This window comes from Harpia harpyja, chromosome 13 (assembly GCF_026419915.1).
Source record: "Harpia harpyja isolate bHarHar1 chromosome 13, bHarHar1 primary haplotype, whole genome shotgun sequence".
Classification (NCBI taxonomy): Eukaryota; Metazoa; Chordata; class Aves; order Accipitriformes; family Accipitridae; genus Harpia; species Harpia harpyja.
The window spans coordinates 38,276,481-38,342,819 of NC_068952.1; the positions used below are offsets into that span (position 1 = coordinate 38,276,481).

General features: G+C 47.8%; 1 protein-coding gene across 3 annotated transcripts; it reads left to right on the plus strand.

Annotated features, from left to right (window-relative positions):
• Nucleotides 1-7,289: 7,289 nt before the first annotated feature.
• On the plus strand, nt 7,290-52,178 carry FRMD1 (FERM domain containing 1). Of its 3 annotated transcripts, XR_008238022.1 has the most exons (15): nt 7,290-7,384; nt 17,965-18,129; nt 23,825-23,915; nt 33,775-33,854; nt 35,947-36,023; nt 37,699-37,885; nt 40,416-40,571; nt 42,886-42,951; nt 43,164-43,232; nt 43,420-43,594; nt 45,340-45,675; nt 45,816-45,944; nt 46,658-46,737; nt 48,832-49,246; nt 51,566-52,178. XR_008238022.1 is itself a non-coding variant. In XM_052806414.1 (14 exons), the coding sequence occupies exons 2-14, from the start codon at nt 18,034-18,036 to the stop codon at nt 49,117-49,119; spliced, it is 1,830 nt and encodes a 609-aa protein (XP_052662374.1). In that variant the 5' UTR covers nt 7,290-7,384; nt 17,965-18,033; the 3' UTR covers nt 49,120-50,383. The 3 variants fall into 3 exon arrangements, 2 of the variants coding, with proteins under 2 accessions (XP_052662374.1, XP_052662376.1); XM_052806414.1 differs by lacking the exon at nt 51,566-52,178 and having other exon boundaries at nt 48,832-50,383; XM_052806416.1 differs by lacking the exons at nt 45,816-45,944; nt 51,566-52,178 and having other exon boundaries at nt 48,832-50,383.
• Nucleotides 52,179-66,339: the final 14,161 nt, after the last annotated feature.

Genomic DNA, 66,339 nt, shown 5'->3' on the forward strand with positions numbered 1-66,339 from the left:
TTTGTTCGGGCACTAAAAGACCCACCATCCTCTCCAGAGCCAAGGCAAAAACACAAATAGGCAGGAGCTATTATTACGGGCAACGGGGCCTCTGACTGGAGCAGTACTACTCGTGATGGGTAGGGGCAGAGCCCTATCTGTAAGTAAGAGGAGGGCTGCGTGGAACTTGTGGAGCACCTTTAATCCTGACCCCCATTTTCAGAGGTGAGAGCGAAGTCTGACTAACTCCACCCTGGGGCACCCACCCGACCGCTCAGAAAGCATTTACCAACAATGAGGGGAGACCTAGTTGCCTCTTTTAGTCATTTACTTCAAAATATGCTCTCTGGGTGGAATAAACCCCATATTTCAGGCACTTTTCCTAATGTGACCTCCTGTACGGACAGGTATCATAGCACTCTTCCCAGTGATCTCTATCGGCTTTGCAGAGGAGCTGGGAATTCATCCGAACCCCTTGCTCAGTGCCCAGGTAATGTGATAAGGAAGGAAGCAGACGGGACCTGCACGTTAGTAATTTTATCCAGAACGTGCTGGAGAGAAGAAGAATATTTATGGAATTTATCTGTGCAGGAGATGTACACAGTACAGCAGAAGATAACTTTTTGTGAATTTCAATAGCTTTTTAAGTCAGGTACAGGCAATGCCTTTTCTTCATGTTTGGAACTGTTTTGCCCCAAGCAATGCAAGAATTGGAAACATGCTTTAGCCAAAGTTACTACATTTGACCTCCATTTGCACTGACATTGTTGTAAATTCAAATTATTTCACTCTAAGATCATAATTTGCTAGAACATAACTGACTTCTAATTATCATTTCTACAACCCTTTGTTTACAGATTTCACTGGTTCTTTCCTGCCATATTATATTCCACTCCTGCTGCCTAATTTCAAAGCTCTTGCTGCTTTGACACAGCATACCAGTGTTAATACATAACTGATGCATTTACTAAATGGGCAGGAGGGAAAAACAGATGAGCAAGAGCAGGGCAAGCACTTGACTAATTATCTGTGAAAAGGCTTAGGATAGCAGTGATAATGGTAGAAATAGCTTTTACACGTCAGGCTAAATTCATCCTGTGGTAATTCAAATCATCTTAGTGCCATTATTTCATGGAAGTGTTCAGCCTAAATGTGTCCTTTTTTTCTCCTTTCATCCCCCATTTCTCACTTAGGAAGCAGGGTGACACAGCACATAAGGGTATCTATTATCTTCCCTTAAACTTGCAGTATTGTATCCTCATTTTTGGCTTTCCCCTGACTTTTCCCAGTGTTTTCTCATCTAGGCACAAGATTTCCCAAGGTGGCGGAATCTAACCCTGCCTGGTAGCAGGAGGTAGAGAAAGGGCCGGGGCAGTTGCAAGCGGTGGCCTCTGTTCAGCCAATTGTTTCCTGCACGTAGGATTTTGGAGCTTGTGGAGCTGCTCCCAGGCACGTTTCCCTCCCCATGCACTCCAGGCCCCCTCCCCACTCCCCCACCACAAACACCAGCTCTCCTTTGTGTGAAGGCACAAGGCGCTCCCCAGGCAGGAGGCTGCAGGCAGGACCCCAGCAGCCAAGATTACATTTCTTCCACATCCCAGTTTGCTGGGGGGGGTGTGGATCAGAGGGAACACATGCAGCATTTTCCAAAAAGAGGGAAGGGCAATGCTTTTGGCATGAAAAAAGTCAGCGATTTTGTAGAAGAATCTTTCCTGGTTCTACTGCTTCTTTAATAATACTCTAATGCTTTATAATTGCAGACACTTCCATTATTTGATCTAGGGAAGAACACAGAAATGCAGATGAAAAATATGAAAAAGGTAGAACACTGAAATTCAGATGAAAAATAAAACCTGCATTTGATATAAAAAAAAAGCTTAACCAGGGAATATTGTTCCAAATATTTCAAAAGTCGGTTAGTTTTTGTAACCAAAACCTACCCTTCCCCATCATCTAGTGGTGTTATTCTTCCTTTTGGATTAAAAATATTTAAGTAAGCTAGAGAGAAAAAGGAAAATAATAGGAAAACAATATTACAGAAAGTAATTCTAATCAGAGCAAAAAGAAACACATACCTCAAAGAAAATAAAGTCAAGAGAAAAGCCCTTGTGAAACCCATCTTGAGAGAGAGCAGAGGCCATTTACTCCTCTGGGAGGTATGGCTTTGGCAGGATTGTTGTTGTCCTTAGGGGCTGAGAGAGGAAAACTTGCAGGGAACAGACATCCGGAAAGAATTTTTTATTAAGCAGTGAATGACGGTGTGTGTATATGTCTGCCATGCAGAGGACATGTAATCATTTTAGCATTGTGATCGAAGCCCAGCACAGACATGATAGGCACTGAGAAACCCTGGGCAGGGGTTGAACAGCTCTGGCATGGTTTCAAACTCATGTGAAAGTAACCAAAACTTCACAGTTCAAGCTGCAGCGTATGGTTAAATAAGAAGTCAACTCCCGTGTCATTACGGTATTAAACACCAACAAACCCCACTGCGGAAGAGCTGTTATAGATCCATTATGTTTTATTTGATGAGGTACATGGAAGTGGCATTACTGAGACCCTAGAAAGGAACTCATACCAGCAGCTTATGCACCTTGTGTGTATTTAGCTACAGATACCAACTTGCCAGAGCACCTGTATAGGCAAAAATGTACGTCAAATGGGTCCTATCAGAGAGAATGTGATTTAAACTCCTCATGGCCAGCGGCCATGCCACCACTAGCCGTGATGTCAGGAGGCTGTGTAATGAATACAGGTTTGGGCTTGATTTGAGCTTGGGTTAGGAAATCTTGAAACGAAGGGCCCTGGGAATTTGGTCAGAGTTAGAATAAAATCATGAGCCTATAATGATGTTAAATGATTTAGTGTTACTAAAAGACTCTATTTCACTTTAGAAGTACAATGAAGCTTATGGCCATTTTAGTAAATGCAGTCCCACAGAGACTCTGCCAAGGATAAGAGTTACAGCCTCTGCGCTCTAGGGCCAAATTTGATTTATGAATCCATTCTCCCTACCCGGATTCCCCACATGGTTTCCAAAGGTTGTTGACGGAGCAATGTTAAGCAGCTGTTCCCTTACTACCTGAACTACCTGAAGGTGTCTCTGTTTCAATGGCAAATGAAAAAACTTACTGAGGAAGCACATCAGGATCCTCTGGGATGAAAGACACCATACTCAGTGCCTGTAAGGCACCAGACACAATAGGGTATAACACAATGTCTCCTATGCCGTGGCAGTCACATGGCACAGCCCTGGCACAGGAGCCATACCTCGATTGCCCATGAGCAGTTTATGGCTCCAGACCTGTACCTTGGCCTCACTTGCAGCGTAATGTGGTCGATGATCATCGCAACAAGCATTTGATTTTTATTTAATGTAAACTGGTGTCTCAAACCTCACCAATTATATCTATACCTTGTACACAGCTTTTGGTACAAAAATGACTAATTATTACTAATAATGTTAACCAGTACTGTTATTAGCATATAAGCCTGCAATCTTAAAAGTATTTTTTATTGTTCGCATGCTATCCTAGATAAATTTGATATCTTACAGGTGAAAAAAAAAAAAATTCCCTGTCCCAGACCTCAAAATTAAACCTGATTTTGCAACACACTAATCATGAAAGCCCTAGTATGATGAATAGTCCCACTGAAGCTATCGATGATTTTCTAGGAATAAGGCAAGAGCCAGCAAAATCAAGCTCTAGCATGCACTGAAAACATCACAAAACAAGATTTTGCTTCAGCATGTATTCTAACAGAAAGCAGATTATTATCACTTCATGCGTAATACCTATGATGACTGTATACACAATGACAAATATACACAAATAATTATTACTCCTGCAAAAGCTGCATTATGGCTGGAGGGTCTCCGTAACATGTGCAGCTGGTTAATTCTGACTAGTTTAAACTGAGAATGCAGAGTTCTGCAAATAGCCTTTCATGCAAGACAGTCAAGTAATTTTTTTTTAAGGCTCCGTAACTGTCAGCTCACTACAGCCACAGCTAGTTCAAACTTTCTTTAGGATTCATTTCATGCCCTCCTTTCTGTTAATATCCCTGAGATCAATCCTTTCTCTAATGAATAGCTGACCTATTCTTCTTTGATTTGCCATTGATTTCCTCTGCTTACCTCCCAATGCTTTGCCTGTTGATTAAACGCTAGACATAAGAATGCCTCAAATTTCTGACTTCTGAGTCATCCTCTCATGACTTGAACAGCTTGAAGCCAGCTTCAGCTCCCCGAGATCATTAGTGAAAACTCCTTTTGTTTCTAGACGCTACAAACAACCCATTTCTCTCCACGCTTAGGTGCTGCTTGTGAACTAGATAATAAACAGTAGCAACAGAATTATCTCCTATCCGCATTTCTAAAATTATTGTAAGAAAAGGAAAGGGATACTTTTCCAAGATTGCGAAGGCAAACCCCAGCTTTCCCTTTTGCATTGGGAAATCTCTTTGTCTACATGCAATGCAGACAAGACCATGAGCAAAGACCTCTGCTTATGCAAACTTTTACTTTTGCCTGGGGTCCCCTCCGACTTTGGCACAACTCTGCATGAGACACAGGCTTACAAAAGGGGCTCTATTTTCTGAATTTTCTGAATCATGATACTGGTTTATAAGAACGCTTCCACAAATCCCCCTCTCTGGCTTCCACTTTACAGAGCAAGCTGGATGAAACCGCTTATCTGCACTGCAAGAAGGAGAGCTGGAGTTGATGCTTTGAAAACGTGCAGCGGTATTTCCTTGGAACACAGATATCTTCAGTCTCCAACACTTTGATGTCTCCTTCAAAAACAAACAGGCTAATGCTATCTCCACTTTCCTGCAGTTCTGATGTTTCTCAAAATGCAGCTTGTTTTCTCTAGGGTGACACACAAGGTCTGCCAATCCTAGGAGACCAGCTATGCAGGATAATTACTATATTTCTAATTAAAGTAATCATACCTGACATGCTGTACTATATTCCATTCTGACCGTGGCTAGAGTGAGAGCATCAGCTGCACCCACACTTTTCTTACTCTCCTACTCAGGTTCTGTGGGAATGAAACACAGCCCTAAGGTGAGAGCCCTAAGGTTTCTGGTGGGAATGATGAGGACAGCAGGTTAACATGGTGTGCCATGAAGCACACCTGTCTCAACAACCTAGACACCATCCTTTGCTCCTGTGACAGCTAAGGACCCTGTCACAGAAAGCCGAGCTATGAGTTTCTAAGCAACTGCAACATTTTATTTTTCAAATGAATAAAACCCAGAAGCATGCAGCAACTGTTCAGAGCTGTTTGCTAACATTTCAAGTTCTCCACTAGCTGTCAGGGCATAACGGAAAGTCCTACTGTGACCAGAGCACTGTGCTGGCTCTGCTGCAGGCTTCATGCATGGTATTGGGCAGGTTAAATAAGAACAAGTTCAACAATAGAGCCTACACTTGGGCACCAGATTCCCTGCCCTTGCATTCCATCCTGCAATCCATGCTGGAAAGTGAGTGAGGAGATGTAGGTGATGATATTAGAAGATGCTGACTCCAGCACTGGCTGGACCACTCCATGAGAAAATCTAATTCACCAACATGACAGACCACTCTTCTAGTAAAAAAAGCTGGAATTTTCTGTCCCTTTAGCGCGTTTGACCAGCTTAGCAGTTTGAAGTACTCCAGCACTGGCACAAGGAAGGTGCTACTGCCACAAGAAAAGGGAGTGAAGGAGACAGAAGACTGAAGATGGGAAGGAGTAAAAAGGACAGTGAGACGTCTTTCTATGGGCAGAGGGGAGCCGTCATGCCAGCTCAGCTGCCTGTGAAACCACACGTTAGGCACCTCAGAACAGCATTAGAAACAGCCAGCATGCTGAGAGGGTAACCCTATAAATCAGCCTCAGCTTAATGAAAGGAGAAGCCATGAAGGATTTACCCTTGGCCACTGGGGGGGTCACCTCTGTTCATCTAGGAGCCACAGCCCTGGAACCGTTCCTGAAAAGAGGTGCCTACACATTTGCTCAGATAACGAGTAAGATGCCAATATTTTCTCTCAGATGACCGTTGTGGGAAGAGAAAGGGTTGGTGATGACATGTCCCCCGCGCTCACAGAGCAGCCTCACTATTACAATCCAGCTGAGAAGAGGCAGAGGTAAGTTGTCATCCATGCGGGCAAGACTGACATTTCATCCAGTCTTGTGTCAAACCTAAAACGCAGGAGAAAAACCTGGGACCAAGGACACATGCCCTGATGCCCTGCTTCCCTCACCCTGTCAGGTGGTCACGTCACACCAACAAGCCAGGTTTGCTCATGCGGTCCCTCCTGGGCAAATGTCAACTCTTTTCCTGCAGAGCAGTGCAGCACTGTACGAAAGCCTTCCCACCTGCTCCCCTTACAGCTTGCTGCCATCCCAGTTCCCATGCGGGCTGGACCCTCAAATACAACCGGGTGTGCGGGGCAACTAAGCAGCGGCCTACTTGTGAGGGAGAGGGAGCAACACGACAGGACTCGAGATGACGTCGGCTTTCTTTCGGAAAAGTACTCCATTAAAAAGCAGACTATCACATAGAAGAGGGAGGGAGGCGAGAAGGTTTGTCGTTCCAAGCGCAACCCCTCCCGCACACGCAGGCTCCCGGAGGCCGCGGGGCCCTCGGCGTTTCCAAATCTGACCCCGACTCTTCCCGCCTTCGTACGCTTGGCGCCATTTCCCCCTGCCAGCGCTGCCCAGCCAGCCTGGCGGCGGCAGAGCGACCCCGACTCAATTCTCGTGCCGTGCTGCGACTAATTAAAACTTCACCTGCGTAGACTTTATTGCTGCCAGCGCGCAGCACAAAGCACCCCGCCAAGAACCAAATCGCCCCCGAACGGGGACAAAACCCCCGCCAGCCGCCGCCGCAGGCAGCCCCTCGTCACCCGCCCACAGGCGGGCTCCCCCGCTGGGGTCCCCCCTACGCACACCCCGCCCGCCCCGCCGCCCGCTCGTTCCCCTCAGCGCCCGTTCCCGGACCGCAACGACCGCCCGCCCCGCTCCTCCTCCCCTCAGGCCGGCCCGCCGCCCGCGGAGCGGATTGACGGCCACGCTCGCCAACCCGAGGCCACGCCGCTGGCCCGCCCCGCCCACTCCCTCCCCGTTTCTGCCAATCCGCTGAGGCGGCGGCGCGGAGGGAGGGCGGGAGAACTCGGCGCGGGGCTGCCGCGGGTGTCGGCGTGCAGTCCCGGGACCGGGCGGGGCGGGGCGGGGCGGGGCGGGGGGAGGGGCGTGTCCCGCCCCGCCCGGCCCCGCCCCTACCGCCGGTCCTCCTCCAGGGCACCCGCGTGCGCCTGCCGCCCGCCCCGGCTCGGCTCGGTTCGGTCCGGTCCGGCCGTCGCTGGATGCCGCCCCGGAGAGGAACGGCGGAGCCCCGCGGCCGGGGCCACCCCGCGGTAAGTGCGCGGGCGGCGGCGCCGCGCAGCCAGCGGGACTCGGGCTCCGCCGTCGGGGCAGCGGCGCGGGGAGGTCCCGCGGCTCCCGCGGCTCCCGCGTCCCTTTGGGGCTCCTCCGGCGGCGGGGCGGGCGCGGCCCCGGTGAGCTACCGGGGGACGGGGCGGGAGCGGCACCTGCCCCGGCCCTGGGCGGCTGTGGCGAGCGGTCCCCCTGGGGGCCCGCGGGCACGGCGCGGCTGCAGGCGCCGCTCGGAACGGCTGCGCCCGCCGCCCGGCCCGGGCGAGGGAACCGGCCCGTCGCACCGCGGGCGGGAAGGGGTTGGGAAGGGTGCCTGCCGCTCGCCGAGCTGCCCGAGGCTCTCCTCTGCGTCTGCCGGTACGTTAGCGGGCGCAAAAGCAGATTTACGGCTTTGGCGATAAAGGGAGGTCTGAATTTCGGCCGGAGTGCCGCAGCGGTTTCTCGTTTCGTTACGAATTTTGCCGTCAAAGCAGCGGCGAGCGCGGGGCTGAGGCCGTGGGTGCCTCGGCGAGCTCGGAGCTGCGGCTGCTGGAGGCAGCGAGGGTGGGCAGGCACCGGCTGGGAGCGGGAGGGATGGGGCTCTGCAAGAGTTGCGGAGCCGTGGCAGCTCCTTCATCCCTCGCCGCCGTCCTGTGCCACCCGTGGGCCTCGCCACTGCCAGAAGATGAGGTGATGCCGGTGCTAGAAGATGAGGCGATGATGCCGGTGCCAGAAGATGAGGTGATGCCGGGGCGCGTTCCCCACCCCAGCAGTACCACCGGCTGCACGACGAGAGAGACCTCCGGCACGCCGCCGGGCAGCTGGCCGTGTCCCAAAGAAAGGGCTCCGTTGGGACGTAAGATGGCAGGAGGCCGGGACGCTTCCCGACAAGCACTTGGTTGGCTGCCACCTGTCTCGCAGGTGCTGAGGGAGGGTGACCGGCCGTGGCCGGGAGGTGCGGGACGGCTTCGGGGCCGCATGGGTCCCTGCCTGCTGGAGCGCTTCAGGCAGGGTGAGCCGAGCGGGGCAGGCAGCCGAGCACCTGGGCCTCCTCCAGCGCCTGCCACCACCTCCTCGGTGGCAGCCAGGGGCTGGCGGCGTCGCGCGGGGCTGGTCTGGGTGGTCTGACGGCGGTGACGGACTCTCATCTACCGGCACGGGACAGGACGGGGAAGGAGATGGGTGTCCCGGCTGGTATGTGGGCACGGGAGAAGGGGGTGGGTGTCGAAAAGGAAAAAGTCTCCGTACTTCATTGTTTTTCTACCTCTTGAATTCCTTCTTGGTAACGATTTACAGGGAGAGGCTCTGGGTGTCCTGTGCTGAGAAATCGTCATCCTCTGCATCAAGAGATGATTCTCCTGCTGCTCTGCAGTGACAGGCTCTCAGGTTAACTCTCCGGTGACATTTAAAATGCACATCTGTTTTTTCCACCACACCAGGAAACTGTAATGTGCTGCCTGAACCTTGTCCCTTCTTCAGAGAACTGCCCAGGCCCTGACAATAAATACTTCAAAAGCATAGGGCACTTTCCCAGAGAAAATAATGAGGATGTATTCCTAGCACTGATGATCTCTGGATTAATGTTTTAAAAAAAAAAGCAAAACAACTTTTTGGATGTTGGTTTCCCATTCATTTGTTTAGCTTTTATCTTTTTTTTTCTTTTTTTTTTATTTTTTATTTTGTTCCTGGAAAACTTGGAATGACAACAGATGCTTTGGCCTCACTCTGTTGTTTATTCCTCCCATTTAATTGTTGTGCACTCTTAATCAAAGTGTTCTGTTTTCAGCACTGGCGCTGTTGAGAGTCTGTGTAGTAGCCAGTGTTTTGGATTCAAGTAAGGAATGCCAAATCTGAAGACAATGGAATCCAAAAGGGGAAAAAAAAAAAATGTTTTCTTGCAGAGATCACCTTAGGGAAAAAAAAAAGGGGGGGGGGGACGACAAAAGAAGGGTAAGATAAGTATAAGCAAAAATAAGTCTACAGAATGCTGTTGAAGAACATGAGTTGCAGTGATTCTTTTCAGTGGCTTACCAAAAAAGACTGTCTGTGCTCTTTGGACAGGTTTTTTTCCCTAGGGATTTTTGTTATTCTTAACTAGATTTTTATATGAACATGATAAACTGGGATAAACACCAGTGACAAATAAATTTGTGTCACCTTTTTTTCCTGAAACAAAAAATCCTAAAACAAACAAAAAAATTTGTACTTACATGTGTTTTTCTGATTTAAGTCTTTTTTGATAGAGGAAGGGTTTTTTGATAGCAGGTAAGGGCCATGTCAGGTTCTTGTTTGGTTTTTTTTTTGTTTTTTTTTTGCTTTTTTTTCAAAGCAAAGCTGATAGTGCTGTAAAGCTGCAGCACCCTTTCCAGTTCCCAACACTGCAGGTAAAAAGTGTATGAATGCAGTGGTTAACTCTGTATCACTTAGCTTTTGTAGTAAAGTTGTTGCCCTACTGTTCATCCAAGACAATGTAAATTACTTGCATGCTTACTGTGCTCCAGGGTTACACGTCTTTTCTTGCAGAAAGTCCTATGCTACTGCAGTGCTCCTTGATTATCTTGGTGGTGTTTAGCAGTGGTACCTTAATTCATAGTGTGTGGTTAGTAACTGAGCATGGATAAATGGTGGTCTCGGCCCAAAACAAGTCCTCTGACAAGGAGGAGCTGCTCCTTGGAGAATCGCAGGAGGAAGTAATTTGCTTCTTGTTAAACCATTTTTTTATGCTTGGCTCTTTCTTTTTTTGCTTTATTTCCTCTTTTTGCAAAATTCAGCATCGCCTCAAAAATGCAGCACTCTCTGTAAAGCTGGTTTTTTGTTCTGTTTGTTTTGTGGGCCATCTTTTCCTGTTTCCCTGTTGCTTTGCTGAAGTTGATGTCTGGCACTACTGTGTGCAGTCTCTGAAGCTGCATCTAATCATGAAGACCCTGCTGTTTGCATTAATTTTGTCAAGGTATTGGCAGATTGGTGTTTTCGCACTTGTAATAGAGGCAAGCTGTGGACCGGGCAGAGTTTTATCTATTCTTTCTGGAAGTCCATCCACTTTACATAAATCAATATTCCTCTTTGCTCTGAATATGTTCCAGGCTAGCTGTAAACTTAAGGGGGAAAACGTTAGAAGCAAACTGATGCAGAAGCTGCGTAGTTGGTCTGAATATTTAGACGGTGATTCAAATGCCATGAGATCAGCAGTGGACTTTCTCCTTCCTCTGGGGAAGTAAGCCAGGTTTTTTTTACCTGGTTATTACTGGTAGCAAAGCTATTCCTGCTCAGAAGAGTTCTTTACATGATATATTGGTAAAAGCATGTCATTATTTGTCCTGCAACTCCAGGTATTGCTTGTGAAGTTACAATGATGCTTTGCGCTTTTCTGTTTGTTTGTTTGTTTAAATAAAGATTTCATAGTCTGCTTACTTCTAGAACTGTTGCAAGATCTCGGTGAGAATAGAAAATGAAGGAAGAGTTTATTCACGCTTTTTTGGACAGCTCTGCAAAATATTTCAGAAGGCATGGTGATCTGTTCCAATTCAGTCCAGCCCAGCTCAAATATAAAAATACCATCACCATGGAATAACTTCTGCAAAGACAGTCTTGTAGTAGAGTGTCTCTCAGCTGTTGTGCTTAAGGCAAGAGTATAATAGATCTGCTTGGGAGAAATCCTGTTTATAGGCTTGGTAGATTTAAAAAAAGGAATGTGTTTCCAGTTGGAGAATTAACTGATAGGCTTTTGGGTCATGAGACCTCGCACATTTGCAATTTGCACGCTATAGAAAGATGCTTCTTTCCTGAGTTGCTAGTAGAGAGACCAGGTCTTGCTGCTGCTCTCCGTGCACTTGCTAAGCTTTCTGACGGTTAGTGGCTGGGAAGGAAGCCTCACTTTCCCTTATTTTAAAGACCTTGCTGCAGCTCTCTGTCTGTACTTTGCCTCTCCTGTTTCCCATAGATACAAAAGATGAACAGTCTGTAGGAAAGATTGCACTACTTGGCAGAAGTGCGACCACTGGAGCACCAAACTGAAGTCAATCTTCTGTTGCTGTCCTTCACACTGAGGTACCAGACTGTGGCGTTTTCTTTACTGCGCTCCTGGCTCTGCATATGTATGCCCATGAATAAGCTTTCTGTAAGGCTCCATCTTGAAAGAGATGTGTCCATGTGTTTGAGTGGAGGCAAGCTTGCTGTTATTGAATGGCTATTCAAGCAATTCATTTCCCTTAACCTTTGCGAGATCTCATGCAATGCTGTCTTGGTCATCCAGCTGAGAAAGCAGAGCTTTGTGCTTCTGAGCAGGCTTTGTTTGCAGCTGCTTTATGCGAGGTGTAATGGACACTGAGGCTGGCTCACACCTTGTCCCATGTTTTGCTGGTTCTTTCTTATGCTTCTGTATTTACCTAGGCCAATTGATACCTTCAGTTGCTACTTATTCATAAACTTCAATTAATGTGCTTGATTTATGAAGTATGAGGAAGCCCTATAAGCGATTGGTAATCAATAAACAAGCCCATTAATAGATTATACAGAAGTAAAAAAATTCATTGTAATGAGAAACTTCATGTTGGTAGTCAGACTGATAGGGTACATGCTACTACTTTTACCAATCAATGAAAAGGCAGGATCAGTTGATCCATTGCTCTTCCCACGTTGGCAAGAGAATGTTTGTCCCTGCCAGGAAAAAGGCATGCTGGAAAGGAATTGCATGCTCTTGCAGCAGACTTTACTGTTTAGGTGTTGTTTAAAGCATGTACATTGCTAAGTTTTGCATATGCTTCTGATAAAATAATATATTTTGAAAGGCTGCATGGTTTTGTGTACAAAAATTCAAAGGCATTTTCCATCACTTGGAAGTGATGGAAAAACGTCGTCCCTGCGAGATCCTAATTTGTCCCTTTTTGCCTGGAGCGTTTAATACTCACTGTCTGTTTCTCCCAAAAGGCTCCTGAACTCAGTTTTGGTTTCAGGGAAAGGTCAAGCCCAGGTGATTAATGCTGGGCTGTCCTCACAGGGAGCGAACTGCTGAGGAGCTTTTTTCATCCCATGGGAGAGCTGGATGGAAGCGTGGCAGCCACCCTGCATGGTCCTGCCACCGCTGCCCTGCTGTTATGCTTCCATGTGCTGTAGGAGCAACTACTTTGGTGCTCTGTCCTCAGCTAAGCCTTTTTCCTCTCCTTGAGGACTAGTTAGCAGCAGTAAAGTCTGATGCATGCCCAAAAACCTGAGTCACTTTTGCTTGGCTACCAGAGAACGCTGACATCCCTGGGTAGGAGAGTTGTCCCTCATCCTTGAGCTTAAGGGCTAGGGCAGCCTACAGACAGAGTAGCATAGCAGCATGGTCCCAGGTTAGGAATGGGTTTCCCCTGGAATTTTGGGAGATCCCTTCTTCCTAAGCCCACTGGCCATGTTGCGGGGGGTGTAGAGTAGAAGAGTTACAAACTCAAGAGCACGTTTCATGTTCTAGCACTCGCTCGTGCTGCTTGACACGGGGCAGGAAGACTTCGTAGCACAAAGGTAGAGTGTGGGCAGTCATGCCTAACTAAGAGCTGTGTCTAATCCCACGATGAAGACTAACGAGAAAGCATTTTCTTCTCTATTGTTAAATCTCGGTGTCACCAGGGAATGCTACTTGTACAGGAAGAAAGGAAAAGGGATGTTGGTTGGTATCCAAGACCAATGTTCAGCGATTTCCCCTTCTGTCTGTCCCAAAAGGTACAGGGTGATGGCTAAGTCTGCTAGGGCTCCACAGCCCTGGAGTTTTTAGGTGCATCTCCCATTGTACCTTTTGAAAATCCTAAAGGGAAGGTGGGAGCCAGGCCCACATCCCATCCCTGTGAGAGGACTGCACTCGGATCTAACAGGTGTTGCTAGCAGATGCAGAAGGCCTGCTGCAATTGCATCTCCTGCATCTGTGGACGGAAAGCAAGTTGTCTTCCCTGCCAGTGTTGCATCTGTCCTGCAGCCAAGCTGCGTCAGTTCTGGGGGGCTTCCTACTAACTAGTGCACGGTGTTTGAAGGCAGGTGTGTATTCTACCCCAAAAGCAGTTGTATGGACATAAAATTTAGCAGCTTACCTCCTTGTGGCATCCTTGCCCTTGGATGTGTCATGCTAGTCCTGGAGTGATGGTGAGGCAGCTACGTTTGAGAAGTCAATGTGCTTCGGGGAATTTGCCGCAGGACGTGACCTAATTGTCCTGGCTGCTGGTTGCAGGTGGCACTTTTCATCTGCAGCCGTGACATAAAGCTATTTAGCTTCAGTCTTGTTTTCTGCCCTGACAAGCAACTTTTTTTCCCTCCCTCCTGATTGATGCATCTTTCCAGAGAAATCCCCATCTTGGGGGACAGTCAAAGGAGGTGGGTGGTGTCTTAAAGTTGCTGGGAAAGGCTAATATATGCCATCATTACATCTTTTACTTGCTCAGGCTCTTTATTACTGTTTTGCAGACAGTACTGGTGCCCTACAGTATGCCTCTGAGGGGACAAAATACCTGGAAGGTGAGGGGGGTTCTCAGTTTTAAGGCCATGTTTCGTCATGAGTATGAGGCAGCCCAAGTGTGGGTTGCTGCCAAAGGCAGGTTTTTTTCCAGGCAGTTGTCTGTCTGTCTTGCTGCAGGACTGCCTTGATTAAAGCTTCTTAAGCTGATGGTGAAACTGCAGCCTAAGAGTCTAGTTGTCTCAGAGGCCCAAGACATCTCTGGATTATGTCTGGAAAATGCTAAGAACAGTCTTGATGTTTCTGGACAGTTTTTGATGGGACTCCGTAGGGCCACTCTGGTAAGGTTTCATCAGGAAGGTGCTCAATGCTCATTTTCTGTCAGCTCTAGCAAAACCAGCTTTCCTAAGATGTTTTACTGTAATAAACCTTGCAAAGCATGTTTCCAGGTGTTTTTGAGAGAAGCACAGAATTAGCTGTGCTTTCTTCTCGGTAGAGGAGGACTTTGTTCTGTTTTGCTGCTTTGAGTTGGTAGGCGATTGCTCATTCATTTATTTGCTTTATCCCCTTGAGATGCGGTTGTGGCAGTACTTAGAGGCTGAAGTCAGGATTAGGACCCAATTCACTGTGGTCCCACGAACTGATGTGTAAAATACAGTGGTGCTCATAAGGCTACGTGAACCCACGTGCTGTTTGGATGCAACCTGCTTCCAGACAGGCTGGCCGTGGCGTGGCCCCAAATTCAGTGGTGGCAGGTCATCCTTGTGCCGTTGTGTATATGGGCAGCGTGAGGTGGTTTAGCTAGCCGTCCTGCTGATATCTGAAGTGAACAGTCTCCCTCCTCCTCCTCTTCCTCCTCCCTTGGAGGGCTCTGCTGCTCTTACCCCTCTTGATGGGGCAAGCCTCAGCCATTCCTGCTTTGACCCAGCAAGTGCTGATGTTCTGGTCTGGTGCTGGGAGGCAGCTTGAGGGGCCGTGGCGAGAGAAGGGAAAGATGAGGGTTTTTCTTAATGAGTTTTTATGGCCATGTTTGAGCTGTTTAATCAGAGGAGTCTTGAAATTAATGACTGGTGTGTTTTCGAAAGCTCCACTGCACGTGTATTTAGGTAAAATAAACAGTGCTAAATAAGCTGTGCCACTGCTCTGGGCACTAATAAGCCTCCTGGCTGATACCAGAAGAATACAAATAAATAGTGCCTTTGGCTGTTTCATTGATAGACTGCCAGGCTTTTGACGAAGCAATTACATCTCAAAATGCACTTCTCCCGGAGTTAAAACATGAAGTGATGTTATTTAAAAAAAAAAAAAAAAAAAGAAAACCAAAAGCCCAACAAAAACAACCTGTCAGGTGTCCCAGAGGCCAGTGATTGACTTCAGCTTTTATTAATTCATCTGCAGTGCATTTGCTGGAGCTTTTAGGGTTTAATTGAGGTTAAGAGGTTGGAATCTGTGGTAAACAAAAGGATGGCATATGGGCAGTCTGAAATTGTGTATGTTTAAGTAAGAGCATTCCTTCTGGCCACTTGTTTTCATTGGGCAGTTACTCTTGGCTCACAACTTTTTTTTTTTTAAAAAGAAAAAAAGGTGTAAACATGCAATGCTAGCAAGTTAATGATTCATTATGTTTTATCACATCCTAACATACCTCTAAAGAAGAGAAGGCTGAGCTGGGCTTGTGTTTGTCCTCCCCCTTCAGATTAAGGACGTTGCTGCTTTAACCTCTTACCTGCTGTGGTAGGGTCCACAAGCTCATTTGTTTTAAACTTAAGAAGAAAAACACCTTCTCCCCCTCCTTTCTCACTTCCTTTCTCACTTCCAGGGTCCACAGTTGTTCTCTTAAAAAGTCAAATGGACAAAGCAGATGTGAGACCAGAGGAAAAGCTTTCCAGAAGCTTTGTTTTATAGAGGCTATGGGGAAGTAGGATTCAGTTTCTTCAGTTATCCACAGAACATTATGTGCACATGTTGTTCGTGGTCACTTCTTTGTCCTATTTTCAGTTCTTTTATGAGCTGCATGAACATCTTCACTGGACGTGATCTCCCGTTGTGAGTGGGAATGTTTCGGTGCAGCGGTTTGACAATTAAGACAGACCTCCTTATGTTGGAAAGCTAGAGCTCATACTCCGAGGTCTTTGTGCTGTTGATAAAGTTTATGGCACATATGACATCAGCTGGCAATAATAATGGTGACCTGTTGCCCTCGAGTCATTCTGTAGACATCTGTAACTTATATACAGCTGTTAGTAGTGTGTAGCCTGGAGCCTGAGAGCTCATCAGTATAATTATATCGATAAGAGAGGATAAATCAGTTTTTCTCTTAATATTTCATTTAATAGAAGCTCTCACCTGTCCCAGGAAGTCAAATGTTTTTTTTCTGCTTGCTTATAACTTAGAGCAATCTCCTTTTTAAAACTCCTAGTTCTCATTTAATTAAATTATGATTTTGAAAAAAAGTAATCGTAATAGCCTTTAATAACCCCCTCTTTTCATTAATACATTAAATGCAATTTTTGTGTACTTCTGTCTCGTAAGAGATGCTCTACATAAAGAACTTGTATCAAAAAATGCTTTATTAAGAAGCATTGTCTATGCCAGCCCAGGGAAGGAGGTGCATGGAACAGCTTTTGTACTTGCAAAAGGACACTTATAGATCTTTTTCTTGTATTTGATTAAAAAAAAAAAAAAAGTTTGAGCATGGAATTGAAGGGAGAGGGGTAGATCCAAGTTCTTTTTTTCTGTACTGTACTTTGTTTTCCCATGAAGGTTTGCTTTTTCTGCCTCCCACACAAGAGTGTGATTCTGCCATATTTTTATCCTGAAACAGGACAAACATGATTTTAAATACCAAATGCTTTTAAAACTTAAATGTAATGCACACATGCACGTACATATATATGTATATATGTCATGTGTTAGCATAACATGACCTGCTTCCTTGCTGCTTATGATCCCTCATCCTTGAATCCATTTTGGAGGGTGGAGGAAAAGCCCATGCATCCCTTCGGAAGATGGGCTGTGCTGTGGGTGGTGGGAGAGGGCAGTGCTGCCAGAGCCGGTGCGTTCGGCTGCCCTTGCTGGGGTACGTGCCCGTCCCCAGGGACATGGGGGGCTTTGCAGGCAGGCGTCAGCCAGCAGCACCTCTGTTGCTGTGCTGGTGGTGAGTGTCCAGGTGTTGCTGGTGGAAGGGAGTCATGCCAGGGTGACTTTGTTTGGGGCAGCCAGGGTTTGACTTGCATCAAATCTTGCTCCTGGATGGAGCGGATCCCATAACCAGTTGGAGTCTTGCTGGTTCAGGTCTCTGCTGGCGTTCATCCCTAACCCACCCTAGAGGAGCGTCTCCCCTTCCTGCTGGATTTGTCAGGTGCCACAGGATGCTTCCTCGCCCTGGAGAGCATCGGAGCAGAGAGGGCTGTAAATGAAATGTCACAAGTTGCTGAGGAAACTGTGTCTAACCTAGCTATAACCTGAAGACGATGTTAGCTACTGTACTTTTGGGTGTGAACTGAATTTCCCTCTCTTATTTCTATGACCATAACTTCAGCTCTAAGATGCTCGTGCAGCTTGGGCTCAGCCCTTGGGAGGAGGCTGGCAGTGCTCCTCTTACAAAAAGTGTGATACAACAGCTCAGCCTTCTGAGTTTATGCGTTTCCACCTCCTCCTTTGAGTTGAGGTGTAGGGGATTTGGGGCAGAGGTTTCCTAGGGTCTAGGGCTGGGATGAGGGGGAAGACAGCTCCGAGGAAGCCCTCTGCACTGACACACGCCTGCTGATGGCTCATTGAGATCTCCGCTTCGGGCGAGAGCGAGGTGCCAGGTTGAAGGACGGGGTGCTCCCCCCTGTCTTGTGGGCATTTTCGGGAAGTGGTCCGTGGTGTCATCTGCCTTATCACTTACATGCGTCTCAACCTTGAGTGTGGTTTGTTATTCTGGAGAGACCTGATTGCTTTGTGGCGCTCTCCTGGGACTCGCAAGCTATCTCAAGGTCGACTGCCGGGCTTGTGCTGTGATGCTGGTGGAAACATTGACCATAGCACTGTAAAATGGATGAGTGGTTTGTTGGTTTTTTTTTTTTTTTTTAAACAGCAAGGAGGAAAACATCCCGTCAAACACGGGATGCTCCCAGCGCCGGCAGGAGCATGGCACTGATGCTCTCATCTTCTCGACAGGTGCGTGGGATGAAGAGAGCCTGACGCCTGCCCGGAGACGAGACCCCGGACCCCGTGGAGCTGCCCACCATGAGCAGGGCTCTGCTGACAGGCAGGATGCAGCCGGAGAGCCGGAGCGTCTGCGTTTTCCTGCCCACCCGGGAGCAGCTCAGCCTAGTCGTTGGGGTGAGTGGCTGGGAGGGAGGCCGGGAGGTCACTGCGTCGCGGCCGAGGCTGCGGTTCAGTTTTGTTAGCTCCCATTGTTGTCCCAAAAGGCTGGTGCCGGTCTGCTGACCGAAAGGCTATTAGCCAGCTTAGGGTTAATTGGTGTTCCATTTTCTAACTGGGCAGCTTCAACTCATTTGCAGAGTTCCTTAAAAGTCCTGGTTATGTTTTTGGACAGGGGGTCTCGTCTGCTCTTTTTCTGTTATTATTTCTTTTTTTTATTCTCTCTGAGAGTTTTTGCCACTGATAATAATCTAGCCATTTTAAAAAAATTGAACCTGAAGTGCCTTGACGACTTGGCAAGCGTGCCCAACACTTGACCGTTTGCTCTGGCGTTTTAGCTAGTTCTGGCTTTGATAGTCTGCAGATCCCTTCAAAGACTCTAAGGCAGAGTAAACAGCCATTGAGGGTGGGGGTTTTTTCCCTCCTTTGAGTACTTGTACACACAAAAACTAGAGGTAAGTCGCTTCATTTCTTTGATCGACACTTCAAATGCTGAAGTGTGTGTGCGTGAGTGACAGCGGAGCCAGGTCAGCTGGCAGCCCAGCATGGCACGGTGTCCACCACGGCTCGGTGCCTCCTTGTGCAGCGCCGGCTGTTCCTTGAACTTGTGAGAAACTGAGCTGACACAGGCACTTCACGTTCAGGCGACAAGCTAGCCTCAAAGATAAGTGCTCTCTTGTGAGCGTGTGCGTGCACTCCTGTGTGGGCTGGGGAGGTTTTGCTTTGTTTTGGGTGGGTGGCTTTTTTCCCCCCTCTGGGATGGGGAGTGGGAGAAGACAGTTGAGGTGAACTGTTATTTTAAGCACTTGATTGAAAGGGTGGCTTTTGAAACTATGCATGCTAATCTTCAAAATCCATGTAGGAATTTTCCTACCTGCTGTGCTTAAGTGTGGCATCGTTAACTGAAACAGCCACAAGGGCTGGATGGAACAAGGCTCTAACAGCAAAATCTGGGGCGCTCTGCTTCTAGGTTACCAGTTCAAACCCAGCTCATCGACCGCCCCAGAAGGCTTTTGCAATCTGCTGGCTTTTGTGCAAGCCACAAAACGATGGTTTAATTAAGTTCTTGGCGGCAGGTGCACAGGCCTGGGTAATGGTCTGTTGCGGCTGACCCTAAATCTCACCTTCTTATAACTTTTATCAGGGAGGCTAAAGATGTGAGATAGCAGAGCCTGCCCTGCAGCGGGGAAGGTGCAGACTGGCGTGCGGGAGGGCAGCGTGCTGGCAGGGCTGATACTGTCACTGTTCCTCGCTGCGCCTGTGCCTGTGCTACGCACGTGGCTGTTCCTCCACCACAGGGTTACACTCCACTGTATTAAGTTTAGGCAGCACTTAGACCATACAGTAAATCCTGGACCTGCAGTTTATCATAAAATCACATGATCATTTAGGTTGGAGAAGACATTTAAGATCGAGTCCAACCATAAAGCTAACACTGCCAAGTCCACCACTAAACCATGTCCCTAAGTGCCACATCTACGCATCTTTTAAATACCCCCAGGGCATTTAATAAGCACAAGAAGTGGTCTTTTGCACTGAGCGATGGCAGGGATGGAGGGAAGGCACTGTGTCCCCCCTGTTCCTGCCTGCTGCCCCTCCAAAGAGTTGGGGTGCCTTGGGCATCATTGCCTTGTCCCGCGGAGGGGTCCCTGCCACAGCATCCCTCGGTAGCCCTTTTAAAGACGTTTTCCTGCCTCGCTTCTGCTGCCCCTTGCTTTGGTGGCTGGGAAGTTGGGAAAACACGTATGTGGAGATGCCTGCGTGTGAAAGGGAATAGCTGCCTGGGCCAAAACATGAGACCTCAACGCACAGTTGTGTCCTAATTGCATAGAGAGTGAAACATGACCTGTTACAGTCGGGCAAGTAGCCAAAACCAGCTTTTCATTTGGTTTCTGTCTTTACCACAACACACCTTCAAAACAACAACAAGAATTAAGATTTCGCAGCTGGAGAGATCTTTTTTTTTTGTAAAGGAACATCAAGGCAATTTTCTAGTGATGTTGGTAGAAGCCAAATTTAACTAGCACAACCACAGATGATACTTTGTACATTTATTAGAATAATAATGCCACTACTTAAGATTTCCAAAGCCTTTTAACCTCTTCAGTGTGGAATGCAAATACTAAACAAGCTTGCAGCTCAGTGAGGTAGGTAAGAATGGTTATCCTTCCAGTAGAATAAATTAATAGATCCTTCCCGTGATAAGCACAGTGTTTATGCAGGTAATTCCTTTCTCCCCGCCTCCCATATAAATTCCACCCTTCCAGATAAGAGTTTACCTATATGTGTTTTATGTGGTCACATGCAGATTGAAGCCTGCTCTTGAAAATGGATTTGTCTTATGCCCTTCACAGATAGTGCTGTTGAAGAGAGAAGAGCAGGAGCCATTTTAAAGTCTCTTTCTCCATAATTGGGTATCTCTTAATTAACTTTGGTGTCCACCTTTCTGGATGTATAGATGAATTTGAAGGGATGGTAAGGAGGAAAACTGACTTCCCGAGAGCAGCTGTGAACATGAGGAGAAGCAGAGCAGTGAGGAGAACTAGTAGGTGCTGCAGCTCACCAGCTGCCCCGAGGACGGTGAGGCGAAGTGGGAGGTTTCCGCTGGGGAGAGCGGACATCAGAGCACGGAGCAAAGCAGTCTGCCTTGTTCCAGGCAGCCCCAGTGGGGAGATAGAATACGAGCACCAGCAAGCTTAAGCAGGCTGTGAGTGAGAATGGTGCAACTAGAAATTGTATCTGTTGCACCAAAGATCTTGGAGTGGTATCCAGTTTGTTTGGTGTTGTTTATCTGTTAGCATTGTGGCTTATCTCCCTGATAGTTTTGAACCTGTTGATCAATATCAACTAGTTTTTATGACTAGATTTCTGAAAATTTTCTGGGGTGGTAGCAGCTGAATAGAGGAGAGAGACCTATGCTAGCGAAGGCTGAGCTGCCAATGAGGGGAGCAGGGCAGGCAGCCACCCTACCTGTGTTTGGGTAGTTCAGAAGCAGCCACAGCAGATGTTGGTCCTTGCCTAGCTGCTGGAGAAAGGGTGGGAGTGTGAGCAGAAATTTTTGGAGGGGAGGAAGTCTGGTGAGGTCCTGTGTGTTTGTGAATGGCAAGTGTAGGTCTGAAGTCTTTCAGTTGTTTTGTGAGCAGTAGAGCTGATGTTTTAAAGCATATGGACCAAGAAAAACAGAGATAGGTAACCAGTACACGTGAGTATTTGCACACAGAATGACCCTGGAGTAGCAGTTACCTTCTGTAAACTTGCACTCGACTTCACTTTGGACTAAATTTCATGTGTAAAGAAGCCCTGAGTCCTGACATGGGGCAAAGCTGAGTATCAGTGAAAGAAATAATTCATGGTGTGTCTGGGATGGAGCTTGGCATAGGAACCATACCCAAAGGAAAGAAAGGCCAAAGAGAAGTGCACAGATGAAAAACGCAAAGGGAAATGTTGGTTGCTTTGAGCAGAGGGGAAGGCAGGTGGAGGGAACAGCGATTGCAAGTGTAATTGGTATTGCATAGCCTTGAAGGCTGGGAGTAAAACTTGATACAGAAGGGGAGTGCCAAAAGGAGAATGGACAAGGTGGTAGCTCACGTACCTGCTGTGCAAGAAATCTGATTAAATCACTGCTTTATAGGCTGAGTGTCACAAAACATTGAAGTGCTCAGTTCCCTAGAACTAAGTATCTTAAAGCAGGTTTTTCTTCCCTAAGTGTGAAAGCATGCCGCTTACAAAATTCATCTAATCACATAGCTTTTACGTAGAGTCGGTGAGTTGGAGTCACGCTGCCGGTGTCTCTTGTATGCACATAACCATTCTGGCTAGGGGTAGGTCACCTCTTCCTTCGTGAGTCCTCCCCAGGTAGGAGAACATGCTCAGAGCTTGCTTCCTTGAGAAAGGAGGCGGATCCATGCCCAGCTTTCTCTTCCAGCTGTGTGTTCTTGGCGGCTGAGCAAATACTGTATTTAGGTGTGAGACTGGAAGGGTGCAGTCTCACACGGAGACCCATAATAAGACCCAGATGTGGTTTTGGGTCTTACCAGAACTGTACACTACCTTCTCCCCTCCCAAAGCACCTCTGTGCACACACGTGTGTGTGTATTGGTGTGCGCAGGTTTCAAAGCTCCCGATCGGGCAGTAGTGAGTGGCTGGCTGGTGATGCCTTGTCAAGTAGAAGAAAATGAGTACTTAAATGACCTCCTGTTTCCCATTGTCCATGTCTAGTGACATGGTACATCTTGGGGCAGGGAGGGGAGTGCAGCCGGTTTCTGAGGAGTGTGGCACGCCTGCATTAAAAGGGTTTGAAGAATTATGGAAGCAATTAGTTTGATGGTGGTGATTAGTTTGTAGGAGAGTTCAGGAGTTGACTTCTGCCCCGTCATCTTTGCTGCGGTGAAGGTAGCGCTGCACTGTCCTCCCTTGGGAAGGCAGCTGCTGCTGCTGCTAATCTGCATTGTCCAGCAGCGGCGTAATGAAATCCAGAGGTTCTGGTCCATTTTGCGGCTGCAGCTGGCTGCACTCTGGACTGACCTGAGGTTGTCTGTGTCAGCGTTGTTCTGCTCTCCCCATCCGCACTTGCTCAGAACTCCTTCCCCCATGCCTCTTAGGGTTGGGGGCTTGAGGGTTTTTGTTTGTGCCTGTGGTTGTCTGTCTGTCTGTGCTTCTGGGGTGGTGCAATGGGGCAGGGGGAAATGAGGCTGTAGGTGGGGCGATATTTAGTGGGGGAATCTTCCGATCATAGTACACATCCAGGTCTGCACGTGCAGGTAGCCAGAATCACGCTCTTGCCGGGGGAGCCTGTGCTAGAAAAGGGCATTCGGTAGCGGTGCGCAGTGCCATGGCTCTCCCTCGCCCTGTGCCGTATTTGCAAATAATGCCCAGCCTCTGGTCCGCGGCAGGAGCGTGTGCTGGCAGCTCGGCTTTCCCAGTGCTTCCTCGGTGCGTGCACAGCGTTGTGGGAGGCAAGGGTACTGGAAGGTCTCAGTGTGGCATGGAAGTGGGCAAGAGTTTATATAAGCTGTTGGTGACAGCTTCGGGAGATGAAGATGTTAATTGCTGTGTGACCAGAACTCAGCAGGGAACAGAACAAGCTCTTCTGTGTGGGGTACAGAGCAACCTCATCTCTTATCAACCAACAAGCTATTTCTTCTCAAACCATGCAGTTGTGGGTTTGTTTGTGTACTTTTATTTTTAGTTCTCCTGAATGAAGGTTTTCTTTTTTTGTTCTTGTTTTTTCTCTTAACCTCTCAAATTTTTTTGCAAGAGAGTAGTATTTTCATTTCTGTAATTACAAACACACTTTTTGTAAAAGCATCTATAAATGGTTTGGTCAGTACTGCACAAAACTAGGGTTCCAGCAGTGCTCCGAATTCTTACACAAAGATGCCAATAGATAGGAAACTTTAAATTCATGTTTTACTGAGCTGAGCCACGTTGCACTGTGAAGGAAGGGGAATGACACATTGATTATTATTCTGTGATAATAGCAATAATACCGAAAACAAAGCTTGTCTGGGGGGTTGGTTTTGGTTTTTTTTTTTGTTTGTTTGTTTTTTTTTTGCTGTGGTACCCCAAAATTTATTGGCCAGTGTAAAGAAGGAGAATTGCTCCATCCAGGTGTGTGAGCCATCTGTAATGTTGGATTGGTTGTTTCTTTCAGGTCAAAGCCACTGGACAGGAGCTCTTTCAGCAAGTTTGTGATTTAGTGAAGATTAAAGAGCCTCACTTCTTTGGCCTCAGCATTGTTAAAAGTAAGCAAACTCAATGCACGGAGCAAATGACTTGGCAAACATCCACAGACCCGCTTGTGTATTTACAGTGTGTGCATATATACACAGTGGCTGTGCCTGCGGGGAATTTGATTGTAATAAGGTCACAAAGTATGTAGATTATGCACAGACTTCTCGAGCTCTTTTGATCTTTGGTATGTGGGCAGACAAATTGGGAGAAGGGGCGGCTTTTGTTCTCCTCCTTTGTTCTTACACGTTCCACCTCTTTGTGGGGTTTTCTTTCTCTCCTGTAGCCGAGTTGCTAGCCAGCATATTTGTCACTGAATTCAAAACTGTCAGTAGTTGAAGAAGAGGTGAATTTTAAAAGGACTTTGGGGCTGAAAATGTTACTTATCTTCTGAAGTCACACGCAAAGAATGTGGCACCAGGGGGAGGAAACTCAAAAGGTTTGAGGGGACTGAATGCATGTGTGGGGGATGCTGGGTTTTGAAATATTGCATGGGAAATACAAAACTTCTTAATCTGGGTTGAAGTCCAGTCTGCTTGGTCCTACGGCTTAGTATTGACCAGGGAACAGTGTAAGATAATGCCTTAAAGGAGCAAACTGATATGAAATACTACATTTCTGGGATGGTGTGTGCATTGGCACACCACACCCCCCAACTCTTAGTAATCAGAAATGGATCTGTTGTCTTCCTTATCCTGCCTCCCCGCATTTCCTCAAGCATAGAAAGGACTTTTCCCTCCTAAATTTTTCTCAAGTGTGTTGTTATTTACTACTGCAACTCTAGATGTTGTTTCATTGAAGTGAGAATAGTCTTTTATGAGTCCTTCTAAATTAGGTTTCTTTTGCCTCCTTATGAGTATGTTGGATAAAATAGTTCATTTTAAGTTTACTTGTCTCATTTCCTTTCTGCTCTCATTCTCTAAGAACTTTTGGGGTTTTTTGAGCACAGCACTCAAACTGAGACTGGAGGAAGCTGTTTATCTCCATAAGGTTTGTAGATTCTCCAAGAGATTCTGTCAATGTAACTAAACCAGTAGCTAACAAATATATCTGCGCATTTAAACCAGCACGTTTTTTTTTAATGCAAGGAAAACCTGAATACTCTTAACTTTTTTCACAAGTTGACTGTGTTCCTATGAGTCCCCCCTCCTCCACGGCCTTTTTATAACACTAGTTTTTGCCTATTCCACTTGCAGGACGTCTTGGGTGAAATTGAAGCTCCTGTCTGCCCCTGTAAGACAGGGCAATTTCATTGCCATTGTCTTTGCATTAGGTGCTCTTCTCCTGTTCTCCTCGTGTTTCTTTCACTTTTTTTCCCTTTCATATCTTTCTTGTTTCATATTTTCTGTACCCTGCTTTTTCCTTCCCTCCCACCTTTTGTGTGGAGCAGTTTCCTTCACCCTGTCAAGCACAGGGGCTCTGGCCCCAAAATACCCTATTGTGGCAGATGCCTTTCAGCCTGCTGGAAATGCAGTATAACTACCCCAACCCAAGCTGCATAATAAAGCTATGCTGACTAGACCTTGAAGTATAATGCCCGTAGCTCTAAACATAAACAATCTTCTCGCTTCACAAAAGTGTTCTTCCTTTTTAGAGAAGCTAATTCTTTGCAAAGCTCTTCGAAAAACGTCAAGGAAAATTGTTGCAGGAGCCCAGTAGCATGAATTAACCTCTCTTGTTTTGTTTTGTTTTGCTGACTCTTCCTCCTGCTTTCTGTAGCTCAGTTTGTGAAGCTGCTTAATTGGAGGCTCTGCATGCTCACCCTGGCTCCTCCCGACAGCCATCTCCCTCCGCCACCCAGGCAGGTGTCAGGATTTTGGATAAGGAGGAGATTTATTTTTGTTTGTGCCTCTGTTTAACAAAGTGTTGGGGCTGAACAACAGGAGAAACGAAAGTGTCAGCAGTGAGTTTCTCAGCCTGAATGGCCACAGCCACCAGGAAGGCTGCAGCCTGCCCTCAAGAGAGGGAGCAAACCTGATCTGTTTGTCATTCCTTCCTCTGGTCCCTACCTTTAGTCTATGAAAGTCCAGTAAGCTGCTGACTGGAGTCTTGTGGGGTGGGTTTTAGGGTTTTCTTTATTTTGTTTTTAAAATAACTCCAGGTTTATTACTGTAGAGCTGTAGTAAAGGAAATCTTTTGTTTTCTGTTCCCCAACTTGATTTTCCCCCCCACCTTGTTTTGGCCAACAGACTGGTGATCGTCTCCCTTGCTGCCAGTGGTAAGTGAGGTCTTGCTTCTACTGCAAACGTAGCACTTTCCATCTCTGGCATTTGGAAGGAGCCTTTAAGGCATTGCCTGTTTTTCCAGGATATTTTGGTTTCACAGCAAGCTATCATCTCAAAAAAAGGGAAGCAGCCCAGTCAGGTTGTGGGGAGGCCTGGGTAAGTTTTGCATTGCCCAGGGCTGTCTTGCAGGTACTTAAGTCAACTGGCTTGGCTGAGCAGCAGGTCGTCCCATGTCCCAGAAAGGCTGTGGAGAGAAGGCGTGGGACTGGTCTGCAGGGCAAGGATGGGTTAGATGTCAGAAAACTAGAGAGGAAGCCACTGCATTTCAGACCAAAGTATTCCTCTTCTGCATGATGGTTTCACCTCTCTGTGCTGCAGCTCCAAGATGTCGCTTTTTAAGAAATAACTGCCCTGTTTTAATAAGGGTGTATTTCCCGGTTTCTTATTATGTATTTATTTTTGGCAGTCTGATGCTGCCACATGCAGAACAAGGTATTCTAATCCACCTGCAGCCATTACCTTGCTGCTAATTTGTCAACAAAACCCTGACTGTCAGCAGTGGCAAGAGAATGAAAATTAAAGGATTTCTGCAGAACTGTAACCAATCACACTGCGTGGATTATCTGGCTTAGGAGCCCATTTGACCTGCAGACGTTGTACAGATAGACTAATGCTCAGTTGGTCTCATAGTATGTGTGTGAGCAGGAGAGGTTGGGCTCCTTAATCATAAACAGAAGTTTAACCCCTAAGTGTGGCAAAAATGAAAACAGCACCACAAAGCACTGTGCAAACTGCAAACCACGAATGCTATGAGATCTAAGCTCTAGGTCTTGGACCGTGTCTTCCAGCATTTGCTGGCTAAATTTGTTGTCTTCACTTTTGACTGTTAGAGATGCCAAGGGCAAGCTTCAGGATTTACGATAACAGTAATGGTGGCAGAACAGAATTTTTCACCCCTTTTGCTCTTGAGTTTTTTGTTCTCAAGACGAAAGCCCCTTCAGCCAACTGTATTGGGGGTAAAAAGCTTGCATCTATAAGAAGAATTTGATCCCTTTTGAAAATTAAGTTCAGGAGTGTATATTAATGGGAAGCCACACCGGCACAAAGCTTGGGACATGTTGCTCTTCTAGTTTTGTCACAGATCATCAAGCAGGCTATACCTTGTGTTCTGCTGCTGCTGAAGTGCATTTTTTCCTTGTAGTTTGCTCAGTGAAGACCCTGCAACCCTGCCAGGTTCAAGCTGGCTCCACTGGGTTCAGCAGCTGGGTCTTATATTGCAGCTCCTCCTGCAGGGTCAACCTTATCTAGTGCCCTGCGGGAAGCTTCTCTCTTGTTATCAGAAAGTGTACGCAGGGACGCAATTCAGTCTTCGAAACCAGAACTGATTGTCAGCAGACAAAGAACAGCCAGGCTTCCTTTGTTGTTATAACCTGGATCCCTGTGATACTGAATCTTGAGCTTCTCCTTTCTCAGAGCAAACTTTGCTTGACCCAAGCAGATGGAAGCCTTTGATTGTGAAGGAGCAAGCTTGCAGCTCCTACACACTGCCACTGTCTCTCTGTGTCCTATCAGTTTATCAAGATGGCTTTCTAAACAGCCATTCTCTCCTGAATTCTCTACCTACTGACCCCAGCGGCACAGGGGGACGGAGAATGGGGGTTGGGTTCAGTTCATCACACATTGTCTCTGCCGCTTCATCCTCTTCAGGGGCAGGACTCATCACGTTCTTCCCCTGCTCCAGCGCGGGCTTCCCACAGGGTCACAGCCTCCTTCGGGAACCCACCTGCTCCAGCGTGGGGTCCTCCATGGGCTGCAGGTGGATATCTGCTCCACCGTGGACCTCCGTGGGCTGCAGGGGGACAGCCTGCCATCTCACCATGGTCTTCCCCACGGGCTGCAGGGGAATCGCTGCTCTGGCACCTGGATCACCTCCTCCTCCTCCTTCTTCACTGACCTTGGTATCTGCAGGGTTGTTTCTCTTACATGTTCTCATTCCTCTCTCTGGCTGCCGTTTCTGTGCCCCCTGCAACTTTTTTCCCTTCTTAAATATGTTAACACAGAGGTGCTGCCACTGTCGCTGATGGGCTTGGGCTTGGCCTTGGCCAGCAGCGGGTCTGTCTTGGAGCTGGCTGGCATTGGCTCTGTTGGACATAGGGGAAGATTCTAGCAGCTTCTCACAGAAGCCACCCCTGTAGCCCCCCCGCTACCAAAACCTTGCCATGCAAACCCAATACATGTCCTTAGCCAAGGAGCTTGGTGGTTAACTCTGCCAAGACCACTCTGTCTCCAGTTAACTCTTCTGCCTCTGTGTATCCTCCAGTACTGAAGTTCATGGATGGAATACGCTACCATGTTATTTTTGTATTACGTGGGTATCTATTACAACAAAGGGTCTCTTAAGAAGGCAGGTGACCTATAATAGAAGTTCTCCAAAATACCTTCAGGTGATTTCTACACCCCAGTCCTTGCCCACTGTCTCTGCTTCTGCCTCTCCTCCCTCAAATACCTGCATGGATAGTTGCATTTCCTTTATGAGTTGCTTCTATATCCTAACCTAAGAAGATACAGCTCTAGTATAGTGACTTTGATACCTCCAGCAAAAGTTAAATGCAATGTAAGGAAAATGTGGGCAGAAACGTGCCACCTAGAGGGAATTGCAGGAGTTCAGGTGTTAAAACAGTTAAAAAAGTGCTCCTTGGAAGTACTTGTATGGTCTCTTCCTATGAAGGCATTTTTTTGTTTGCACCTGCTGTCAGTTGTTTCTCTTTCAGCATCAGTACAACATCCAGCCAAGTGCTCTCCTGCCTGAGGATTGCAAGGGATGTTTGCTCTTGGTTGAGCAGTGCTGGAAGTAGTTCTGCAGCTCTTCTTGTGCAGAAGAATCCCCTGTGACGCTACCAAAGGTCCAAAGGGCTTTGCCGGGGCATGCCTTGTTGCTAACTGTAAGATGCCAACATAAAATTCCTGCAGTACCTACCCATCGTCAGGAATGACTGACCCTTTGTCTCAGTCCTCAGACCTCAATAGTTCCTAACAGCCACACTACCTTGGTGCTTCTTGATATTGCCTCTTTTCACTCCTCCTTCTGTATACCTTCTGTCCATCCCAGGTAAAATGACCTCATCCAGGACCTCCCTTGCTTTATTCCCAGCCTCTGCTGTGGTTCTTCCCTTCTTCACTTGGGATATGTGTACTTCCCAGCTAAAGCTAAAAACACAAGGCTATCCTGAACCAAGACACCTTGGTAAACTAATCAGCCAGGTGCTGAAAAGTGGACAAGGTTTCCTTCTGTTGGCTTGAGAGGTAACACCAGGAGCATCGAGAAGTTATGTAGAGGTGGTGGGAGCAGATGCCATGTGGATATTGATGTCCCCAGGCCACCAGCACTTGGAAGCCTGGGGAGCTCCACATGCAAAAGGAGTGTGTAGCCATCTTTTCTTCAATAAACAAACAAAAAACCCCATGCTGGTATTCAGGGAAGCTAAACAGGTTATGTGAGGTCTACGCCATGTATTGTGAGGTATTTTTAAGTGCTGGATTTTTTTTAAGCTTTAGCTCTCCCTTAACTTCCTCTGTTCTGCTCCTGATCTCGTTCCTGTTGCCTCTCAAGGGAAATAGTGGTGTTGCCATGAGGCTTCTTGCAGCATCTGGGAGAAATTAAGCACTATAGCCAAGGACAATTTTCCCCCTCTTCTCTTTAAGGCAGAAAATGCTTTCTATGTGGAAGTTTGGCTTTGCACTAACTCACATTTTATTTGAATTCTAATCTTCTGGACTGCCTAAATAGTTATAATACTAAAATATACTTGACTCAACCAAAGGAGTTAATGGGACATTCCTGGCTGCCAATGGGGCCTGAGCTCTGCCTCTTGGTAGGACAGGACTTATGTCTGTGGAATTTCTCAGTGCTCCTAGCCCAGAGTGGGCGCAGAAGGAGAACAGGTTATTGGCATTCACCATTACTTATCTTTTCTGCAGGGAACGTACCTTTCATAAAAAACGAAATGGGGAGGCACTGGTTAATGCAAAATAATGGCTTTCTAAAGTAACAATGACTCAGAACTGATTTGACCCTGTATTACAGCCATAATTTTCTATTCCCATTTTCCCTGCAGTGTAAATAATGCCTATTGTAAATCTGCAACACTCGCTGGAACTGTGTCACTTTTTTGTGACTGGAGACGTGGCCCATTATTTTTTTGCAACAATGCGCGTCCTATATTTGCTTAAATATGTAAATGTGTTAAGCTAATTTTGCAGAGTAGGAGCACTTGAATGTTTGCATTTCTGGTGACTGCTTGATTTGAAGTGAGATTTTTACACCACAAACTTTCCTTTTCATTTGAGGGCTCTTAATAGCTGAAACTGGGAGAAATGTGTAAATTGTGTTACTGCAAACTAGCTGGCTGTCCACATGCGTTTCTTGGGATTGCAGTGCAGTGCACTGCTGTGTTGTGCCAGGTCTGGTGTCTTTACACACATACGTGAGGGAACCTTTTAAGAGAAGCTGATATGATGTATTTTTAAGCTCACTGACAGCGCTGAGACGAGATTCATGAATGCAGTGTCAGTAGCTGCAGGTGGACAGGTGTGTATTTGCATGCATGCGTGCTTCTAAGCCAGTTTCTTAGTACCTTTCAGTTGTCCTTCAGCTGAGGCCAGCAAAGCAATGACAGTTTGTACCTGCTGAGTGTCCAGCCCTGTTTGGATCCACAGATCGGACATGTTCTTCCCTGGAAAGGCGGCCATCTGTGCATTTCTATACTGGCCTTTACAGCACTGCTCTGAGGTGCTGCAGCTCAGTGCCCTCATCTCTGTTACAGATGCTTGTTTTCAAACCAGAAGCAGTTTTAGCACCTGGCAAAAGATCTCTAAGTTTCACCACTAATCCAGTTTAAGGAAAAAAAAAAAAAAAACACAACGAACATAGGGCTGGGGAGGGAAATACCTCTTTGTTTTTGTAGATGGAGGCTTAAGCTGCAGGTTGACATTCCAGCAATATTAACTTCATTAAGGCAGGAATGCAGCACTGCATTCTTGCATGGGAGGGAGGACAGGGAGGATGCTGGGCTGAGCTGGAGAGGAGCAGGACCCCCAGGGTGAGCTGATACATGAGGGTGTCCTCCTCCTTCAGCCTGCCTTATTCTTGGGTTTTAGATGCACCTCTCAGTAGGCATGATAATGACCTGGAGTCCTCAGGCTTGTCATCTGGGCCCTCCCAGAGTCATCTCTAACCTAATTAACATGACAGAGATAAATAGGGGCTGTGGGGTGTGGGTGACAAATGGCTTTACTACGGTGGAACTGCTCTGTCATCCTTTTCCCCCTTCTGTCCCAGTATCCCTGTGTGATGGGAGGCTCAGGGTATATCAGCACACTTGCTGTTGCCATCTTTCCCTCATGGCTAAGGAATAAATCATGTATTCCCTAAACCTCTGGGCACAGGATCATTCCTGAGCAAGAAGGGAAAAGGGACCCTACAGCTTGTTACAGCCGTGCAGGTTCCCTACCCTCGTTAAAAGAAGGCAGCTAAACACTGTGGTGCTGGTGGAACTGATACAGGCTTTACCCAACACCAAAACCAGGACACTCTGCCATCAGGAGCAGTCCCAGTCCCGCTGCGGGAGCCCGCAGTGGAGCAAGCGCCCTGCCCTGGGACTGCCGAAGCCCAGGGAGGGACTGGGTACCATGCTTGTGTTATCCCACTCCTGTCTCTTGCTGTGCAACTGCTTCCTAAATGAGCTTTTATTTACTTTTTAAGAAAAGCTTTACAGAGAGTCGCTTATCAGCTTGGCAGCTGACAGTGGACAGAGACAAGGCCAAGAGATGGACCAAACCTCTCTCTCTCACTGACTAGGGCTTCTATCAACCTTTTCAAGGCAGCGTTATCTGATCTTAATGGACTTACAGAAGTAAGGGTTGGGGCCACCATAGCCCCCCAGCCACCCTATCTTACAGGCATAAGTGAAGAGGCAGGTACAAGATGCAGTCTCTGTGATACTAAAACCTCTTCTTCTCCTTGTCAAAATAGCAAAACAACTTCTGTATCACCTTGTGTGCTACAGCACTTAAATTACCACCACTAAAATTTTCAGGAATTAACAGCAATTTCAACAGTGCTGTTAAATACTGTGTTGTGTAAGTATGTGACATGTCAAGCAACATGGTAAACGGAAGTGTAATTACATTTAAGTTACAGCTGCAATCAATACAATGCAGGAAAGACCATAGGGATGGAAACAGGACTTTTGGGGGATTGTCCTCTTTATTTGTGTCCAGTGTTACTGGTATTTTACACAAGGCTTCCTGTTAGTGTGGGGTGTGGACCAGTTCTGGCTAGCACCAGGTATGGTTTCTTTCACTTGAGGTGGGAGCCGAGCAAGGTCGCAACAAGGGGGTTTTTTGCTTGCTTGTTTTTTAAAAGCTTGCAAAGGAAGTATTTTCTGTATCTGCCCCTATAAGGAACTGGAATGCTCTGGGAGGATGGCTACGAGGTAGCTCAGAGCCCCCTTGAATACCTGCTGTAACACTGGCCTCTGCCAGTCCTTCATCTGCTATACAGGCACAAGGGCAGGCTCTCATTTGGTTGTAAATCTCCATTAGAAAAATTTCATCTCTATTCTCTCCTTCCTTTTTTTTTTTTTGTTTGAAATCAGAAAGCAAAAGCCAAAGCTTAGAAGTCTGGGCTGGTCTTCAGGGGCAGAAGGTTGTTTTGTGAAGGGTTTTTTTTTTTTTTCTTCCTTTTTTCCCCTGCTTCCTTCATGTCTAAGGAATAAGCTTTTCAACTTGGCACTTACGTCACCTGTCAAAACACTTTCCTGGGCAAGACCAAAGGCTGGAGGGACTGGTCAGGTGAATGTGCTCAGCTGGCATTGCTGCTGAAGCCTGAAACACCCATCAGGTCTTTTTTTTAAGGGACCTGAGAAGGCTCAGGGAAATCTTTCACTGGCTGAGTTGAAAGCAGCGCAAAGATCTTTCAAGATGATGTGCTGTTCAGGCTGTCTCTTGTTCACCCTCACCTGGCTGGAGAGCAAGTCCTGGTTCTTTGAGGCAGGCCAGGTTTCCCTTCCTTTCATTCACCTTTTTGCTCTATGAAAGAAGTTGGGTGTGAGCAGGAGACACCAGACCTTCTGAGGAGGGCATTTGGGTTTGGTCCTCCTCCTTCTCACCATTTCAGAGGAGCCCATTCATATGCAGAGGATGAAACCTGTCAAACACCTGACTCTGTCCACTTGCTTATTGCCATGTTGGACCGTGGTGCTGCATGATGGCAGAGTGGAAGTTTGGGTGGGGCTTACTTGTTTAATAATAATAAAAAACTGAATCTACTAAACTGACGGTACGATTAGCTTGGTAAGATGGTGTTTCCCTTCTGTAAGTGGCTGCTTGCATATAAAGCAAGAATTCTGCATTTCTGGCTAAAGCATTTGGGAAACTTTAGCTCTGTATCTCTTGAATCAAGGTGTAGCTGACCTTCCTTTCCTACTGGCTGGAGTAGCGCATGTACTTAAGAGTCCCTGCCCTGTCTATTCCCTGGTCAGCTTTGTTTTAAAGTGTATTGCTTGGAAACAACTTGTATAGTCATCTTAAGTATTTCACTAATAAGAGTTTCTAATTCTTTAACATTAAATGCTTTTTCCTCTTTCAGATAATGAATATGTTTTTATAGACCTGGAGCAGAAGCTTAGCAAATACTTTTCAAAGGAATGGAAGAAAGAGACCACCAAAGTAAGACAGATGTTTAATTTCAGAGGCTACTGCTTTGGTATTGGATTACAGAGTGAAATGAAAGCTCTTAAACTAAGGTCCATAAAGCATTTCTTGAAGATGGTCTGCAGAATGCTGTTCAGTAGCAAGATGCAGTGACTTGTGCACGGCTGTACAATTAAGAGCTAAAACAGCCCTTTACCCAACTTTACCTGAGCAATAGTAGCCACATGGTTGCTGCTTAGCTGCTACAGGAGTGGAGAAGGTCAGTTGGTCAGTCTTCTTTTTGAACTTAGCCAAGCCTGTAAAGAGTCTGGAGACTTCATTGTTATCGTTAAGCAGAACAGGCTAAAATGACCTTTTGTGACTTGAACCTGATAGGAAGGAGAGGGCTGGAGCTGTGACTCTTCCAGAGTACATGCTAAAGGACAGTGGAGCAAGAGGAAGGATATTTTGTTCAAGAAGAGTCTCAGTTCTTTAAGGCTAGCCAGCCCTGTCAAGGGAGGGAGAGGTTACGTGAAATAAAGACAAGCCTACGTAGATGTTTAGTGCTGGTCATTCAGACATGATAATGCCTGTTTGTGTGTGTCATTATTAGAGGAGCCGCAGTCAAGAACAAAGTGTAGCATGCAATTACATTCAGGTATCTTAATTAGCTCATTATGACTTTTTCCACCTTCCTTAAAGGTTTTCTTTTGCAGAGTAGGCACGCTTGCCATTTCTGCTGCTTAGAGAAGTTTGCAGAGGACTAGTGAGGTTTGGGGATCTCTCTTATCCCATACTGCTTCTCCCAAACAAGTGAGGGTTACTTCAAAGACAGCTGCCAGTTGTGCAGAGGGCTGTCTGTCCAGCCAGTGAGGGTTTCCCGAGGCAGGTATTTCTGGTCACCTCAGGATAGGGTATGCTTTGTGGTTGCTTTGAGGCTGGATTCTTGCAACACTTTCTAAGTCAGGGTAAGTGATGAACCTCTGGTGTGAGGTGAATCATAAAAGGCTGAATGAGTTGCCATTGGCAGTACTGAAGTCTGAGAGGAGTTAGGTTATCGGACTGTGTTAGGAGAGAGGGATTTAATTCCTATGAAGAGGTTTCAGGTGGAAAGCCCAGTCCAGCTGATAAAATAGGGTGACTATGAGCAAGTTCCAGAAATAAAATAAATATTTGCATGATGATCAAGAAGTCGCTGTCTGCATCAGATGTGCACGGCATGCCGTGTACCTTGTCCCAGTGAGATGGGTCTGACCAGCAAAGCCTTGGAACTGCCCGTGTGAGCAAAGTTACCTCTATGAACATTAAAGAAGCGAGTGGCAAAGTAGGACAGATGAGAGAATGAGCTAGTAAGATAAGATGTTCCTTTTTTTCCCCCTTCTTTTTTCTCCTGTTTAAACAAGCCTGTAAGTCTGAAAGGTAGACTGTAGTTAAAACAACAGCAGAACTCTTGTTGGCTTTCTTCTAACAGACATCTTCAGCGCGAAGCAGACATCAATGTCTCCTTTTGGTCTGTGGCTGCAGGAAGGTGTGAATAACTAAACAGTAGCCCTGCCAAACAAAAGGCAAGGAGTTAATATCAGGCCGGTGCGCCTCAGCCTGGGGGAGTAAATGCTGAACGCAGCAGCGCGTGTGTGTCCCTACTGAGTGATGTGGTGCGGCGCAGAGATAGCTGGTTACTCCTAGGTGTGCCCTGGAAACGCCGCAGCCGTGCCAGCGTGGCACGCTGCCCTGCCGCCTCGCCTGGTGCTTTGAGGGAGGCTGTGTTAAACTTGCTGCGTTCAGCGCTAATGCATCTGCGGTGCTGCCAGGTGCTGAGCTAGGTAACTCTGGGCCAGGCTGGGCATCCCCAGGCTACGCTGGGACTCTCTTATACCTGCTCATCCCCCCCATCCAAAATCTTCTGCCCTCCCTAGGATGTTTTGCCATTCAGCCCGTCTGAATGTTTTATGATGCCTCATTGTTGTGAACCTCCAAGACAGTGAGATCCCCCTAAAACCTGCCAAGAGCTAAGAGTAGAAAATGAAAAGCAGTACGGGGAGCGAGCTTGGGAGTAGAGAACGTTACCAGATGGGGTAACAGGAATTTTGGATGCTGAACATTAACTTGTCTTCTGTCTCTGCTCTAGGGAACAGAGAAATTCAGCCCTCCTTTTGTTGCGTTCTTTAGAGTACAATACTATGTAGAAAATGGAAGAGTAATAAGGTAAGGTCCTGTCTGTGGTAGTTACTGTGTTTTGAATTATTCACTGTGTTCTTAAAAGGCAAGAAAAATAATGTTTCTTTGTTAAGCTCATCTCTGTGAACTCACAGCTTAAACAATCTGCTTGAATATGTTTTGGGTTTTTTTGGTTTTGTTTTTTTTTTTTCCAGACCGTACAAACTTCCTTACCCAGCCACGAATTTTCCCCCCCTGAATCATAATCCTTATCCCTAGGAAAATTGTGACTGCTTTTCCATCTGTGTTTAGAGAGCAGGTTGAAGGACGACAGTATCAAAATAGGATTAACACTCTTTTGCTTGCATCTTTTGGTTGTGTGAAAAAGCATCAGACGAATATACCAAAAATAGCTATTTATACTCCAGAGCACGTGCTAATAATTTTGTATCTGGTTTTTGTATCTGAGCAGTGCTCTGTGCAGTCTACTCCTGGAAATGGACTTTTGTAAATGGACAAAAGAAATTACTTCATAAGTTAGAGTTTTGCGTTTGTAGTCCATTCACATGGAATATGGGCTGCACTCAAAACACCACCACCCTCACCCACGGTACAGAACAAAGGATGAGGTAGTTAAAAATGAACAACTGACAGAGTTAATTTGCATCAGCACTTCTGGTGTGGCTGTGACCCCGGGGCAAGCCAAGAGCTGGGATCATTTGGGTGGATTAAAATCTTTACCAAATTTTTGGCATTTGTTCTCATCTTAAACAAAGCTTGGTGGTTTTTTGTTTTTCTCTCTCCATAGTCTTTCATTTTGGATACAGGGGAGTCTTTTTTTCTGGAGTCTGTTTGGCTGTTAAGTGTTTTAGTTTTGCTTTTGGGTACAAAGGGAGATTGCATATCATTTTACCACCCCCAGTGTACATATCCTTTAGTGTCACAAGGAACTCTCTCTTGCACTAGTAATTTAATTGGAGAGGTTTGTGGAGCCACGCAGAGGCCCCTTCAAACTATACACGCATACACACACGCTTTTACGAGCAGACTGTAGTGTCCAGCACCTCATCTATACGTATATGTCAGCAGCCTGCTTCCCATGAGCTCTTACAGCGGGGGACGGCGGGTGTGTGTGTTATCAATGCTACACGATAGTTATGCCTTATCAGACTATCCCTGTTTAGCAGCTTGAGGAAGAAGACAAAAAGAAGCCCAAGGCTCCTGTGTCTTTTGATCTACCTTGCAGGGAATTAGCTGTTGAAAAGTACCTTGAGCCTAAGGCAAGGTGAAATGAAAAAGCAGTGCCAGGTTTAGAGGGGAAAGGAGGACAGGTGTGCAAGAAACAGGACTGGGATTCAAGGGAGTTGACTCTCCTGACTGCTACAGGCTTTCGAGAGAAACAGAAGTGCTTGATGTAGTCAGTCTCCAAAACAGGTGTGACATGATTTTTCTTTCATCTGCCTTCTGCCCAAACTCCTTAGATCTCACGCTCCTCAAGATAGAAGCTACCATTTCCCATGTTTGTACAACACTTAGTGGGAGAAGACCTTGATCTTGGCTTGGTGCTCCCTACACACACATAACTGTATCAGGGTGGCACTGGCACGCATCAGGGATGTCAAAGTGTAATCCCTCCTCTCAGAAGGAAGATGTGTTTGAGGGGCCTTATCTGTGCCTGGACTTTCTTTTCTTCTTCAAGTAAATTTGCCTTTGTGTCTTGCAGCGATAAGGTGGCACGGCAGCTCTACTACTGCCATCTCAAAGAGCAAGTACTTATGTCTCGGTGCAACCACAAAGAAGAAATCTACTTCTTGCTGGCTGCCTACAGCTTACAGGCCGACTTGGGCAACTTCAGGGAGAAGGTCCATGCTGGCAAATATTTTGAACCTCAGGCTTATTTCCCGCAATGGGTAAGTTTTGGGGGATCTTTCTGTCAACAGACTGAGTGCGCAGCAGGAGCTATGTCAAGGTGGTACCTAACTGCAGCCATGCAACTTCCCCAACTGCCGCTGCAGATCAGGCAGAGTGGTAGAGCATCACCCTGAATTTCTCTCAGGAGGTATCTCCTCTCTTTCCACTGGATGTAGGTGCCCATTCCTCCTGGGCTCACTCATCGGTGAGGTGGGTGGTGTGTACCCTTCCTTGGTGAGGGAATGTGTTGGCATCAAGTGAATAACTCTGACACTGCAGCTGTCTTTGTTTAATTCTTTTATGGCTGAAAGAGTTGTGTGTTTGCAGTGGTACATCAGCAAGATCTGCACAACCTAAGCTCTACAGAAAACCTCAGGGCCGTGAAGCCAAGTCCATTGCCCTTTGTTCCTATCTCTGTAATGCTTACTGCTGGGATGGATAGACCCAAGCCCTAAGGGGTAGTACTGCTGTGCAGTGCCTCTGGTGCTTGCTTTGTCATTAATCTCTGGCTCAACTGCAGTAAGAGAAAAGAGAATGGCCTGGAAATGGGTTTGCATGTTTGTTTATAAGCATGTGCTTGTGGGCTTGTGCCCTTCAAGACCTGCGAACAGCTTAGAAAGCCAAGGGTTGGTTTAGTTGTCAAATGAAGGCAAACTAGCTAAGACTCTGTCAGAGCTGGTTACCTGCAGAGAGTTCTCCTCTTGTGGTGAAATGTCAAGAAAAATGTTGATAAACACTTTAGTGTCCATAAAAATAGAAATGGAAGCCAGCTTTGCTGCAGACACTTCACTTTGACATCGGATGACGTCTGCTGGAGCAGGATGTTCCCTGGGACCTGGCCAGACCTGCCTCTGCAACCTGATTTAGTTCTGGAGCCCCCTTCTCTGCTGTGACAGCAGATTTTAGCTCAGCTCATGCCTTGGGATAGCTGTTGAAAAGCCCAGGTGCCTCTGGTGTTTGGCTGCTTGTCCCCAGGCGAGTTGCATCTCCCCTGAAAGGTGGCAGTCTCCCCTGCTTTGGGGAGAAGGTTCAGAGCAGTGACAGGGGTTGCATCGGGGAGGCAAGGCTGGTAGAGTCTCCTTCATGCACAAGTCCCAGCCTGCCTGTCTTGCTGTGCAGAAATGCGTCTTTCTCCCAGAAAACAGGCCTTCATCCCATGTTGTTCCTTGCTATGGGGTGCCTGGCAGGAGGTAGCTAACAAAGGGCTGGAAAAGGTGGGTCTCGTGTGCCGTTTCTGGGGCAGTTAAAAGTCTTATCACAGACTATTGCTCATCTGGCAAACATTGCAAAGGCCAAGGCAAAGCCTGGCTCACCTACGCTGAGCCACAACCCCAAGCAAGTATGTGGGTGATTTATTACATCATTACAAAGAGCAAAATCTGGCAGGCATGGGGACGCTTCTCTCCCTGCCCCTGGGCTCCCATGGGGAGATACTGAGCGATCTCCTCCTCCAATGCGATCTCTTCCTCCAACACGTACTTAAGATCATTTGGCCAAGGGCTGCCCCAAGCCTTGTGCTAGTGAGGAGAGGCAGTGCTGCCCTGGGGTGATCAACCCGGCTTTGAACTGTGGAGCTGGCGCGTCTCTTTCTGCTGACGTTGCGCAGCTGGTGGCATCGATGTTGTCCTCCACTGAGCCCAGCCTCCCTCGTGGGAGGGCACCTAATCTGGCAAGGCATGCAGGGGAGGGCAGAGGTGTTACCGAACAGAGTAAACAAGGGGCTTAATATAAACTGGAATTGGGAACTGGGTGGTGATGGGGTCTGGTTGTTTTGAACAGGGCAGGTTGTTCTTGGCAGGATGTTCTCGGGCACCTGGTGGGATCTAGTTTTAAATGCCCCCAGCGGTGGGGGATTTTGTGAATTCAGCCAACACCCCTCTTACCTGTCACTGCTGCTCGCAGCCTGGAAGGGGTCAGTCTGGCACAGGACGGGGCCAGGCTGCCCTGTAGCCTTGTATGGAGAGGGCACATGGGCAAGCATGGGAGCTGGGCACTCCCAGGGCAAGAGCAGAAGGCCCAGTGTGGGTTTTTCTACTGCTTAGCAAAGCCACATGCCTGCCAACCACTCCCGACAGATAAAAAAAATACCTTGAGATAGTCTTATCCACCCCTTTGAGGATGGAAGTGCTAAATAAGCCTAATGTGTAGTTTCTGGTCTTAAAAGGACCACCTAGCATTTCTGCAGTGTTTGGAGATGTTGCTATTGATTGTGTTGGCATGCAGAGCATTTACAGATGCCAAGAGTTGGGAAAACTAATTCCAGTACTTACAAATGAAAAGAGTTGACATGACCTCTGTAGTCTTAGTCTGTTATGGTTTTGCCATCTAGGATCTGTTTGGAGACATTGGTATCATCTGGGCTGCTTTAAATGCTTATCCTCCAGGGAGGTAGAGGTGAATGTGGACAAACATCTTGAGGGACCGTATGAACCTCCTCCACCTCTGGTCTCTGCTTTGCTGTTGATCACAGCTGCCTCCCGTGGGGATTGCTGAAGAGTTGCTGACCTGTTTGTTTTTCTTGTGGTTTAGATAATTGCGAAGAGGGGGAGCGACTACATCTTGAAACATGCCCCAGAGATGCACCGAGAACAGCAAGGGCTGAGTGCTAAGGAAGCGGTGCTGAAGTTCATTAAGGAGTCCTGCCTGCTGGAAGATGTGCCTGTCCACTTCTACAGGCTGCAGAAGGTTAAACAAAGAGCTTCTTAATTTGAACTCCTCTCCCATCATTAATTGGGTGCACCATTGCATTTTTTCACTTTCTGTTTATTTGAGGGATGGTTGCCTGATTCAGAGAGGCCAGACAAGTCTAAAACGTTCAGCCAGTGAGGCTTGTCCCCACAAACAAATCTGTTGCCAATATACCAGTATAGCTGGAATCTAGTTTTGTTCCTCAGCCAAGAAACTGGCCACAGGAATGGCAAAACTTAATTGTTGTCCCTGCCTGTCAGTAGACTCACACCAGGGAAATCACTGAGAAGGCTTTTTTTTTTTTTTTTTTTTTTGTTGCGGTCCATTGAAATGGTGACAAGAGGTTGGCCAGCTTTCACACAAATGCCATGTAATAACTGAAGGTGACACTGAGTCATCCTGACCTTCTTACCCCCCTCCCCTTCCAACCCTGTCAGAGTGGTTGGTGTTTTTTCAGCTGTATGTCAATTTTTTGGATTCCTGGATTGTTGCTTGTCTCCAAGTCTTAGACTCCTGACCCAAGCCTGCTTAAACAGAATGCACTTCATTTTCACGTGCTAAGAGAGTTTAGGTCTAGAAATAGGACTAAAGAGAAGTTTTCTGTTCCACTTGCATGGGCAGGTTTCACTCACCTAATTAGGAATGGCTTGGACCTTTTTTTCCAAATGGAGATACTCCACTTTGTCAGACTCATAATTAAACTTCTTGTTTGTTTGTGCTCAGTGGGAATTATGTCTGGGAGGTATCCATGTCCTTTAACCAGATCTAGCAGCTCTAGTTACTAGAGAAATATGGATTTTCTGGAGGAAATAAGTTTGAGTTTGGTCTGTAGTCCAGGCTTAGTTTCAGTTCCTCACAAACCATAGATGCTTCCCCTACTTCTTCTTTGTCCTCTGTTTTGATTCTAATGCTGTTAATGATGCCATCATAAGAGGATTGGTTACACTTGAATGCCATAAGAAATCCAGCTGGCAGGACACAATACAATTTATATCTGAAAGCACCAGGGCTGTGAAATTGGTTGCTCTTAATATCCAAACTCCTGTCTGACTTGAACTTATATTTTATGCATTGCTAATGCCTTCATGTGTTGTTTGATCCACAATGTGCTCTTCTTCCTGCTGTGGGACACACTTATCTCATCTTGTGATGAGATATCCTCCTCCTAGGTGACACCTGGGTCACAAAGCTCCCAATCGAGCACAGAGGGGTGCCACATGAAGGTGTCAGTGTGCTGGCTGCCCTGAGATTTCAAAAGCAGCCACTTTTGCCTTACACCGTCCTCATGGATGCTATTGAGGTTGGGAACTCCAAAAGAAAACACAGCACTGAGACCTGTATCTCTCCTCCAGACCGATACTGATTTACAAAGCTCTTTGCCCTTAGGAGGCAGAAAACATTTCTTAGTGACTTTAAACTGGAGACGTGGATGGTACCAGGAGCAAAGGGTGAGGTAATGTGATGGCATAAGGCTTGCATCTTCACAAGCCAGATGGGGAGAGAAAGTTTTGATGTAAAGTTTGAGCTCTGTGAGCCCATAAATTTTTACCCCAAAATTTTCTTCCTCCTGCTCCTAGCAGGAAAAGTATGCGTTCCCCTCCCTAACTCTGCCATGCCAGGAGAGACGGAAAGAACTAGTTTATGATACTTTTTGGTCTTCAAGCAAAGGAATCTCATTAGAGACTGAGTATGTCATACCAAGATACAGCATGAGGAAAAACAAGGCAGTATTCCATCCCAGCCGCAAACATTTAAAACCACCTGCTCCCAACACTGAGATCAAAAGGTTAGAAGGAAAGTCCCTGTAGCTCTGGGCATTGATTAGCTCCCTCCCAGCCAAAGGACATCTAAGGTCCAGCAAGTCCCTGGATGGGAACAGCAGTGCTGCGGCAAGGAGAAGGGGACAGGCGTCCCTTCTGTTTTAGGCTCCCTGTCACCTGGAGAGCGAGAGTGGTGTGTGTATGTTCACAGGGGCAGCAGGGACAGTATGTGGCAGTACGAGAGGTTACAAGGTACCTCAGAGCAGGAATTGTCCATGCCTTCAAACCACTAAAGCTACAGGATTCCCTGTCCAGGGCAGCTAGGGCGTTTGCTGGTGAAATGTTTGAGTTGCCCAGCATGAGGGGATTTTAGGTGTAGATATTACAGGGGTCAGCAAGGCAAGGTGCACTTTACAAACACAATAAAAACTAAATGAGCTGATGGCATTTGCCTGATGAGCAGTCCTGCTACCTCTCCTGCAGTAGGTGCCAGAACAAGAGCACGGTCTTTGTAGATTAACCTTTGACTCCAGGCTCTTCTGTTCTTTTAGGATAAGAAGGAGGATCGCCCGACAGTTATCCTGGGCCTGACCCTGAGAGGAATGCACATCTATCAGGTAACAGACTGCCGTGAAAGCCTTCTGGTGTAGCATTAACTCTGCCCAGCTCCCCTGTCCTCCCCCCCACCGCAGCACCTCTGCCTCCCCTCCGAGCAAGCGCCAGGCTCCACATATCTCAAATTCTTGGTTGTTTGCAAATTCTTTGCACATTGCTGACTCCACCCTGTACCTGCCAGTCCCTGTGTCACTCCGAGTTTGATGTGTTGCAGGAGGTGAATCACATTCGCCAGCTCCTCTACGACTTTCCCTGGTCACACATCGGGAAGCTGGCGTTTCTGGTGAGTATGACGGAACGGAGGCCATCTGGCAGCGGGCTGTCAACCTGGCACCTGGCAAAGGTGTCAGCCTGCCGTGCCGCCATGTCGTGTCCTGTCACTCGTATGCGCAAGACCGCAGCTATCTTGTAGCTGTGTGGCTGAAAACGTACTCTTGCTCATTTCACTGGCATCTCTCCTCTTTATGCAGGGGAAGAAATTTGAGATCCAGCCAGATGGTTTGCCCTCTGCGCGGAAACTGGTTTACTACACGGGTTGCCCCTTCAGGTCACGGCACTTGCTGCAGCTCCTCAGCAACAGCCACCGGCTCTTTCTGAATATCCAGCCGGTGTTGAAGCAAATCCGAAAACTGGAGGAGGCTGAAGGTACGTGACGGAAGAGCAGGTGACTTTGGTAAGAGGAATAGTACAGCATGTTAGGCTCTGCTGTTGCTTCATGGTGGCTGCTCTCTATCTAATTAATGGTGTTTCTGCCTTATCAGGAAGCCAGTGAGAGAAATAGAGGTGTTAGATATGTTTCAAGACCATTGCTGGGAAGTGTTTATGGCTCCCACATTGCTAGACTGTGATCAGAAAGTGTGTGTATGAGAGCAGTAGAGGGGGAATGTCTCCCTTTAAGAGGAGATCCTCGCTCTCTGCTCCCAATTTGTGCACATTTGACACATGCTTCTGAGTGGAAGTAATTTTAATAAAAAGCTTTCCATTGGGATAAGGTCGTCTTCTGTTCAAGCAGCGGTACAAGTTGTGAGCCTGTGCCTTGATTTTTTTAGTGCCCTTTACTAAACCCTGCCCAAAATTTAGTCTATAGTGTCCAACAGTTAAGAGCTAGGAGTTGCAGGTGCCAGAAACAGCCTGAGAGCAGATCAGAACTCCCAGAATTTGTCTCTTCTGATGTGGCCCCCTCTCCACAGGAACAGTGATTTGAACTCTGACAATCCCTGGTGTCCTTCCAGGCAAACTTCAGTCATATCACCAGCTCTCAGCTTGCCCTCTTCCATTTTCCAGCTCTGCAAGCTGGGTCTCCTACAACTTCTCAGCCTACCTCTCCCCGGTGACTGTTTTTAATGCATTGCATAGGTCTTCTTTCAGAGGATTATGTCCCCTTCCCTCTAGCCTTCTCCTGAATGCTTTTTTCCCCTACTTCTTTCCTGACTGCTGTTCCCTGCATTCTCCATTCACACTTTCTCTGTCTTCTCTGGGGTTTGTAAGCCTTGTATCCTTACCTTCAAGGTCACTAGAAGTCAGCCAGCAGTAGTTGGTCCTCTTGTTGGAGGACATAGGCTGACTCCTTCCAGGGAGAAGTCAGGAAGAAACTTGTTTCTGGTTATTGCCCATCTCAACTAACTCTTAAGGAGCTTGCATCCATCTCTGAAGTGGTGATTGCTGGTTGTGTGGAATCAGCGTACAGGGAAAGGCAGCCCTTGGTCTCATCTAGCTTGGTTATTTCTGTCTTGCCCTTCAGTGGGGTTATAGAAGTGGCCTTGAGCTGTGCAGGTGCAAACCAGTGGCTTGTGCGAGTCACCTGTAGAAAGGCTCACTAATCAAGTGTGTGTGGGCAAAAGGCCCTAGATTGTTTTGTGTCTACTAGTGTCTCGTGGATTTCTTGACCACCCTCAGCACACCTCTCTTTAGGTAACAGATACAAGCCATGGGAGAAATAATTAATAAAGGCCAGCCACAGGGATCCTGTTCTTAGCTGTCTCCATGCGTTGGTGACTGTTTCAAGAAACAATCAATGCACTCTGTTTTTAAAGACTGAGCACTTAGGTTAGCTAAGTAATTCCCTTTTTTTTTTTTTTTTTTTTTGACCTTTCCTTCATTCTGGAAGCTACTCTTTTCTGTATCATAACTGCCTCTGCCTGCCTGTTCTAATTCAGGAGATGCTGGGTTTACTGCAAGTATGACGGACCAATTCTTTTACAGCCAGCTGGGCATCCCAGTATCTGTTGAGCAAACAAAATACAAAACTGTCCCTGTATTTGTTCAGCAGCTGCAGCAGTTGTTTCTTAATTGTCGGGTGTGCCAGTCCCAGAACTTACTGATTATTTTTGCTACCCTTCCTTTGGTCTTGCTTAAAGTTCCCACTGGTTTCTCTCATCTCTCTTCCTCAGAGAAGAAGCGCTACCGGGAGTCCTATATCAGTGACACGCTAGACATGGACCTGGACCCGTGTGATAAGAACTCACGCGGCAGCGGGAGCAGCGGGGGCAGCCGGAGGGATAACCGTCTCTCGCGCCAGTCCACGGGGAGTCACGGCAGCTCTCACACATCAGGCATCGAGGCTGACTCCAGGCACCGGGTGTCAGTGGAAATGTCGGTGGATGAGCCCTTCGGCATTGACCGGGTGCATAGGAAAGAGAAATCCTGCAGCTCAACCATCAGCTACGGTAGCTCTGGCATTGACAGTGGCAGCAAAGAGCGGGCTGAAGACGACTCTCAGGACGATGGTAAAGAATTCAGAGATGCGGAGCAACTTTTAAGCCCGCTCTTGCCTTCTCCTGCAGGAGAATGGGGAATCAGAGAACGTGAAGCAGCTTGGAGCAGAAGTGTAATGCTAACCCTTCTCCTGCCGCTCTCTTCCTCCTAGAGCTTGAGCTGGCAGTAGATGAGCCAGAGGAGGTGCCTGTAGATGAGCCTTTAGAGGGAGACCAGTTAGAGGAGGCCACTGTGGGAGAATCTGTTGAATCTCTTCCTCTAGATGCTGCTAGCTGCCAAGGTGAGATGGCTTCCTGCTACTCCTCAGTGCTTTTCTTTAGGCTCTAGCAACAGGCATAATCTGAGGGATCTAAGAAAGCTGTAGCTTCTTCCAAACAACTGCCAGTGCCACTTTTGCCCTGCTGCAACAGGATTTGAAGTCAGCTCATCTAGAGGTTAAAGGCCAGCACCCTTTATGGTACAGTGCTGCTCTCCTCTGTGCTCCTCAAGGTCTCCCTCCTCCAAATTTGCCAAGGTTATACTCAGTTAATGACAAAAAGGTAACTGAGGTAAACCGTTTGTAGTGAAGGAATGTGCTTTAAAATCTTGTATACCACAAAACAGCCAAGGGTTTCAACCACAGATTAATGGGCTAGTTGCAGGAATTAACAGGCAAAGTTTTGTGGCTTGTGATACAGGGAATGCTAGACAGTGGGGTCATGCAGGAGCTGTCTGGCCTTAAGACATACAGCCTTTATAGCAAAGCAAGACGGGTGAATATGGGAGAAGTTGGTGAGAAGCTGTTTTCTTGAGAGTTTTTAAACATTGATGCTTAGGGGCAAAAAGGACTACTTGTGAGCAAAACTCCCAGAGCATTGAGGGTGCTCACTGATGTATATTTATATTTATAGGATAGCACTGCTTGAATGTGGCCTGTGAGAACAACTTCTCTTTTCCGCAGCCCACAAAACCTTAAACCTACAATGCTTTTTACTTCCTCCTTCTCCTTTGCAGCTATAAATCAGGACTCACTGTCTGTGGTGCAAGTCACACTGATAAAAATGAGAGGACAAAGTGTGGAATCCCTTCACCAGGTAAGGGGGGTTGCTGGGCAGGAGGGTCTGTGTGTGGGCATTGAACCAAGGTCTAGTGTAATGAAGACAGCTGTAAATCATGTGAACTTGATTGGTCTGGATTTGACTGATTTTAAATGGTGTAACCCAAAACAGCTGTTGGCCAGCTACTGCTATCAGGACTAGGATGAAAGCAGTGTTTGGGTCCAGAATACTATAGAGAGGTTTGGAGCGATCAGTGGGGAAATCTTGCAAGCCAGCTATCGTCTGTCTTAGGCTTCCAGACGGGAAATGGAAAATAAACCACTTCCAAATTTTCATTGCAATACAGAGCCAAGACCATCCATGCAGTTTGGATGTGCGTTGCAAACTTGGTCATCTTCCCGCTCCTGAAGCCAGAAGCTCACATCAGAGCAAAACCAGATGCTCAATATCTAATTACTATCATTTGTGTGATTATACTATGTGTGTGCTGAAGTCTTTGTTAATGTTTTCTCTTCATCAAACCCTTGAGAAAAGGCAACTATATATGGTAAAATATGTCATATGATAAGTTGTGCTTGGAAAAAGCTTATTAAAATGTCTTTTTAAGGCCAAAAAATATTTCTTTTCAAAGTAGCTGTAGCCACTGGGGTAGAAATATTGTGCTGCTTTTTTTAAAAAAAAAAAACAAAACACAGACAACCAAGGCTCCACCATTTCTTGTCTCTCTGAATCCAAATTAGCCTTATCTGCTAAAAGAATTTTAAAAATCTGTTCATTGTTTTCCCCTTTAGTCCCTGAACTTTTCAGAACAAGGACTTCAGTCACTTTTTAGGACTTTTTTCTCCTTTCAGGCTTCTTCCTGGACCCAGTCAAAAGTGATAAATTTTCACTTACGGGCAAAATAGTCTGTAAAGTGCTATCGGAGATTTAAATAAAATCTTTGTTATTTTTTCCAAAGCTGAAGACCATGCAGTACAAATCATAATGAACTTATTCCTATATTTGAGTGGAATGACTTAAGAGTGCAAGGCAGGGAGTGGGCATCTTGCTTAAAGTAATGTTTTTAACGTTAATGCTTTTACCAACACATGCTTATGCTGTTAATTGATCGGGAGGCATCTGTTTTATAAGAGTGTTTCTGATCAACACAGGACTGTCTAAGCAATTGCAAAGACCTGGCTGCCACTTCTGTGTCAAATATTTGGTGCATCTTTAAAAAAAACTACCTTCCTTACAAGGCCATGTAACTAAACACTGCAGGACTGGGTTTTCTTAGTATTGACTGGAGCATACAGTGTGTGCCTGTTTCTGGGAGTGCAGCTGAGCCAGCGCAGGGTTTCCTTAGCATAGTTTTTTAATTCCCATCCCATGGAGGTGAGAGCAGTGATACCGGGAGGAAGTTTTCTGTGTTGCCAACAGAAGTATCTTGGTTTAAAAGTGATATTCCTGAAATCAGCCTTAATATTAGCATTTAAAAGCTGATTGTGAAGAGACAGAGAAAGAAGAAACAGGTGGGGAAGTTGGAAATGTCTTGAGTGGTCAGTAGTTCCTCCGCAGAGGTTGAGTCACTACAGCTTGTGTAGCAAGATGCTGCCTCTGGGAATTGCTGCTGGTTTGTCTCTCCTGTTTTCTTCATTGCCGAACAGTGTTATGTAGATGAAACTGTATGTTGCACTTAGTGAATTTTGGACACCGTAACCCATTAGTTTGCATGCTTGCCTTCTGAACCTTCCTTTCACTAACTTTCACTAACTCAGTGTGTTCAACCAGTTGGGGTAATTTTTTGTTACGTGGACTTTGTCCATTTGAGGATGACTGCACGGATCTGCCAAGAAGCGTCAGGTCATTCAGGTGTCAATACCTATCACGTGTTTTGTCAATTGTACTGGACACTGAGGACACAGTGCAGACAGATCAGGATCTGGCTCAACATGGCAGGGCAGCTTAATGCACTTGTAATCTCTTAATGGTTCACAGCTTCATTAAGCCAGTGTCCTTCAGAAGGCTGGTGGGGCTGTTTTGAAGGAGTGGAAGAACAGTTTTGGAAAACTTGTGGCATGCATAGCGAGCATCCTTAAGCTGTGTCTGAGCTCATTGTTTTTATTCCTGTGTGTCTTACTGAACTGGCAGGTCAGATCGCCCAAAAGCAGGAGCTGCAAGGACCAGCACAGCCAGAGTTTGGATGACATCCGCCTTTACAAGCACCAGCACCCGCCACTAAGTGCCACACTGTCTTCAGACACATCCCACAGCTACACCTTTGGCTGCAGCCTGGAGGATAAGCTGTCTATCTATGGCTGCGTTTATTCCACAGCAGACTGCAAAACCAAGTCTGCCCTTTATGGGAAGCGATCCATGAACTGCCTCTCCTTGGATCTTCTGGGAGAGGACCGGCTCCCGGAGGAGTTTGTGGTGTAATGAGATTGGAGCTCTTCCATACCAGGAAACAGCTCATCATGGAAATACATACCTCATTAACACATGTGATGTCACTCTGGTTCTTGCAGGAAATTGTGAGCAGCTTTGTTACTTGGCTCCATAATCAGTAAGTGGCATCGCTTCTGCAGACCTGACTACAGGGCAAATCAACTGGAGTGTAGCACTTAATGTTGGCATTTGAAGTGTCTGTGTGAGCAGAAAATGGAAGTGGCCTGCACCATTAGCAGTGACACAACCAACTTAAAAACCAAAAACAGCAGACCAAAACTGACGCTGAGCTAGTAAAGCAAACACTGTGTCTAAATGGATTTATCAGAAAGAAATTTAAAGTCTATGGCAGTTTATCTTCCTGCCTTTCTCTTGTGGTCCATTTATGTTAATGCTAGTGTACAGATAGTTTGGTTGTCTTGAATTTGTGCTGCTGCAACACTGCCAACAGCTGTCAGGCCAGGATACACTCTGTACACATTTGGAGGGCTGTGTATGGAAGTGTCTAGCCTGTTCCTGTTGTAATGAACACAAGTTGCCTATTTGCTTTACTGGGAGCAAGACCTGCTCTGCCAGGAGTTTATTTCTCTTTTTTGTTGTTGTTGTTTTGTTTTGTTGTAAGCATCCAGCCAAATACAACGTGTGCTCTTCTTTTTTGTCTTTAATGCAACAAATGGAACTGTCTCTCAGCTGTCTACTACTGCCGTGATGCAGAGTGGTAAATAAATGCTTATATCCTTGGGGAGATGGGGGAGGGGATAAAAAAAATGACTTGGCTGCTTCTGAGAGAAAAGTGGAAGACAAAAGTGTTAATTGACTGGCTTTTGAAGACGGGAGTGTGACTGGAGAATTTGTCCAGGCATGATCACCCCTTACTTTGAATCACACTTTTATGTTGTTGTTTTCTTGGTTTTTAATAAATCTGTTCCTTAGAAATTTTTCCTCTGCTTAGGAGGCAAGTATGGACTGAAGAAAGTCACTTTGGAAGGACAGACAGAGTGACTGTGTCCAACTTAGTCATGGATAGGTCATGCAAATGTGAGTGCGTGGTGCTGCAGGGCTGGTGATGGTGGAAGCATAGGGTGTTTGTGTGCCAAACCAAGGGTACTTGTTTGGTGATTCTGAGTGGTGGAGCTGGCTGTGCTGGCTCTCACTAGGAAAATAATGATAATTATGCTGTTTGATTCAAGCATGTGGTGTGGAAAACATCCTGCTACCTTGTTACATCCAAATAAATGTATGATTGATTTCCTTCCCTATCTTCCCCCAGTACCTCCTCCCCTCATCGATTCCCAGCATTTGGGAAGCTTGTACTTACAGGCATGTGTAACCTGTGCCCAGCTTTTGACAACCTTGCCAGGTGGAAACTAATAATTTTTTGGCAAACTCTAGATGCAGACTGATGCTATTCTGCTCGTTGAGGAAGTGTGTGTTGTGCAGTGTTGATCATTCAAAAGCTGAAGATAGTTGAATTCAGGAAAGGTAGGAAGCCAGACCACAACGAGGAGGGTTTGAGCTGCTGCTTTGACAGTGGGCTTGCAGGCTTAGTACTTGTGTGGCAAGTTGCGTTCCCAATTATTTGCGTTCACAAATCTGTGAAGTCTGTCATCTCACTATTTCTATGCAAGTGAGTGTGGTGTAGAGACAGAGCATGCAGGTGCATCTGCATTTACTGAAGTGGCATCAGTGGCTGGACATCCTCCTGAGATGAATCCAGCACCAAAACCTAGCTGTGTGTTTGAGGAATGAATGATGGGCACAAGCTCACTGTAGCTGCAACTTAATCGACCGTGCCCTCTTTGATGACACTGTTCGTTCTTTTTGTAATGAACAATTAGGAGCTGTGTGTTCACTGTAGCCTCTTTTCCTTTCTTCCAAGCAAAGCCAAAATGCCTTTACAGAGTACTTGAGCTATGTTTACTGCATCCAAAATAAACTCTCCTAAATGGATCTAAATGCTCATGAACAGTCCAGTCAAGCCTCCTGCTGTCGGTCACTCCATTACCTGGGGCCTGTTTGGCCATAAGGTGTGGGAGACGGGCACGGCCAGGATCCAGGAGGCCAGTGGCCGTGCTGCAGGGAGCAGCCTTGTTCTTGCAGCCGCAGTGGAGCTGGAGGGATGGCTCTTGCTGCAGCAATGTCCGTCTGTCCGTGGAAAAGGTGGGGGCGTCTGGAGCGACAGCCCTGCTAAACTGTTGCTCTCCCACCTGTGCAGATGTACAGTTACTCGTGGTTCTGGCTGTGGTTGTTAACAGGAAAAAGCTCAAAATTCAGTGGGTATAGTTGTTTGGAAAAGTGTCATAAAACACGTGTGTGCACCACATGCCCACATCTGTGCACACTTGTCTCAAAGACAATCACATTCATACCTGCTTCAGCCTAACCATCTTACTGAAGTGTTTGTTGCCACCAAGCAGCTTGGTATTTTTTTTCGCAGTTACCAAGCATTCAATGGATTTGGTGTAATGCTGGAATGCTGCTGTCACTGGTTACAAAATACAGCAATGCCTGAAAACAGTGTAATTGGCTCTTGCATGAGCATCCACTGCCTTGTATGTCTATGGGGGTTTCTTGTATTTATTCATGGCTGGTGGGGAAGGTGAACTCTCCAGGTCTGACAGTCTTCCCTCAGTGGCCTACGCAGCTCCCTCCAGTAATCTTACGTTACATATGCATATGAAGGGGAGACCGGATACTTTTGTGTGTAGCCTGAGAATGAATTAATATCTTACAAGCACTGTGAATATCTATTATGCAAGTTTTTGTATTCATATGAAAAAACTGTTCCTCTTAGTAATAGACTTATTTTTTGTTTGTCTTTGGATTTAGAAGGTCTCTTGTTATTTTTGATTAGTTAGGTAGAGGGTAACATGTAAGCATTTATCAGCTGATGTTAGAAACTAGCTGCCAATATTTGTACATACTTGTAAAATACTCGTGGTATAATCACTCTATTTTAATGGTAAAAGTTTCTCCTTTCCATGAAAGGAATTTCTTGTTTAAAATAAAATATAAATAATTATATGTACACCTGCAATAAAGTATGGATAGAAAAATGTAATTGTGTATCTTTCTATTTTTTTTTTTCCTTCAAGAGGTGCATGTCAGTGACATCTTCCATTTGAGATAGGCAGGTTGTAGAAATTAATTTGCTGCCAGCCTGTAATCCATATGAGCTTGGCTTGTGACGGGAAACCCAGAGGCACTGTAGTCACTGGGACAGTTCTTTTTCCTCCCCGCCACTCTCAGTAGCAGGATGCCAAAAGGGCCTCTGTCAGGCATTGAGGACCCAGTCGAGCAGGTTGGAGTCAGCAGGAACCCTAATGGGAGCTGAATCTAACTGAGGAGACAAGTTAAGCTGCTCGCGGTGGTTAGTCAAGCAAACCGAGCGTGCGAACTCCCAAGGGTGTAGAGAGATCCCGTCAGCATCCTCCCGGGGGCTGCATCCAAGGACAGGCACGCCAGCCCATGGGATGCAGCGTGCTGCTAAAGAGTGCTCTGCCCTAAGTCACCTAACCTGCTGGCCTGAGTCTGGCATGGGTAAAGGAAAGTTTTGCTTTTCTTGGGACACGGATGTATGAAGGGGTGCCGTAGTATAACTATTCACATCTCTTCTCAAAGAAGCTTGCTGACCAGGGTTCCATTGTAAATGGTTTGGTTTTGTTTTGTTTTTTTTTCCTTTTCTCTGGCTATGTTATGGACCACTAAAGCTAGCATTCAAAAAAAAAAAAAGTAAAAATTTTTTTATGTCCTTTGATATTGTAGTGTTGCCCCTATTCTTATGACTTCCCCTCTTGCACTTTGTATTTCTGTCCAGTACCTGCTGTGTTTCCAGAATACAAATTTTCAAGGACTGCACAGACTCATCCAGCTTTGGTTTGGGGATGCTGGAAGGAGGTGGTTTGGTTACACATAGAGCTTCCTGCGGAGGTAAAATTAAACAACAGGTAAATATGAAGCCACCTAACTCCAAAGGGCTTTGTCGCTTCTCTTTTTTAATTTGCTTGGCAATCGCACCTTCTTGCCTGCTAGGGCAGACTGCTGCTGACCAGAATATACAGGATGAGTCTGTCTCTGAAGGTGGGACTTCTCGTGGGACCAGCGCATCCTCCCTGGGTTCAGCGAAGTGACGCAGCGTGGGATGGGGGAAATGCGGTTGCTGCACCGGCTCTGTGCGGGGGGCTGCGCCGAGGCACGGTCTGACGGCGTGTGCCAAAGCCCATGGGGAGAACGCCGCAGCTATTTGGGGCGAAGTGAGCGCAGCTCCTCCGTGGCGTGCGTGGCAGCGAGGTCCGAGACGCTGAAGGCTGACGGGGTGTTTTAAGAGCCTGAACGCTCTTCAGCAAGCACGGCTCCCGGCGTCTCACAGCGGCGGGCGGGCGAGCTCCCTGCCGTAGCTCCTTGCCCACCAGCGACGGTGCTTCCCCCGCCTGCGAATGGCGTCTCCTGGCCGCTTTGCCCAGCCTCCCCCGGCCCCTCTCCTTCCTCATCGCTACCCGTCTCCCCTGTCTCCACAGCGGCCCCGACCCTCGGCGCCCCGCCGTGAAGCCTCACCCGTCCCCGGGCGTCCTCCCAGGCCGGTGGCGCCGGCGGAGAGGCCCCTGCCCGCCGCCCGCCATCTCTCCCCGAGGCTGCGCGCCCTTTCCCGCGGGGCACCGAGGGACCCCACGCGGGGCGGGAGACAAGGCCCGGGCCGACGCTGAGCTCCGGGCCGGGGCCTGTCCCGGACCGTCGGGCGGCAGTGCTGGGCCCGGGGCGCGGGGCGGCGCCCGAGGAACGCGGCGGCCGCTGCCTCACGGCCTGGGCTCCTGCCGCCGGGGCCGGGGCCGGGGCCGGGGCCGGGGTGGCGGCTGGGCCGAGCGGCCTCACGCAGAGCTGCGGGGAGGGTGGCTCCTGTCAAGACACCGCCGGAGACCGAGCTGCCCGCCGGGCAGGGACCGGCGGCCGGCTGCGAGACGGGAGGAGCCCGGAAGGCCCACGCAGGCCGGACCGCCGGGAGGTCGGTAGTTGGGCGAGGGGAGCCCGAGGGCGGCTGCGGCCGTCGGGGGCTGGCTGAATCCCGTAATACACGAGTACAAAAAGTGTACGGCGGGGTCCCGGGGGCAGCGTCTCTCGGGGCCGAGGGCAGCACGGCTGGTTGCTGCACGGCAGGCGGGTACGCCCGAACTACACTGGGGACAAAGCTGCTGCGCCTTAGCCTCTGGGAATCCTTGGCACGGGGTGCTCTAGGTGTGAAATGTTGATATTGGTTCAAAAAACCCCTCCAGCGAGTCGGTTTATGAAGACGAGCCCCGTTCAAAGCAATATACCCCTGGGACGGACAGTTGCAATCCGAGGGGCTGTAGCTGAGGCAGCGTCGGCTGTGCCTGCTCTGTGCCCGTGGTTTCCTCCTTCAGCGTCGTGCACGGGGCACCGCTGGAGGTGGACGAGCCTTGGGTACCACTCAGTGAAGCAGTTTTTTCTTTCATCACCGAGCCGCCTCCTCTCGGGGCGAGCACCCTTCCTGCAGAAGCTCTGCAGGTGTCAGAGCTGCGTCGCCGAGTATTTCCCCATGCTGCTCCCAGGAAATCAAATGTAATGAATTTTTAATGACCTCTGCGTGCTGTTGCAATCACTTGCCCACTGTCCAGCTCCACCTCCACCTCCACACCCCCTCGGGTAGCTGAATATTAGCAGTGGGCTGCTGCCTGTTCACGGTCGGGCCCTTTTGCCCTTGCCGTGGACCTTCAGCCCAGCTGCAGCTGGCGCAGCGGCTGCGCCCACGGCTTGGTGAGACAGCGCAGGGGTACAGGGTGCCTCTTGCACGGCACCTTCCCAGCACGGCATGCACTGCGACAGCCCCGACCGCTGCACCGGCGCTGGGCTTTGTCACGGAGGGGAGCGGAGGAAAGGGTGAATATGGTACCGCCAAGGTGCTGTTGGTCAGGAGGGACGGGGTGGAGGAGGCGATGGGATGATGGAGAAATGAATGGGAAGGACTTTGTTTCCCCATGGATGATTGCACTCCTCGCACCCAAACAACATTTTATAAAGTAAACCCACCTCAGAGTAGTTCCCACCCCTCCTTTCCTGGCACGTATTGTGTCCCTGCACCTCATTTTTTGGGAGCACACTCCAGCCCATGGCCGTACTGCATTCTCACGCTGCCAGTCAACCAGGTACTGAATTTGGCTCTGCAAGGAGGAGATTGTAGTTGTTAGAGTAAGATCCGGATAGCAACCCTCGCGTTGGAAGTCTCTTGTTCTACCGCAGAGACGTAATGAGCAAAAATTGTATTTATCCTTTCTGGTAGACTGCAGGGGCAGCTGAATATGGGCTATTGAAGAGCATAGCTGTGGTATTTTAAAATTCTGCTTTATTTTTATTCCTGGAAATATCAGCCTCACATTTTTATTTTAAATCTCATAAATACATTTATACCAATCTTTATTTTTCTTTCTCCAATCACTGCTGTTCTCAGTATGCAATGAGATAATTGGATATGGCATGTGCTAGAAGCCTTAAGTCTCAAGCCACGACATGGAAAATACCGCTGAATACTTTAGCGGCAGCAGAGCATTCGGTGTAGGAAAAATTAGTTTGCATTAGCCACAGAAAGTACTCCACCTCTTTGCTACGACCAGCTGACAAATAGCCTGAGCTGTCTGATGATCGTGGCCACAGTGACCGATTCCCACAGCCACGTTCCCCACCCTTGTAGAAAATGAAGCTTTGAATGTGGCTTGCTCTCTCGCCAAGGCGTTTCAGGCTGGAAGGGTTGCACTGAGGCAGCCCCTCCCTGCTGGGTGCAGTCTTTGGGGTCGCCCTCCCCTCCGCACCGTTCTCAGACCCAAGTGCATTCAAAAGAGCTCTGGCTATTGGGATGGAGATCCCTGAGCAAAAACGTGCGCTGTAGGAAGCCAGGTACTTTTCTCTCCTTGATGCATAACTTTTGGGGGGTGAGAGCGAGGAGGCTTTTTGCCCTCTTCTGAGGCATCCACGCTTACCCACTGCTGGAAATAAGGTCTGTGGTGCAGTTTGTTGTTGTTCCTGGTGGTGGTATTGAAATCTTTCTTGTCTGGCTTGTGGGCTGCGCTCCTATATTTAGGGTTAAATTGCTCTCTGTGTGTGTGGAGGAAGCCTGGGAAGCCGGCCTGGCTTTTGTCTGTAGCATCTGCTGAAGCGGATCCCGAGCTCTCTGCATTTGCAGGACCAGCGACACTGGCAATGCCCCTGTCCTCTCCTCTGGCACACGTAGCTACTGCTGGGGTCAGGGAGGGTTTTCTGCCTATATGGTCTTTCTATGGGTAATGCAGACTTTCTGCTGATGGTTGTCTTAGTCAGACGTGAACAGAGGGCTCCTATAATCCCTCTGTTAAAGTGCTAACAAGATGTACTCTGGGGACCTTCCATTCTTGGGATGGTCAAGAAGGACATGGCAGTCACCGGAGGGGCTGCGTTAAGGCAGGTGAGGCACCTGGGGCTAGCTGGACAATATTAGCATTGCCAGCTTTGATCGCATTTCTTGCGGGTGTTGCAGTACGTTATGTTTTCTTTTTAAAGCCCCAGCTCCGAGTCATGCTTTTGCATAAGGCTCACAGCTTGTAATAAGAAAAACAAGGAAACCTTCCCAGCCTACCTGGCTGAAGGGAAAATTTGGCAATAGGACTGCTCAAAGGGCCTATGCCAGAAGGGCAATAAAGAGAGCCCCAAGTACGGGTGTGGTTTTGAACATCTAAATCCAAACTCACGCTTAGGAAATGCCTTGAGGCTGGGGGTGCGGACACAGGGCCTTCCTCTGGAGTGGACGTGCCCCTGGCCAGTCCCAGCCCAGCCCGGCTGCCAGCGTTGGCATTCAGCTAGCCACGTCCTGCAGCAGGGGATGAGCGGCAGGGTTTACTGTGGGAGCAGTTGCGTATGATTTTGCTGAACATGTGCACTGCAAATAATAGAGAGGGTACAAACCATTGCTTTCCAATCTGCTTCAACACAAACCGCTTTGAGGCCCAAAGCAAAATTATTGCTGAAAAATATAGGGCTAGCATGCTAAGGGAAAGCTCTACAGCCTTGATGCTTATTTTATCCTGTTTTCAGAATAAACAGGGGAGGGTAGAAGCTTTTGAAGGCTGCCTTTCCCAAGGACATTGCCAGAGCATCAGCTGAGCTTTCAGACAACCCAGCACCTTTAAGGTTAACAAGCTTTAAAGACTCCCCAAAGCTGCTACCTCAGACTGCTGCTACCACCACTCTGGCCCTGCCTCGTCGATGCCATCCTGCAGGCTCAGAGCTGCCTCTCTAGCTCCAGGGAGGTGCCCACAAGGCTCCAAGTACAATTTCTTCCCATGTAGAGGATGCATGGATAAAACGCAGAGCCCCGTGAGGCACGATAACAGCAGGGACAGCTGCTTCAGCGGTGACATCCCAGGTGCGGAGGAGCATGAGGTGGTTTCTGGTGTCCCTAAGCCACTCTCCTCTGCCCAAGAGCAGGGGCCAGAAAGGTTCCTGGTGGCTCAGGTGTTTACCTGGCTGCAGCTGGTAGCAGGTCCAGGTGGAGGGTGCTACAAAGGAGAGCAATCAGGGCACAGGAAATTAGCTCTCCTCTGAGGAGAAGAGCCAGGGAAAGGAGAAGGTCTCTGCAGACCCTCTGGGAGAAGTTACCAGCAGGCTCCAGTGTTGTGGTGCTGTGGATGAGCTCCGCAGGAGAGAAGGAGAGCCCTGCTGGGGCGGTGGGGTAGGACTTGCTTGCCTCTCAGTCTCGCTCACATGTTGTTTGCTGTAGGAGTCATAAGCAGTTGTTGGGATGGGGTCTGGAAACTGCTTTTTCCTTCCCCCTTGCCTGGTGTGTCCTAGTGGTGAAGCTGCTGACTCTTCCCTGGGACGTGCTGGTGTAAGGAGTAACTTGGAAGGACTGCAGGTAGCAATGGTATGGGTGAGGGCAGCAGCAACTCAGCAGGACCCTGATAAGAGCCTCCTGTGATCACTGCATCGTTAGGCTAGGGCTTGTTTTACCTCTGACTGTCCTTATTTTATCTCTTGTCTGTGGCTTCCTCTTGCCTGGAGCTTGGGGCTCTCCTGGGAGAACGGCTCTGCAGTCCTAGTCTCTCGGGCTGGAGAGGACCTTGGCCTCACACGTGTTAACTGTCCAAAAGAGTGTCCTCTCCCAGGGCATGTGTGCTGTGGCCGCTGAGTCCAGCCTCCCTGCGGCAGCCCTGTCAGTGTGAGCAGCCGGGTGAGCGTGGCAGCTGGGGCCGTGGCGGTGGGACTCCTGCGGGGACCGACCTGGTGGCAGTGCCACTGGTGCCAGTGGGTGGGAGACACTGGGGGACTTCTCCAGGGGACTCTCGGACCCGCTCTGTTCAAAGCAGGTGCCCAAACTGAGACTGTGGCCAGGGTCTGGCAAAACCTCAGCCCTGAGGTTGGGACCTCAGCTGCCTGGTGCAAAGTGCTAACGAGATCTGAACTCCCAGGGTTGTTTTTGGGACTTCAGTGAGTTAACGTTGTATGAGTCAGTGTCGCTGTGTCTCCAGTATCTCGCACCTGCCAGAACTTTATCGGCTCTCCTTCAGGACTCTATGCTTTTCTCTTCTTCCCTTTCCACTCTTTATGGGAGGTAGGTGGTGTTCAAAGGTCACTGGCCTGCTTGGAGGCCGGATAGTTTTGCTTTCTTGTGCCTGTAGTGAGGCGTCTCCTTGCCTTCAGCTGGCTGCGGGCATCTTGCGTGTGCCGTGGCCACAGCAGCCCTGGCAGGACCTGACCAGTGGTGCGGGGCCCTCTCTGGCTCTCATGGAGCATTTGGGGGTCACCATATACTGCGTTGGTATCCTGAGTGCTTGGCTGGGCTCTCTGAAAAGGTGTCCTGCCTGAAAGCGGTTTGGTGCTGCCTTGTGCAGCGCCGGGCTTGCCTGCGAACTGGTAGAGGTGTCCCCAGTGGCAGCACCCCTTCCTTGGGCTTGGCTCGGTCTGCTCTGCGGAGGGACCACCTCGCCGTCCTGTGGCGGTGCGTGGCTCGCTTCAGGAGAGACACAGCAGGAGCAAACCTGCGAGCGAGCCTGGGCGCTCGCCTCCAACAAGAGGAGGTGGGTGGAGAAGGTGGCTGCTCTGTTGGCCTGAATTTGGCCAGAGGTAACACCCGTAGCTACTTCTAAGCTCATACAAGCTCCGAAACTGGACTGGATGCGGTCCTGGTGATGCGAGAGGCAGGAGACAGGACCTGTGTGCTCAGCTTCCCCAGGCATTGCGTTTCCCTGCTATGTAACTCGACCAGGGAAGGTTTTTTAACCAGGATTTCAGGAGCTGCTGTATCCTCACCAGCAGGAGCTCTCCTGGGACCGCCATAGTGACTGTGCAGGTAGCTTACTTCTCTTCCTCTGTCCCGTGTCCCCATGCAACTGCGCATTTTTACGTTTTTGTTATTCATCAATTCTTCTGCCTTTTGTCTGTATGCCACGGGAGCTGAGCTCATGACTTGTGGCTGGGATTGCAAAGGTTGTGATGTTTTGACGTGCCCAAATTTATGGGACTGAGGTAGAAGGGTTTAACACAAACCTGCTTGTGCTGAAAAACTGTAGGCCTATTGCTTGCGTTCCATGTTCCTAAAGTGGCTGTTGTGAGTTGCTTGCAGTTGTGCAGTGTCCACATCAGTGTGTCCATCATAAGTCCTCTCTTGTTCACACGGGCAAACAAAAGAGCTGATGCTGATGAATGTGCAGGTATAGCTTCTTGTGTTCAGGCATCACAGTCTCATCCTGCCCTTTGCTGTTGCAAGTGCTGCACCAAATTTAGCAGGTAAACCAGATTCTGGTAAGGAAACAGAAGTCAGTCTATGAAGAAGTCTAGAAGTCTGACTATGGATGTCTTTTACCTCCCTTCAAATTGCCCGTTCCCCACATCACAGCTGCTGGTCTGGTCACTGGTATGGGCAGTTTCAGAGTCTTCATGAACCAAGGTAAGAGGAGAGGTAGAGTGCAGAGGGTACATCACTGTAGTGTCTTGACTGATGTAAGGGGCTTGCTACCAAGAGGGGTTTCTCTGCTCTCATGGCATTAGGTAGCCAGCAGTAGCAAAAGATACTGCTGTAACTTCCAGCTGGTCCGTGTCTGTGGTGAACGTACAACAGCTTTCCACAAAGAGGCATTCAAAGAGGCGCTGTAAAACCTTTCTTCTGGATGGGGACTGGGAAGGCAGCAGATGGGGCACGTGTCTCTCTGTAAGACAGCATCCGTGGGGGCTGTCCAGAGGTACGATGTCCTTTATGGCCCCTTGCATTCACTGGAGGTAGGCTGGGCAGCAGCTCTCGGGCTGCCTGGTACCTTCCCAACACCCAGTTTGTAGTCTCCCTGGGTTGAGTCCTGTGCCATCTCTGTGAGGCATCCCCGTTTAGGTACTGCAGTATTGAACTGCCTCTTGTGAACTTTGTCCTGTCTCTGTTGGGAAGTGCTTCCCGCAAGTTGGACACCGCAAAATAACTTGTCAGATCTGGCTGCCTAAGCTTGGTTGTGTTACAGTGCACTGAGCATTGGCATCTTGGGCACTGGCTAGCCGTTCTTCACAGATTCAGCTTTGCCTGCAGAGCCAGCGGGAGCAGCATGGGCTCCTCCTCCAGCTCCTTTCTAAGTACCGCATGGATGAGCGCGTGCGTCCACCCACGCTGAGCCACCTACCCTGCGGAGGGCTTGGGAAGTGGGTCAAGAGAAAAGGAGCACGGACGCCTGGATCTCAAATGCAGATGGAACTCATCACAGCACGTGTAATTTGCGCTGTGTTGGGAACATTGGTGCTGTCTGGCCAAAGCATGTAGGGCTGGAGGTATTGGAGGCCTGTGGCTAAAGCATAAAGAAGGACTACTTGCTAGTGCACTGGCTGTCCTGCAAAACGCTTGTGTTTCTGAATCTGCTTCTGCGTTTAACCTGGAGCTTGTGTTACTCAAAATGCCAGCTCAGAGCATGTAGCGGGCAGAGTCTGTGTGTGTGTGTGCTCAGAAAGAGGTGGAGGAGGCTCATGCTGCTGTAACCCAAACATCTGAAGCGAGGGAGGATGTATCATCTTCTGTCTCTTGGATCTTCAAAGCTTCTGGTATGGCTTCCAAAGCTTTTTATAGTAGTGGGTTGGCTTTGTTGTTGTTGTTTTGTTTTTATTTTTGTTTAGAAGAGGGAAGGAACTGATTAGTAAAGTCCAGAGGAAAATGAGAGGGGAAAACCACTCCTTCTGCTGCTTGCCTTTAAGTGAGCTGCTGGGCAGTGACTCATCCCAGCCAGGACAGTAATTTCATGTAGCAGAAAGAGGGCAAGAGGGGACACGTGTTGGAGGAGATACTTGCAAGCATGAAGCTGGAGGTGCTGGAAGAACATGGGGGTGATAACTCAGCTTAACTGTGGTTCCCCAGGGTAATGAGCAGAGGTGCAACTTCAAGCCTGCAAGTCTGCGAATAAGAAGTGCAAATCTCATGCTGCTGGAGTTTGATATCTAGGGATATTTTCCCCCATTGTTTCTCTCAAAGCTGATGCTAAAGACTTGTTCCTGATAGCTGGAGCACTGCAATTCTCTTCTTTTGTTGTTGAATTTGGGCCCTGGTGTTTGAACTCTTAGTAGTGACATCTGAATACCTGGTCACTGGACCATTTAAGCATTTCAGCAGGATTTCTGAGGCTGATCTCCAAGTCATTAGAGACATGTCATGTACTGAGCAAACCACTTCAAAGAGGTGAATTTGGAGCATGGCATCATGTTATTCAAGTATTGAGTTTGGGACTTCTCCTCCAAATGCTTTGTCTGAGCAATCTCAAACTCTTGGCTATGGGGAAGAGCGATCATCTCTCTCTCTCTCTCTCTCTCTCTCTCTTAATCTGAGATCTTAGGTAAAAACACCAGTGGAGGGGAGTGTTGTCGTGAAGTAAGGGGGCAGACTAAATCATCTCTTGAAGATGCTCTCGCAGCCCAAGAGTTCGGTGAGGGATGCGTGGTGGAGCACGCAGATGCATTTTACTGGTGGCTCCAGCACTTTCTGTGCAGCCCCATGGGGTTCCTGCCACCTGCCAGCACCGTGGGGAGGCCGCAGGTTACACCCGAAACGAACGGCCCTCCGTGCCTTCGCAGCCATGGGCCTTGGTCCCCAGTACCGGTCTATTTGAACGCTGCAGTGCCCCATCCCTCAGCCGCGTTCGCTCTCCCTGCCCCCGGGGGCACGCTGGGACATGCTCACTTCTAAATGTCACCAAAGAGTATTTCGATGCGGCTTTGGGACGGTTATTGTTCGGACGCATTGCCAACCTTATGCAAGACCATGGGCATCTTGCCACTTATTAAAGATGAATTCAAATCAGCGAAACCGAATGCAGCTGTCCGCTCCCCCAGCCTCCCCAGAGATACTTGCATGAATTCGAGAAGGCTCAGATTTTATCTTAGATTTTTTTTTTGTCTCCTTTTATATACACAAAATTAAAAGGGGCAAATGCGTTGCAAGATAAAACCTGGTTTGATAAAAATGGATGTAAGAAAAAAGAATTGTAGGCAATGTTTCCCCTCACTCGCGCCCTTCAATTAGATCACCCTGTGCCCTCCTTTGTACGGTATGTGGCTTGCATTTTTGTCTGGCTGGGGCTATGGTTAATGTCGTTGCTCAAACGCCAAGTTGGTTTTGTGGAAGGCCGCGGTACCTTTGGTGTTCCTGCTCTCTGGGCCCATCTGCTCCTCTGCGAGCAGACGCTGCTGCCCCTTCCTCTGGTTGAAGGGGCTTGCAAGCCCATCAGCTTGCAACTGCTTGTCCGCAGCGGGAGCCGAAAGCCTTTCCCAATAACCGCTTCATTCTGCCTGTGCCTTGCATTCTGCAGAGGTTTGGAAAAGTGCTTCATAAAATGGAATCGCAATTTAATAACAAATTAAACATTTTTGTGAACCTTCCAATGCTAATTATGGTTTTCCTAGCCTGGCTAAAACCAAGAGCAGCCTCTCTTTGTGGTGCGGTTGCTGCCAAGGCATGAACCACATGTGGAATTAAATATGTAGTTTTCAAACGTCAGCATAGGACAAGGCTTTGTTTAAGAGTGGGCCAAAGGCGCTGGCTGGTATAATTACTGCTTTTTTTTTTTTAACCCCGTGATGAGATGCAGGACTGTTAAGCAATTGTGGATCACATTGCTTCCTTGGGCTCTGCTGATGGGAGTATTCCTAGGTGGTGGGGGAGATGAACGGCTTGTCTGCAGAGGGTGCAGAGGGCTATGAACTGTAGTGTGAATTTACAGCGTGCCAGCCACGTGCTTGGCCTGGGGCAGCTCTCGGAGCGTGGTAAGCTGCCCTGCACAAAGGCATTCCCTGCAGGCGCTGAAAAAAACATCCTCACAGGGAACCGATGGGGAGCAGCTCCTGTGTCGTACGCTCTGCTCTGCCCCATTGCACGCTGCCTTCCCTTGCGTGGAAAGCCGCGTGCTGCAAGTGAACCAGGGACAGATTGGCAGAGGCTGAAAGAAGGTGTGTGGGACCAGCGCTGCAGAGCTTAATGTTAGAGCCAGCTAAGTATAGTGTAGCTTAATGTTAGAGCCGGCTAAGTATAGTGTAGGGATCAGGGTTGAAAAAACAAGTGAAAAACCTCCATAGCGGTTGTAGGTCCTTCAAAATCAGGTCCTTGAGCAATCAGTTTCCTGGGCCGTGGCAAAATGAGAGTTGGGGCTCTAAACCATTTGCCTGGACTCCCTCACTAGACTAGGGAGGCAGAGGTACTTGCTGAAAGTGGATCTATCCTGTTAAACCTTTTCCCTTGGCTGCAAGGGAACTGACAACTGGAGTTGATAAATTCCATCTGTAATGATAAATCCACAGCGATTTAAATGTGAGTACCAAGCTGTACTTTTGGGCCGAATTTTGGACTTGTACCCTGAAAGCTCTTGTCAGATTCCAGATATGTCTAGATTTCTCCTGCTACCGTTGTGTAGGTCTATGTGTACATATATCTGTGTATTTTACCCTAGACGAGTACTTGCTGCTATTAGGACTTGGGGACTGGTCTGGCAGAGTCCCACTGTCCCTGCCCCAGCTCCAGATCTGCTGAATGTCCTTCAAGCCAGAGGATTCACTTGTGTGGGGAGAGATGTGAGCTCAAATCCTTTGTCTTTAAACTAGACCCAAATTTTCTGCTTTCTGGGAGGGTGATTGGCCCATGGGTTAGAGGATGTGTGAGTAGGGTGCCGGGGGTGAGGGGTGCTTGCAGTGTGGAAGCAGCTTCCACCCTTCCGTAAGGTGCTCGGGGTACCTTGGCATGAATACCAGACCCCAGGTCTCCCAGGCAGCAGCTGCACTGGTCAGGCTTCACACCATTTACTCCTTGGCCAACTTGACACTGAACCAGGATGCTCAATACTGAAGTATTCACAAGACCAAATTCTCATGTGTTTGCTGTGGTTTGAATAATGGGTAGGCTTTTTGAGGAGGAGGTGGAGGCTTCTAGCTACTGTGCTAAAATGGTTTGCTCAGCTCACCTGCAGGGCAAGGAAGAAGGCAGAATAAATCTGAGAGGGGCATCTGAAGGCCAGTCCAACAGGTAGCCGGGGTTTATGGTGCCTTGCATCGCTGTGTGGAGGAATGTCTCTTTCCTACGGGGACGGTGGAAGGCGAGACATAGCTGAGCACTGGCTGAACTGTCACAGGAGAAAGTGGGGGCCCAGTGGAGGAGAATGAGAGCCCAGCAGTGAAAGTTAAGATCTTGACTGGCACCGAGGCATGCTGATCATAGATAGGAGAGAGGATCCCCTATACTGAGTGGCGTTCCCTCTGAAACAGCGACCCAGTGACCTGGCTGGGCAGGCAGGAGGTAGGGCAGGGTTGAGAGTGCTCTTGCTTCAATGCACCAAGAGACCAGCTGAGCTCTGGGTTATGCACTCATGGGCTTCACTGATTTTTTTTTTTTTCTCCTGATTTATATAGTTTTTACTCTTATTTGCTTGTGCTTCTGCCCTCCTAGAGAGCAGAGCTGTATTAGCAAATAGACTACCTGGGCACTTAAAAACGACCACCATTTTCCTGGTGCTTATCACCTCCTATCTCAGTTTTTTAGAACACTTTCAAATATCACTTTCTTTCTCCAAGTGTTGGTATGTGTGTTTCAGCTGTACAGTGTCAAGATGATGAGGACTGGTTTATTGGGATAGGCTTTAGTCAACAAAGGAAACCTTAAAGTCAGCTCTGTGAATATCTGTCACACCTGCTTTTCTAACATAGCTGTTATCTGAAAGCACAAAAGATCTGAAAACTAAAAAAAGTTACAGCAGAGAAGTATAGAGCCTTGCACATGCTGTTTTCCTTGCTCCTCAGGACATCAGTTATGTGTCTGAAGATCCTTGCCTCTCCTTTAGCAGGTCTGAGCGAATCTTTGGGCAGAAGACAGTTCAGCTTAGATGCCGGAGTAAAGCCATTTCACCCTTACAACTCTTACCCTTCTTTCCTTCAGTGCATCACATCTGACATTGGGATTGAGCAATCGCGTCTCTATAACCCAGGAAGTTCTAAAACGGAAAGTTCTTAGAGCAAAATGTTAACTTTGCTGCCCTGCATACCCTGTACACTTCATTGTGCAGGTCAAACAGTGAGTGATGCGCTATGCTGACAAGGAAAACAGGAATAGGGAATGCTGCATATGCACAATTTGGCAGAGTTGATGTTAATGTAGAAACTTAAACTTTTGGTATTTGCTGATGTATGAGGGGTGTATTTCTCAGCTGTAACATTAAGTATTGCTGCTTTTCCCCTACCACACAGATTGTAAACAAAGATCAAGTTTTGAAGAGCAGCTCCAGAAAATAAAGCGCAGTTCATGACAAGTTACATTTCTGCGTAAAACTTAGGAAATGCCAAATGCTTAAAAATATTTGAGGATGTTACTTAAAGATGCTGGTGGAATCAGCTAGCCCTCCCTTGACACTTAACCTCTTAGAGCTGTAATCCATGGCCTGCTTCAGTAGCCTTGCTGTTGGGAGACTAAGGTGAGCTTGAAGCTGTCTGCTCCTGCATTTCATTTACCAGGCTAACATTCCTTGCTGTGACACCTCCTCACCCGAGATTGCTTTAGTGACCATTCAGCTTCATAAGGTCCTGTCTCCAGATTCTTTTTCCACCTATCTGTTACTGCTGGAATCAGGTAAAGGTAAGGCATTTTTACCCTCGTGACATTATGTAGGAAAAGTAGTAGTATTACAGCTCTCCAATGGCAAGACTAATGTTCTGAGCACCAGAGCACTGCGTGCAACA

Coding starts and splice junctions, on each gene's coding strand:
- FRMD1 (XM_052806414.1), top strand. CDS start 18,034: ATGAGCAGGGCTCTGCTGACAGGCAGGATGCAGCCGGAGAGCCGGAGC. Junction 43,595..45,339: donor AAAACTGGAGGAGGCTGAAG/GTACGTGACGGA, acceptor TCTCTTCCTCAG/AGAAGAAGCGCTACCGGGAG. Junction 45,676..45,815: donor AGACGACTCTCAGGACGATG/GTAAAGAATTCA, acceptor TCTTCCTCCTAG/AGCTTGAGCTGGCAGTAGAT.